Here is a 69,576-nt window from a genome sequence, read left to right on the forward strand (position 1 = left end):
ATTGAACCTAACCTTGAATGCTTCCAGGGGTGGGGAAGCCATAACTTCTCTGGGCAACCTGTGCCAGTGCCTCGTCACTCTGTGTAAATGTATGTATCAGCACAGAGATGTTCCAGCTCATGTTATATAAATATTTATGCAATTTTCAAAAAACACATATTTATTCCCCACAAAGTCACTGCCAAGTTATTCTTCTTTGGTAAAACCAAATTTCTAAGCACTAATATAATTATTCTTATGATTCATATTGTGGTCGCTCATCCAAGGCTCAGGCTAATTCTTTCATGAAAAAAAAAACAGGGAAAGGATGATCCCTGCCTGAAAGAGCTTACAGGCTTGGAAACACCCCTTTTACATCAAATAAAAACTGTGGGCAGAGGAACCAGACCAGTATGTCATCACACTGAAGGACCAGCTATGGTTGGTGTAGCAGTAGAAGAAAGTTGTAGACTCTCTTGAGCTGGCAACTATTTCTTTTGCTAAAGAGGTAAGGATTTCTGTTTTGGAATTGAATGCCATTAGTCACCCTTGATTCTGATTTGGGGAAATCTCTCAAACGAGCAAGGTAAACTCATCTACTGCCCTTCACCCTGCCCTAGTGAAAAGCTTGTGTGAGCAGAGAGGTGATGGTCCACCCGTCTTTCCAATTCTGCAGCTGCAGAAGGAAAGGTTGCCACTCTAGCATTTAAGACATGGTGGATGTGAACTCTGTCAGCTATATCCAGGATATTATCTGAAACATCTACATAAGCCAGCCCAAAAAATGGGATTTGCAGCCCTTAGAGGTCCAGGACATGCAAATCTTCCAGGTCCCCCTGTTTTCCAGTAAGCATTAATCTTTTAAAATTTATTGCAAGTCACAAAACCTGGGGTTCCAAGCAGACCTCACTGGTGCATCCAGCACTACCAATTCTGCTGGTCTGGTAAAGGGAAAATTCAAGCATTTCTATTCAAAGCAGCAGAGATAACTCAGACAAAGGTTATCACTGAGGATCTCTGAGGATACTTAAGAGAACCAAAAGCAAAATGTAAGATGGGTTCAATGATATGTTTACCCAAATGCACAAAGCATTCAAGAGTTTGGGCCCAGCTTTGATGGAGCCTTTCATGAGGACAGGCTTCAAGGGAAGTGAATTAATCTAAATTCTAACTGTTTTTCCCTCTGTGCCTCGAGCTCCTGCTCAGATCAATGCTGTCTTCTGAGAGGATACAGATCCAGCAAAAACCCTGGGGTATTCAAAAGCAACAAAGGTGCTGTCCATGAGCACAATGCAGATTTTGTGCAAATTATTTCCTTATATGCCATGCTGTCAAATTTCATAATTAACACCTCCCCCAGGAAGATTTTTAGGAAGCGCTGTATTTGTCTGAACTTTTTCTTTTGGTTGCTAGCAAAGGGAAGCATCTTGAAACAAAAGAGAGTGAGGCAAGGTTGGTAGAGGGGATTACACCTTTTATTAGACCAACAGAAAAAAAAAAGGAAAAAAAAAAAACCCAGGCAAGATGAAGCAGAATCTGAAAGACATGGGAATGCCTTGTGTGCTCTAAAACATGGATAGTTTTATCTATCTGTATCAGCTGATCTAATAAAAGATATTGTCTCTCATTACAAACATTAAGTTACACCTCTGGACAATCATGCCCATGGCAATTTTGCCACCAGAAAGAAACAGAGACACAGAAGTGATGAGTGCCCTGAAGACAAATTTACAAGCAACAGTGCACTTAGAATCACCTGGAATGAAATAAAGGAGACCCTGGAGGGCTGTGGTCTGTTTCTGGAGAGGTTATTTAGGCTAGTTCTGATGTAATATTCTGTGTTTAATAAATTAACACAGACAGAGAATCATCATAGAATCACAGAATGGCTTGGATTGGGAAGGAACCCCAAAGATTATCTAGGTCCAAACCACCCCCCACCCCCCCAACCCCATCCTAAGTAGGGACACCTTCCATTAGAACAGGTTGCTCAAATCCCCATTTAACCAAGCCTTTAATATTTCTAGGAATGGGGCATCCACAGCTTTCTCAACCTGCGCCAGTGTCTCACCACTCTCACAGTAAAGAATGTCTTTCCTATATCTAATCTAAATCTCTCCTCTTTTATCTTCAAGCTGTTCCCCCTTGTCCTGTCATGATGTGCTCAGGCAAAAATTCACTCTCCTTTTTCTATAAGTCCCCCTTTAAGTACTTTCAAGTTCACCTTCACTACATCCTTGTGAGTGTTTTGATTTTTTGGTAGTCTTACAACCACTAAATCTGTGGTGCTGTCCACATTCTATATTTGGTGGATACAGGATATTAGAAAACAATGTCATGCAAAGATAATAATCAAATATTTATGGGCAATTCAAAAGAAGAGTTTATGCTCAATCAGAGATTCAGGTTTGGTTTTATTTACCTTGCACAAATTACTCAGTGCCCAGAGATTGTATGGGTGACAAAAAAAATGCCACCACCTTGGACAGATTGTAGACACCCTGTAGATCTGTCATCAGTGTGAGTGAAAAATGGGATCAGTGAAATTGTTTGGGATAAACTGTGCTTTGAAGCAGCAGTGCATGGAAGCCAAAAAGCTGTGAAAATGTTTACTGCTGTTGATACAAGCAGTTGTCAAGACAGAGGTGGACACACAGGCACACCTCACGGGGCTCACAGGAGGTGCCTCCCTTGGAAAGGATTATTCAGCCCTCAGTCACCACTCAGACAGCAGCACACGAGGTGTATGCTGGCAGCCAGCCCCAGTCCACCCTGCACCTTGCTGGTTGCCAGAAAAGTAATGAGCAAACACTTCCGCTTTCAGGCTGTCCCCTCCCTCTCCCTACACCTGCAGCTAGAACCAGGACTCTGCCTGGGACAAACTGGAACCTCCGTGGCAGCAGCTGGGCTGGGAGCGGGGGAAAGCTGAACCAACGAAGAAAGACCGAGTGAAAGAGGATTGGAGTACAGCTGGGAGCCGTCCTGAGTGTGGGATAGGACACCAGCACTGAGCAGCAGGTTTTCCCAAACAGCTGAGTCCTCAGCTCCTGGGGAAGATGAGTATTTCATCGGAGCACAAGCCCCTTGGGAAGCAGGTCACCGGCAACCTGCATATGGTGAGTAAGGTATGTCCTCAAGGGCACAATTCCCTCATGCGGGATCAAAGCACCCCTGTTGGGCTACATTTGAGTGGGGCTTTCTTTTCCCCATATGCTAATCTGAAGACACCAAGCCTCACCAAATATATCCCTAAGAAGAAGATTCTAGTTAAAAACTAGACTGACTCTGGCCTGTTTGCTCCTGTTGTGTTACTGGAGGGCCAGGTCTCTCACAGGCATGCAAGATGTGACAACAGCAAATAACCAGAGCTGTTCTTCTCCTTTGGCAAGAAATGAAATTCAATTAATATGAACTTTAATTGGTCAGTTCCCTAAATAAAAGCCTGTTGTAGGTTTTGGGGTTTTCAACAAATTTTATGAATCTCTAATGATGCCAAAGCTGCCCTGTGTTGTTGACATGCAGGATCATCAGGTGGGAGCAGTAGTTTTTCTAGCTATAAAGAAAATTAATGGCAGTCTCAGACAAACAGCATGTTACTAGGCAGAAATCAGTGAAGGGATTATTTCTTTCTACTCTCCTCTGCCCTCAATCTATTCAATCTGCCCTCAGTTTGTCTTCTTGGCTAAAGCTGAACAATCTCTTCTCCAGATCTCTCTGTATTAAGAAAAGCCAACCTTCCTACCTTGCACTTTTCAGATGTATGTTGCAAAATGCTTCCCTATGGAAATAACTGTTTTACAGATATGTAAGCTGGGGCACAAATAGATGGAATGACTTTCCTGAGCATCACCTTGCTGGCTAATTACAGAACTGAGAATCAGCTGCTGCCAGTACTTCCAATCCACTGGGAACCACTTTGATGCCAGGCTAAAACCATTAATCAAGATGCAAGAACATGAAGCTGGGCTAGTGTATTAAGGAATAACATGTGTATTAGTGACAAACAGCACGAAACATCTGACCTGCCATCTGAAAAAGGAGTGAAGGCTCAAAAGCTTGAGTCTCTCCTGTCAAATGGTCCCTGGTGGGGAGTGCTGTGTGGAGCTCTTGGACTAATAGCAAATCTCCTAGGGAGAGACTTGCCTACAGAAACAGCTTTGGGCTGTGTTTTTCAGTAGGTTGAAATCACAAGATAGTCTCAGACAGAATAGTGCTCATCATCTTTACCCAAGTGCAAATGATTGCTCTTGAAATGAAACTACTCACACTAGTGCAAAGAAATATTCCAGCAGGGTCTTTGGCCTGAATCTCCCATTGCTTTCCTGGTTTGCTTAGGGTGTGAACAAATTTCTGCTAAATCTGATAGTCTGCTCCTGTTTAAAGGGAAGGTCTCCCATTGCACCAGGCTGTCTGTTCCTAGTCCCAACCTTTTGTCAGCTCTGTGCTCGTTAAATCCTCTGTCAGCCAATCCAGCTCACTAAGATGAAAGAGAAGCAGAGCTGGCAGGAGGTGAGCAAGAGAGCACATAGAGAGGTACAAGAACAGGACAGGGAGAGGGCACAGGAGCCCCTCCTTCTCTTGGTGTGCGCTGTGAGATCAGCTCGCGTCATCCCGTGGGTCTGTACCCATGTGATCCAGCTAAGCACTTAGGTACACACTTCACCTGAGGCATGTGACCAGCAGCACTGAGGCAGTTCCTTTCCAGAAAGTGCAGGTGAGCTTCTGGAAAATAGGGTTGTTTATTGACTCACGCCTTCCCAATGGCAGGTGTGGCCCTGGCCTGGCTTGTGACTTGCATTACATTAGTGCTGGCAGGAGGAAAAGAACTGTCTTCTTTCTTTTTTCCCTTTTCTTCTTATCTGCTGAGTACTACATAAAATGGCCAGGTGCAAAGGGAAGCTAGTAAAATCTTTCAGAACTGAACATACAGGAGGGTCAATTTAAAAAGTCCATCTTTCCAGGTATTCAGGCCTCCTTCAATTCTCACTATGGTGTTAATACAGAGGGTTAAAAAATATGCAAACAAACACACAATCTTTACATTTTTCCATTTTAAGTCCATGTCAGTTGCATTAAATATTTCCTTTACTTCGTAACTAAAGCCATCATACATTTTAGGTGCTTTGCTAAACAGCTTCTGTCCTGCACCTCTGACACGATGGATTTTTGTGCCTTACTTGCAGCTGAACCCTCAGATGAGTGGAAGCCAATTCCACCTATTTATAAAGTTTAAAGAGCTTTAGTTTCTCCTTTGAAGAGGAAAGAACAGTTCAGATGATAAAAATTAAATAGCGCAGCTTTAGGCTCTATCTTTGTCCCTCTGTACATGGGGTGGGTGAGAGCTCACGTCCTGCTCTTGCTGTAGGTGGCCCACAGGGACAATGCTTGTGAGCGACTTAGGAGATCAATGTTGTATCCCCTAGTCACTCCCAGCTTTCCTAGGCAGGGTACTTCTTTTCCCTCTTCCCACCAGGAAAATACCACTTTCCTACATCCCAAAGATGAGGTGAGGACTTAGCCATGTAGAAATGTCCAAGTCTCTGCTGCTTGGGTGGTGAGAGCTGTATAAGCATCCTGATCCCGCTTTTTGCAATAAATCAGGTGGAGATTCCCATCTGATACCCACAAAATGAGAGCTCATACCGCTCTTCACACCATCATTCCATCCTCCAACCACAATCATCTATCTTTTGCTTGGCACTTCCATGTTGATGACCTCAGACTGATAATGCATGTGGCTTTTTTTTTCCCCTTTTTTTTTCAGTTGTCACCAATTGTGGAGTTAAATGTTGGTGGGGAGATGTACACGACAACGCTGAGCACCTTGAAGAAACACCCTGGCTCCAAGCTGGCGGAGATGTTCACCGGCCAGCCCAAACTCAGGACTGACTCTGAAGGGCGGTTCTTCATCGACAGGCCAGGCACCTACTTCAAATACATCTTGGAGTACCTGCGCAGTAACCAAGTGCCCACCCAGTGCATCCAGGACGTCTACAAGGAGGCGTTGTTCTATGATATAGAGCCTTTGATCAAGCAGCTTGAGGACTCCCCACAGATCTTTGGGGAACTCGTGGCAAGGAGGCAGTTTCTGGCTCGTGTGCCCAACTACAGCGAGAACATCGAGCTGATGATCCGCATCGCGAGGGCAGAAGCGGTCGCATCCCGACAGTCCAGCGTCATTGTATGCGTGGTCAGAACTGAGGAGGACGCAGCCAGGTGTCAGGATGCCTTGAACAGTTTGGACATGGATAAAAAATCCGTGGTGAAGTTTGGCCCCTGGAAGGCTGTGCCAAGTATTTCTGATCTGCTGGACTGCATTCAAATGGATGTTGAAGCCAAAGGGTATAAAATATCCTTTCAGCCCCATGTTGCTGAAAAAGGTTTTCGCTTCAAATCGCATGACTTCTTCTACAAATTCCTGTTCACCTGGTGGTAGCAAAAAGTGCCACCATTGATAGGGAACATCAGAAAGCAATCGCTGGAACAAATTAACCTGGACTGTGCAGACTAAACCACGAGCTACCAGAGGGACAAGAAGAAACACACAGGCCAATGAAAGGATCTCTTTTGGCTGTTTACCATACCAAAGAGCACTTAAGAGCCACTTTACTTGGGGTTTAGGGGATAACTTTTTAGGAGTTTTAAAAAGGCTCCAGAAAAAGGAGGAATTTTACTCTTCAGTGTTGCTTACTATTCATTCAGTTCAAAGAGATGGATCTGTGAATTGAGCCAACGTCACTCAACCTAAGGGAAAAGAATAATCCCAAATATGTCTTGTGGACATGTAGAGTTGCTTTCTCAGTGCAAATGGGAACAGGCCACATATGTGGAAATCCTGAATGAAACAGTGATAGTACCACATACTCAAATTAAATTTGGTTTCTAAATGGGAAGGCAAAAGCTATTCATCTCCTGCCTTTCTACACTAGAATCTGGGTAAAAAGGAAGGATTCAGTGTCCTATGATCGCTTCTTATTCCTCCAGCAGGCAGCCTACTCTCTAGTCAATGTATTTATTACCATTATTTATTATTTGTTCTGAAGGAAAGACAGAGAACCTCAGCTACGGTCCAGGATCAACAAAAGGCAAAAATAACTTCACTAATATGAGGAGTTTATAATTTAAGGACACACACTCCTCTTTCAGACCACACAATCTTAATCTTTTTCTTATGACATTCATTATTATGATGATGCTACTTCTAACTACATAAACTCCTGGAAGAATTGGGAAAACCTGCCATGATTTGGTGGGAAGGAAGTGGTACTGAAGTAACAGCCTGCAAATTCTCTTTTATTGAACACAAGTTGCATTCTACAAGGTGTTTTAAAAAATCTTAGAATTTGAAAGTTTATTTTTATACTGGAAATGGCTTGGGTTTAATCGCTCTGAGAATCATAATGGCTGATTTGATAAAGACCATATTTCCTTTACTTCTCAGAAGATGGATTTCTTCCAGTCAAGGACAGTAACCCTAGAATCATAGGATGGTCCGTGGGATTTCAAATAAATAAATTTCAAGCTTTTTTTGAATGATGCAGAAGTGCTTTATTTACTGACATTTTCCCCCTCAAGACCCCTGAATCCTAAAGATCTGAAGTTTTGTCTTTAGGGTAACAGATTCGAACCGCTCCTAATTAAGCTGTGTTTCAGATGTGCTTATCCTAGCACGGACCTCCCCCCAGTGACAGCCACGAGTCACTCCAGCAGCTGCAGGGCAGTTCTGCTGTAGGTGTGAAGGGACTCTGAGATCTCCCACATTTATAACCTTGGTAAGAATGGACACGGTCAGTGTCTGAGAGAACAAAATTGTTTAGGAAATGGGCTCTTCTGATCATAACCGAGTGGTTGGTGGTGCTCATCCTGGAAGACGAGAGATTGAGGAGGCCTCCCAGCGGACAAAAGGCTGCTTTAAAGAGATCTGTTTCACTGTGTACATATTAAGGGTGGGGAAACTGGCTTAAGTCACAACAACAGAGATGAAAATTAGATATTAGGAGAAAAAAATCTCAGTATAGAATAGTTAAAGCCTCACATCAACCAACCTCCTAAATCTATAGGACTGCTGCCATGAGAAACTTTAATTGGCGCACACTCGAATCCTGTGTTCAGTTTGGGGTCCCTCACTCCAAGAAGGACATTGAGGCCCTGGAGTGTCCTGGAGAAGGGCAGTGGAGCTGAGGAAGGGTCTGGAGCACAAGTGTGATGAGGAGTGGCTGAGGGAGCAGGGGGTGCTCAGCCTGGAGAAGAGGAGGCTCAGGGGGACCTTATTGCTCCCTACAACTGCCTGAGAGGAGGATACGGCCAGGTGAGGGGCAGGACAAGAGAAATGGCCTCAAGCTGTGCCAGGAAAATCATCAGGAAAAACGTATTCACTGAAAGGCTGCTCAGACATTGGAACAGGCTGCCCAAGGAACTGGTGGAGTCACCATCCCTGGAAGTGCTCAAAAAATGTGTGGATGTGGCACTTGGGGACAGAGTTTAGTGCTGGGCTTGGCAGTGCTGGGTTAATGGTTGAACTGGATGATCATAGAAATTTTTTCTGACTTTAGTGATTCTACGATTCTGATGGAAATAAATTTTCTAATTATTTTAAATTAACTATTTTAATTAATCATAAGCAGTATATTATTTATTAGCATTGCATTAGTCTTAAGTCGCTTTTAGCCAGCATGTAGGTAAGTTTCTTTACACACGCTGTTATTGTTAAGTTTGATTGGGAAAATCATTGAAACTTTAAGTTTTGCTAAATTAGCCCTGATATGCTTTGATGGCCAAAACCTGTGAGAGAGAGGTGTTTATTTCTGAAAGTGGACAAAAAAATTACAGAATTTATAGACTACAGGGGCATTTTGCAGAAACCAGAAGATAACAAGAGATTAACAAAGACTCTTCAGTATGTGCTGCAAAACTCCCTACCTGGAAAAAGATAACAAAAAGACTGAGGAATGGGGACTGATTAACGTGAGAAATAAAAATAAACAACCAATAGAGGACAGAATACTAATTGATGAAAAGAATAATATAATTTAGAACCAATAAACAGCCATTTCTTTGTTTGCTGAAAAAGCAGAAATAGGTGGGAAAGTCGGCTTAAAATCGAATACTGGTGAAACCTGGGCGTACTTTGAGGGCAAACAGCGCGGGGCAGACGCGCTGGGCCGGGGCGGACCGGTGGCTCGGCCTGCGGGCGCGCCCAGCCGCGGCCGCCATGTTGGGCCCGCGTCCCCATGGCAACGGGAGGCCGCCGGACCATCGAGCGCGGCCTCCGGGCGGAAAGAGAGGCCGCGGCCTCCGGGCGGAAAGAGAGGCCGCGCCCGGGCCCCTCCCCGCGCAGCTCTATGGCTCCTCTTCCGGGTTGCGCGGCGGCGTCATGGCGGCGCACCTGAAGAAGCGGGTGTATGAGGAGTTCACCAAGGTGGTCCAGGTAACACGTCAGCCCTGGGCCGGGATGGACGGCTCCGAAGTCTGCCGTGTGGCGGGAGGTGCCGGCGGGTGAGGCGGAGCTGTGGGGAAGCCCACCGGCCCAGCCCGGCGCCGAGCCTGGGAGCGCCCCCCGCTCGCCAGGCGTCGGGACTGGCGCGGCCCCGAGGGGCTGAGGAGGAACGGGACGGGTCGGCCCCGAGTTTAAGAAGGGTGGAGCTGCCGGAGGGGAGAGGTCTTAGGGAAAATGTTCCCCTCAGGGTGGGCAGGGAGAGGTTGTGGAGTCTCCCTCACTGGAGATACTCAAGAACCGTCCGGGCGCAGTCCTGCGCGGTGTGCTCTGGGATGACCCTGCTTGAGAGGGAGGTTGGACGAGATGACCCACTGTGGTCCCTTCCAACCAGACCCGTTATGTTGATTCTTTGACCTTAGCAGGGCCGGGATTGCTGCGGGGAAGAGGAAGCATCCCCCAGCCCGCCACTGGGGAAGGAACTGCAGGGAGTTTCTGGGCTGCTGCAGGCCGGTGGGAGTGGGAGAAGTCGTGTTTGCCCTGGATTAGTTGTTTGGTGTTGGAAGCAGCAGGATTTGACCCAGCCTGGGGTGGGGAGAGGCCGTGTTTTGCGGGGACAGGGATTACCTGGGCAGGACAGCAGCAGCCACAGCGGTCTGAGGATGGGTTTCTTCCTCAGGCAGATGAGGGAGGGGCTAGTGACTGCCGTGGACATGGGAGGTTCCTTAGGCCTCGCCACGTTCAGTCTGGGAGGGAGTGGGCTGGATCTGCTATTTCTGAGCCGTGTCCCTCTGCCCACAGCAGCAGCATGAGGACCTGTCCACTAAGAAGCTGCGGCTCACCAAGCCCAGCAAGTCAGCAGCGCTCCACGTGGACCTGTGCAAAGCCACCTCGCCTGCAGATGCCTTGCAGTACCTGCTCCAGTTTGCCAGGAAGCCCGTGGAAGTGGAGAGTGTGGAAGGGGTTGTCAGGATCCTGCTGGAGCATTATTACAAGGTGGTGAAGCTGGGAGCCAAACGTGCTTGCTCCTTCTGCTCCTGTTTGCTTGGTGTGGGATGTTGAACGGGGCTCACGGGCTCCTGTGTTGCTGACTCAGTTGCCAACAGCCTGGGCTGAGAGTGAACAGCTGTAGCCCTTGGCCCAAGTGATTTCTGATCGTGTTACTTGGTCCCTGTGCTGATGGTTTCAGCAGCCTGTGACGAGTTATCCCTGCACGTGGCCTGTGTGGAGGTTAACTGGGTGAGGGGCAAAAGACCTGTCAGGTTTTCCAGGGAGCCCAGCTGTCTAGAGCTGTTTCAGGTTTATCTAACACTTTCCTGAGTGATGTGTCCTTACCTTATTCTTAATTTTCTCTAGCAGTGGAGAAACCTTTTAGCTATTGCTTATGTGGTAAAAAACCAGCACTTTTGAAATCACAGAATCATGAAATGGTTTGGGTTGGAAGGGGCATTTAAGATTATCCACTTCTGACCCCTCTGCTAGGGCAGGGACACCTTCTGTTAGACCAGGTTGCCCAAAGTTCCATCCAGCCTGGCCTTGAACACTTCCAGGCATGAGGCAGCTTCCCTGGGCAGCACCTCACCACCCTCTCAGTAGAGAATTTCTTCCTAATGTCAAATTTATGAAAAAACTGTCAGGGATTGGTCTCTTCTCCATTTAGCAAGCAGTAGAACAAGAAAATGGCCTCAAGCTGCTCCAAGGAGATTTAGATTGGACATTTGGGAAACTTGCCACGCTGAAAAGATTATCAAGCACTGGAACAGGCTACCCAGGGTAGTGATTGAGTCACTGTCCCTGAAGATATTTCAGAGATGGGTAGATGTGGCACTTGGGGATATTGCTTAGTGGTAGACTTGTCAGTGCTGGGTTAAATATTGGACTCGATCTTAGAGGTCTTTTCCAACATAAATTATTCTCTGATCCTATGAAATACAGAGTTCCTCGTCAAATAACACAGATTATTTGTGCTTGGAGTTTGTTTTGTAGCTTGTAGTAGAAGAGAGACTCATGAATCTGCAGACAAGATCACACTGGCAAGAGCACAGCCTGTTACAGAATCTTGTAGTAGAAGAGAGACTCATGAATCTGCAGACAAGAGCACAGCCTGTTACAGAAGCCAGCTTTTAAAAATACTGCTTTCAAAACTACCCTAGCTGACATTACTTCACTTACAGTCAAAATTTTCAAAATAACTTGTTTCTTTGTACTCCATAGTACTTACACTTTTCCTGCTCATCCAAAAACCTGTCCCTGAAAGCTGTAACTGCAGTGGAAGTTATGTGATGATTTATTTGTTTGAAGTGTCATTGTTTAAGATGATCCTGTAGCCTCCTGCTCCTGTAACTGCAGTGGAAGTTATGTGATGATTTATTTGTTTGAAGTGTCATTGTTTTGTTTAAGATGATCCTGTAGCTTCCTGCTCCATCATCCCTATGTATTTTGGTAGGGCAGTCCCCATACAGTCCTGATGACAGTATCCAGTGTTTAAACACATAACTTAAACTCTAAAATAAAAAATGCTTCTCAGTTCAGTTGAGAAAGGGACTACTACCTTGGGTGTCACATTTGTCACTTGGAGGCTGTGTGTGGCACTGAAGTCTCTCTTAAATGCTTGACAGATATAACAGTTGTAACTATAAAATTTCTTGTTGAAAGATGGGATATTTGTTGCTGTAATATTTCTGCAACTTTGTGTTCAGTGTTGCACAAATGCTTGGTAAGATCCATGTATGACATCCAGATGACTTTTTGCCTTTCTACTCTGCATTGGATAGCCTTGGCAATACAGTGAAAGAGAGACCATCCAGTTATGACCAGAAGTCTTGTGTGCATGAGTCTCTAGAAACCTCAAAATGAATCTTTAAAATGCATAAACTTTTGAAATTAATTTTAAAGGAGTATTGATTGATGAGGCTTATTTATGTAATTATCACCTGTGACAGCATTTGCTGTTTCTTAAATGAGTAGATGTAGGTAGGTAATATATGCTGTTCTCTTTTTTTTTAACCTTGCTGTATTGGGGATTTTTTTGGGGGGTGTTGTTTCCTTCCAGGAGAATGATGCCTCTGTAAGACTGAAGATTGCATCCTTGCTGGGGTTGTTGTCAAAGACTGCAGGATTTTCCCCAGACTGCATTATGGATGATGCCATTAACACCCTTCAGAATGAGAGTAAGCCTCACTTTTGATGTGGTGTTTGAGGTCAAGGTGGAATCATGCTATCAAAGCGTTTGGGACAGTGGCAAGCCCTTACATCTCGACATCTCAGGTGTATGATTGGGAATTGCTTCTTGGAGTACTTATTTTCTGGTTTTGTGAATGATGACAGATAACACCGTGTTCTGAAGAGGAAAAGAGTGTTCCTCTGACCTGTCTGCTTTATATTTTTGTTCTAAAGGAGTGCAAAACTTGCTTTTGGATCTCCATCTGAGAGCTGTTGCTTCTGAGGTTCTCTATTCTACAGGACAGTTTTGCTTAAAATGGAAATGTGTTTGAAGAGGAGTTTTTTTGTATTATGCTAGAGGCCAGCTCATCAAGTTGTATCAACAGGAGTGTAGCCAGCAGGTCTAGGGAGGGTATTATACCCTTTTACTCAGCACTGGTTAGGCCACATCTGGAATACCTTATCCAGTTTTGGGTTCCCCAGTGCCAGATTAGTGCTGGTAAGGTTGGACAAGTGCAGCAGAACCACTGAGGTGGTAGAGGACTGGAGTATGTGATGCACAAGGCATAGCTGAGGGAGCTGGGCTAGTTCAGGCCTTGAAAGGTTTCAGGATGGCCTTCCAATGTGGATCAGTCTGTGATCCTGTAGCTGGTAAGAGTTCAGCAAAGTAGTGCATAGCCTTTCACTCTTCTGTTTTGCAGAGTCTCACCAAGTCCTTGCTCAGCTGCTGGACACCCTGTTAGTGATTGGCACAAAACTCCCGGACAACCCATCTGTCAGGATGAGGCTGGTGGAGGTAGCCTGCAAGGTAAGGAGGCCTCCCTGTGCCAGGAAACTTTTGTCACTGCCACAAGAAAAAAAAAAAAAGAAAGGTAGTCAGTATTTAAATAATTTTCATTTTTCTCAACAAACTGTTACAATACTAACATTAATAACTGCTAGGAAACATAGCACAATGTTTCAAAGGGCTGAAAGAACCATAAGAATCCAGTTACATCTGCTTGTCTCTTGTTCCCCAGCATCTGACAGATTCTTCTCATGGTGTAAGGAATAAATGTCTTCAGCTAATTGGCTGTCTTGGCCCAGTGGAAAAAGGTGTTGCAAAGGAGGCTGAAAGCCAGGCGGCCAAAGATGTCCAGAAGATAATAGGAGATCATTTTAATGATCAGGACCCTCGAGTTAGGACTGCAGCTATAAAAGCCATGGTAAGTGTAGCTGGTACCATGGAAGAAATGGTTTGGGGTTGTATCAGGAAGCTAAGAGAATGCTGCAAACTAACACAAAGAGGTTTGTTTCAGAGATTATTTTAATTAACTTAGTAAAAGCCTGTTCAGTGTATCAAAATTACCTGAAAAAATAAGCTAGATCTTGAAATATTAGAGTAACATGAGATCTCGAGGTATTTGAGTGATTCATAACTTCTGTTTCAGGTATAGCTGAAGAAGCTTTTCAACTTGTTCATTCTTTTGAGTGTGTGTAGGTTCTCTCTTTTAATGACAAATTTATTTCTTGATTTAGTGTTGGTTACAAGAATAAACCACTAGTGCTCCAAAATCCAGTAGGTATCTGCTTATGATAGGAAGCCTGCGTGCTAAGTCCAGAAGGAATTTTGTTTGTTTTAAAGCAAATGTTTATGTTTTGCTTCATGGTTAGATTCATTAGCATTCTCTAACTGTTCATGAGATATACTTTATACTGGGGTTTTTTTGTGTGGGGACCCTTCAGAAGCTTTTAGCTTTGCAGAAATGCTAGCAAAGACCATGCATTTCAAAATACTGCTCAATGTGAGTTGCCTGCGAGTGTATGGGGATACAGAAGTTTCTCTATTACCCCTAAAGTTTATAATAATGTTCCATCTAATGTGATGGTCAACACGGATCTTTGAATTAATGTTATTAAACTCCAGAGAAAGAAGGAGGATGCATTTGAGGAGATCAGATTACACTTGAATCTCTCTGAAATCTCCCTCTTCCTGGACATTGTACTTATCCTTCTGAAAAGAAACAATGTAGGACACTGCTGTCCCTGTGGTTCAGTAACAGAAAGATTGCCAATGAGTTTTCATGCCATGTAAATGTGAGTTTTGGATCCATGTTTCAGGAATGGTAATAAAGGGATTAATTATCTGTTTTAATTATGGTTGAATATGGCTAACACTAAAAATTATTTGAAGGTTGGGAGAATGAACAGCAGTGTATTTGTGTAAATTGTTTTTCCTTAATCTAAGTATGAATGACAATGAAGCTAAAAATTTATACTGCAGTAAAAAATATTATTTAAAATATTTACAGCCAAGGTAATGCAGTATTTTAATTATAGTAGCTCAAACAGAAAAACTGTGGTGAAAACTTAGTCTGTGTCCCTTAAATCTACACTTACACTTTCTTGCTTTGTTTTTTTCCCCTGTAGCTGCAGCTTCATGAAAGAGGACTAAAGTTACAGCAAGCTATTTATAGTCAGGTAAAACCTTGTATTTGTTTTGTACTTGTCTGCAGATCTTTCTCTTTGAGTTCTCTGGCAGTGTGTTTTGGGAGGAGGAGGGCACTGAGCAGAGGAGGAGCATTTTACACTTAGGTTGCAGATATTCCTTGTTGTTGTATAATAGTGGAAATAAAAGGTTATTTTGCATCCATTGTGCTTAAATGCACTAAAGCATTTGCTTTGTTTTATATTTTTTGGGGAGGTGATCATGGGAAGGGCAAGGCATTGCCAAGGCATTGCATTAAAGTCATTCCTGTCATCTGGCAGTCATAGTCTGGAAGTCTTAAACCTTTGTTCATTGGAGACTATTCATGAAGCTTGTGTTTGTTATATCAGTAAAGCTGTGCAGCTGCAGCCTGTGTCAAACCAGTCATATTGCAGACTCACATTTCATCCTTCTTGCATAGTACAGGCAATTCTGGCGTTTATAACATATACCTGATTGACTTGATTAAATCTAGTCTGCCTGATCAAACTTGAAAATACCAGGGAGTAGCAGGGAAGACTGGATTAATTTTGATTTTTAATCTCTCCTAACTGTCTTGTGGTAAGGATGCTGCTGACGTTGTGGGAAGTGAGTGAGGCTCAGGTGGAGATGTTTCAGGTGTACATGTTCTTTCAGGCCTGCAAGCTGTTGGCAGATGATTACGAGCAAGTGCGCAGTGCTGCAGTTCAGCTGATTTGGGTCCTCAGCCAGCTTTACCCTGAAAGGTACGTCCTGCGTGCACTGTCCTCAAAGTACTGGCCAAGTACTCATCCTAATCCTGGGAGTTTTGTGCTAGTAGGTCTGAGGAGGAGCTGTTAGCAAACTGATGTGTGCAAATGGCTGATGCCTGATGAGAATGCACTGGTGCAGTGAAGTTTTGGTTCCTGGTATTTGTTGAGCATTGATAGGAAATCAGCATGGTTGTTTCTTATTGATGCCATCCAGTATGGAATACAATTAACAAACTGATTTCTCTATGTCAGCATTGTCCCAATTCCTTCTTCTAATGAAGAAATTCGCTTGGTTGATGATGCCTTTGGAAAAATTTGCCATATGGTTAGTGATGGTTCCTGGGTTGTAAGAGTACAAGCTGCAAAGTTGTTGGTAAGTTGCATTATTTTCTTCTCTAGCAGAGAATAGTTTCTCTTAAGTTACTTGACTTTTCATATATGTTTGAAAATAAAGAATGGGAGGATGTTTAAAACTGTATGAGTAAATTTCTTCCAAAATTCTGAAGTGAAAGAAATGAGGGAGGTTGAGGAAACACAACAGTTTTTCAGCTCAACTGTACTGTGATTCTTCCCTTGAGAGTAGATGGTTAAACATTAAAGAAAAAAACAAATCCCTGTCATAATTTCCTGCCCGTACTTCTCTACCACAGGACATGTGAACCAACTGAACTCAAGGAAAGCCACATTAACCTCAATGGGAAAATAAGATGTTCTGATTCTTAAGTTCATTTTTGTAGACTCTGATGTACAATAGTGTCAGGTGTTGCATAAAGCTGTTAGAATGAGTGGATAAGATTGGATGCCCTTTTGGGATAAGTCAGGAAATTATATGATGCTGTTTAGAGTAATCCTGTTTCTTCCATTTGTTTGTTTTTTGGTTTTTTTTTTTTTTCATTAGGGTTCTATGCAACAAGTTAGCTCCCATTTCTTGGAGCAGACCCTTGACAAGAAGCTCATGTCAGATCTGAGGGTATGTAAGTGTTTGTCACTTAAATCACACAAGAGATATGTTCATATGGAATGTGCTTGTTCACCTTGTCCTTGCCTGAGGGTTGCTGAGAGTTAATTGATTATGACAGATTTTGTTTTAGATTAAAGTCAATGAAACAATTACTAGTTTTAGATTTCATTAACCAAGCAGGTAGGAAACAGTTCTAGGCTATTCAAGTTTTGCAACAACTGAGAGGTAAATGTTTATGGTGTTTTGATAGTTTTTTGGCTAAAAGCTTTGCCTATTGTGTATGGAAAGGTTGTATCCTAGTTCTAGGAGCAAGCTCTTGGAAACATCCTGCAGCATCTGATGAAAAAACATCAACATTTCAAGAAACATGAGTAGCTAAAGGCTACTCAGCCCTGTGAGCAAAACTTTTCAGTAATGTTCCTTCCTTAAGCAACATGCTCAAGGTTATGTTAATTTTTTTTTCTGTCTACAAAAGAATGATGAAGAATTGCTGGGTTTTGTGTGCTGCTTTGTAAAGGCTGTTAAAGAAAGTGCTGCACAGCTTTATTTAGAGTGTGTGGGAAAAGGAGGCAGACTAGCAAGCACACTGAATGAATATCCCATTTTACACATTGCTGAACTCTGGATAGTATTGATAGCATTAAGGTATTTAGTTGCAGTTTTACAAGTTGAACTGCAAAGTGATAGCATTTTACAGATCACTTACTGCCTTCTTAACTAGATGAGCCTATGTTCTGACCCAGTTTGGCTGTTTTTACAATGTCTAAGAATATGTTAATTAAAATGTATTTGTTATTATCGTTTCCCCACATCAAAACTACAGAGAGTTACTGGCAGTTAGAAATAACCATAGAAGAGTAGGTACTGTTTGCTTTTCTTAGCACTTGGATGTGTGTCAATGTCTAAGCCTCCAGCTATGTCTGTTTTCAGATCCAGTTTCATATTTTGTTCAATCATCTTTTGAAGTTTACATGGTTGTAACTGAAATGCTTTTTTGGACAGAGGAAGCGCACTGCACATGAACGAGCCAAAGAGCTCTACAGCTCTGGGGAGTTTTCAAGTGGCAGAAAGTGGGGAGATGATGCTCCCAAAGAGGAGATTGATACTGGTGCTGTGAACTTGATTGAATCAGGAGCTTGTGGGGCTTTTGTTCATGGCCTGGAAGATGAGATGTATGGTAAGTGTTAACTGGCCACAGAACAGCTAAAGGGAGGAGATCTGTGTTGGCTGATGAGCATCATTGTGATCTCTGATATTGCAGTTGTTTCAAAGGTACTATAGTGTTGCACAGAATTTTGGGTAGAAGTGTTCAGTTGGGTAGCAAAAACAAATAGCTTCCTATAAATGGTAAAGTTTTAGTAACATATGTGGTAATAAGTGGCTTGCTTCTGGTCTTGCAGAAACCCACTGGGATTATTTTTTGTTGTTGTTGACTTAAATTTAACAGTTTCATGTGGACATAAATTGGCAGAGTTAGTTACTGCTGTTCAAAATTGGTGTTTTGTCAGCAGGAAGGAAATTCATGGAATCATTTAGGCTGGAAGATGCCTCTAAGACCATTGATTCCAAATGTTAACCCAACACTACCAATTCCACTACTAAACCATGTCCCTAAGTGCCACATCCTGATGATTTCTGAACACTTCCAAGGGTAGCGATTCCTCCACTTCCCTGTGTAGTCTGTTCCAGTGATTGACAACCTGAATGTTTTCCGTCTAAGCCTCTTCTGGTACAATGTGAGGATGGTATTTGCATAAACCATGAAAATTCCGAGCTCTGAATGTAATTTTTGAATTTGCCTTTAATGCTGCTGGAAGGATGAGGTTAAGTTAAAACATGCAAAACCACCATAACAAAAGTATTGTAGATTGTGTTGTAAAAGTGCTCCATGGGTTCTGCAAATTAGTGCATGTTTTCCCAGTAGCTAAACTCTCCCTGAAGCTTGAAAGTGCGCCTTCTTTTTTCCTGACTAACAATAAAAATGTTTCACTGGTTCAGCCCCTTGCCCCAGTGAAACGTGTTCTCCAGTTTCTTGAGCCACAGGTCTTGTCTCAGTATGATGCTGTTGAGGAATGTGGATAAAATGAACAAGTGAGAAATATACACAGCTCTCTCTCTTCAGTGCAGCATTTTTAAATACTGCTGAGCTCTCCCTGACTGGCAGTGCTGCTTCATGTCTTGAATTCCATGTTGTAACTTAAATCTGAATTAGTGTGTCAGCTTATGAGAACAATATCAGCAAAATGTTTCTCTTCTCTTAATACCATGGGGTCTTAATGACCATGGAGACTCAGAGCTGTGACAAAAGCATCATTACTGAGCAAGCAAGGGTCTTGCTGTCTGTGCATTTTTGTACTTGATCAGAATCCTGAGGAGTCAGATGTCTTCTTTAAGAACAATAGGCCTGGAATCTCCACACAAGTTCAAGTAAGTGTTTTCTAGATGAGCTAATTTGAGTGAAAACTGAAGTATGCTTAAAACAACATTTGCAAGACATCAGATTAATTACCATTTTTCTGATCCTAGCACATAAATGTTAGGGAAGCTAATGAGGATGATTATAGGGAAGAGAATCTCATCTCAGCCTCACCTTGTTATATTTGGGTATTCTTCAAATTCCTGCAATGTTTTACAGCATAAGTACACTCAGGATGCTTTCTGATGCTTTTTTTAATTCAAATAATTTTAATATATAGGTGGTACCTTTTTCCTTTGTCTTGAGGAATCTGAAGTCAGCAGAAGACTTTCATTCTGTTAACTGCCAAAATGTTGATTCTCTGGGGATTTTCAGCAATTCATAAAGTGCTGCATAGCAAGTTAAAACTGCAGTGAAAGCTCCAAGCAATTAAAACGTCAGGAAGAATAAAACAACCACAGTGTAATTAACTAAATCAGTTTGCTTAAGGTACCAGTGTTAATGCTGTGCTTGCAAAACACACTATGAAATATGCAGTATTTACTGATGGATTGGAAACCTGTTTTTCACCTGCAGGTCCCTTTTGCAGATGCTTATGGCAGCAGCAGGGGCTGTATCAGAAGTGAGACTTGAAGATTTGCCTGTGAAGAGGTTCCCAGTGGGTCCCTGCTTAGGCTCTGTTGCCCTCAGCGTTTCCTTAGCATGTCCTGTCCTTAGCCTAGCCCTTGAAGAGTACAAGAGCTCAGTGTTGGGTGAATGTCCTTTCAAACCAGACAGTTTTAATTAATTTACAGTGAATTCCCCGCTCCTCTTTTAACAGAGGTTCGAATCGCTGCGGTTGAAGCCCTGTGTATGTTGGCTCAGTCCTCACCTTCTTTTGCGGAGAAATGCCTGGATTTTCTGGTTGACATGTTTAATGATGAAATTGAGGAGGTCAGATTGCAGTCAATACACACAATGAGAAAAATTTCCAACAACATCACGCTGCGGGAAGACCAGCTGGATACTGTGTTGGCTGTCTTGGAGGTAAGAAATTCTCGAGGAGGGCAAGAATTGCTTTCCTGCTTGCTTTGGGATGTTTAATTATGTACTGCTGATCAGTCCCTTCCTCTGAGAGCAAACCCACCCTTTTTTTGGGTTTTTTGACTCTGAACTCTGCCAAAGGTTCCTAAAATCTGGTAACTTGTAAGTGCCAGGACAGCAGAATACTTCTGAAATAGACAAATTTTAGATAAAAACTCTTCCTTTGATCACTGTGCTGTTGCCTCCATGTGTTTCCTTCTGTCTTGTGTTGAGGTCCAGCACTCTGAGCACTTCACATTGCATGCAGCTTCATTTTCTTTCTGTGTCCTTGACTCAGTTGCTTTAGCTACACCTTTCCTCTCCAAGCAGAGCTGGCCATGGGCCTGAGATCTTTTTTCTTTTGAGAGTGTTTGTCAGTGTGCTCTGCCATATAATTTTGAGTTTCCCCAACCAGCATTCTCCTAGTCGGTGTTCAGCCAGGATTCAGGGAATAGCACGAGTCAGCTGCTCTTCCTGGTTGATGAGGTGGATCCAGGAATAGATTTTGGCTGTATGAATGGTACTGTGTCAAACTGTCCTCTCAGACCTGATTTATTTGCTGAGCTATAGCCCCTGAGGCATTTTTTTTTAATCTACTGCTTGTGGTAGGCAAGTTCCTGCTTCTTTTGGGAAGTGCCTTGGGAGGTGCTGCAAATCCACTATTTCAGTCTCTTCACTTTTTATTTCCTTGACCCAGGGCAGCAATTACTGCTCTCAGTTGTGCTTCAGGAAGAAGCAAACTAATTAAACCTATTTTATCAGTCTGTAACAAATGCTGTAGAGTATGATCTGACTTTGCAAGTGCAGCAATGAGCTTTAGGTGCCTCACATTTTTGTCATTATTTACATTTGTTTAAGCTGGGAACCTGTGCATTGAGGTATGAGAATGTCCTGGTTAGGCTGGACTCTTCTGTGCTGACTTACCATGTATAATAAACCCTACATGTATTGTGGTTTATATTATCATAATTATCATCAGGCATTGGGATAGCTTAAGTGTAGAATTAGTAATATTTTAATGGATTTATCCGATTCTGAAAGATGCTTGGTGCTTTCCAGTACAAAAATAAAGAATGTGGAAAAATACCATTAACTTTGGTGCCTAAATTGGTTCCAGCAGCATAAATATGGAACACCAGGGTGTTGAGGGTAATTTCTGTTTTCACCCCACTGCTTTCACTTTATCAGAATAATTGTACCAGGTACTCCTTGCTTTTCTGACCAGACATTGGAATTTGCTTTCCCTGTTGTCCTTGATCTCAGTTTCTGTTGTGTTCATCTCTGTCCCTTCATGGTCTTCTGCCTTGCTTGTCTCTGTGGTAACATTTCTGGTGGGTTTTATTAGTGGTCTGGAGTATTTTACGTCTGTGGTCATTCCAGTCCTCAGAGTTTGTCTTCTCTGTGGTCCTAGTCTGTCGTTGACCAATAAAAGCCCTTTGATCATTCAGGTGTGTTGGCTGTCATTTAAGAGCCTTTACAAGAGGATTGCTCTTTCTTCTTTTGTGTGAGACAGTGATGAATGAGCTGTTAATACTTGGCAAATTATAATTTAAAAAAGGTAAAATCCACCATTGAAAAGCATCCAGTTTTTGTATCCTATCAAATTGTCATGATGTGTCCAGCAGCACCAGGCAAATGCTGATAGCAAGGAACATGGTGATACATGGGTATGGAATGTCAAGGTGGTTTTTGGCAGAAGGAATGTAATTAATTCAGCTGAATATTGTAGTCTGTCCAGCCACTGACATGTCCTCAGTGCTTACTCAAACCCTCTGGAGGCTGGTGACTGGCTGAAAGCCTGTGGAATTGAACTCCTTGGGTTGAAAATGATAAAAGACTGCTGTGAAAATGCTAAAACAATCTTTGGTGATTGTTCTACTGAGTTGCCCAACACCTGCCTTTTCTGTTACTGCAAAGATACATCACCCAAACCAAGTAGTGATTTTTAGTCTGCTTGAGCAGGTCAGCAGTGAAGCAGTTCCCATTCATTCCAGTAAAGGAAGCACATAGGAGGATGAGACCAGGAGTCTCTGCAGCACTTGCCCGGTCTGTCACTTCATCTGTGCTTAGCTCTGGTGACTAGAAACAGGCACTGCTGTTCACAGACCTCTTTTATTAACTCAGCCAAGGAACAGAGGCTGCCACGTTTAAAGTAGATGTGTGTGCGCATGTTTTGCTCAGCAGTGTCTGGATTGGGTTTTTATTTTAGGATTCTTCAAGGGACATTCGGGAAGCACTTCATGAACTGTTGTGTTGCACCAATGTTTCAACTAAAGAAGGCATCCATCTTGCACTGGTGGAGCTGCTGAAAAACCTGACCAAGTATCCCACAGACAGAGAATCCATATGGAAGTGAGTGTATTCAGTGTCCATGTGTGTCTACTTACTTTCCTCTTCTTTTTAGTAAGTGAGGTGCTAGGAAGTACTGAGGTTGCTAAGGAGGTAACAGGTATTGCAGGTGTACAGTCCTGTTACTCTGTAAATATGTACTTATTCATGACTGGTGTGGAAACTCTGTATTGTTCTTGCTTGTCAATACTTGCACTGGGAATCCAGATCTGATGACCACTCCTGGAAATGTCCCCCTATTCCAGGCACTCAGTGCATTCACAGGAAAGATGAATTCCATTTGAAACCTCATCTCTTCTATGCAAGTGTTTTTGCTCACTTGACATTGTGTTAAATAGTAATATTTACCAGGAGTTGACTGTATCAGTTGTGATAAGTGAATTGGCCATGTGACATTATGCTGTCAGAGGAATTTTTCTGCCTAAGTAGAAAGAAGGAACTTTTGCATCAGTTTTTTTTGATTGTTTAAAGGAAGCAATAAAGGGAATGGTGCTCCACACACATGGTTTGAGATGGAATTCTTAGATATTACTGGAAACACTTATTTTAGCCTGCTTTGACTTCCATGTACTTCTACATTGTTTTTGGAGTTTGTGGATTTTGAGGTTTTACCTCCTGTCTTCCCTATTTCTGAAGAAAAAAAAAACATGCACTCATTCATTAGTCTTTCGTATAAAAGCTTCCTGGATTGTATAACTCCAAGTGTTAACTATTTTGTAGACACTTTAAATTAAAATAAAAAAAAATACTGCTTGTCCTTTCAGTTTTCTCAGCTCCTATAAGATATTAATGCAAATGGTCAGTTGTAAAGAAACAGTGAGTTTGGACAGCAGGATTTTCTTGCTGACTGTCCAAAAGTGTTGCTGCACTATAAAGTGGTAATACTTTAGAATGTTGTGTTTTGAAAAGTGCCTGTTTACTAACATATATTTCAATCTGTGTATTTCCAGATGCTTGAAATTCCTGGGAAGCAGGCATCCCACTTTGGTGCTTCCATTAGTCCCAGAGCTGCTGAGCACACATCCGTTCTTTGACACTCCGGAACCAGACATGGATGACCCAGCCTGTATCTTTATTCATGAAGCCAATTGATAATTTTGACTGCAGTAGATTTTATTCATGATTTCCTGACTCTCACATTTCCTCAACCATTTCTCCCTGTAGCAGACAAACAATCCTGTGCCTGTTTCTGAATCCCTTTGCTCTTAGTTTGTTACTCAGCAAGTGTTGGAAAAACTGTTGGCTGGAACCATCTTCATAAATAGCAGTGGACTATAATTGGTCTTCTTTTTATGCTGTGATGAATAATCAAGCAATTTGTCAAGGTTTAGGCTTTGCAGATGAGCCCTTTGATGTCAAAATATTTGTCTAGTTTGCATTAATTTTGAGGATGCTTTAGTTTTTAAATAAGAAGAATTCTTTTTTCATGTGTTTTCTTTTTAGGTAAAACTTTTGCTGTGCTCATTTCTGTACAGTTTATAAATCAGCACCATCTCTAAGTTCAGCAGTGCCTGAATCCCTATAAATGCTTTGAATTTTTCATCTTTCTGAAATAATTCTATATCAGAAATCCTTATATTATTGTTAGCTCTTCCAGCGCTTTAGAATACAAACAATTATTGATACACCATTCTCCTCAACAACAGGAGATGCCTTGGAAATGCATTTTTCCATTGTTATTCCCCTTGCTTTCCCTTCTGTGTGATGGCAGAACATAATGTTATTTCTGATTCATGCTGAGACACATTGGACTGGAACCTTCCTCTAGAAGCTGTTCCTTATTTTTCTCTCCAGTCACAGGCCATCAACCAGAAATTCTATACAGATTAAATGAATGCCTTGTGAGAATTGAAATGAGTTGGAATCAGGTGGAGAGAAATGAATCTGTAATTACATGGTTTAGTAATAATTTGAGTAAAGTTGTCCTGTGAATAGAGAATTAAAGGAACATTGCAGGGGGAAGAATGCTGTTCTTTAACTCGGTGCACCTTCCTGCCAGGAACCAGAGAATATTATGTTAGAGACTGTTTTGGATGTAACTTGCCACCAAGTTTTACAGAGGCATATTATGTGAAGATAGGCATGTGAGCCAGAAGCTGGGGTAAACCTGAATAGCATGTTTCCAGTGTAAACTGATATTTAAAAACATGGTTTTGTTTGCTTCAAAGCAAACAAATTGAAATTTGAATCAGAGCTTATGCTTGGGATCAGCCCTGTTGCAGGTGTCAGCCTTTGGGCTAATTTCTAAAGCGTTTGGCTGCTCTCTATTTCTGCAGGTCTCAGACTGTGAAAATGTGTTTTCTATTTCAGAATTATCTTTCCATGTTGGATTCTTTGCATTGCTTAAAGTCTGTGCAGAGTGATGTTTTTCAGGGAATCTTGGGTAATGCAGCAATTTTAAAAGACTTGGCAGTAAATATATAATTTTGGATGCTGTGAGGGCACCAAAAAACTTGAGCAACCTGGTCCAGTGGGAGGTGTCCCTGCCCATGGCAGGGTGGGGTTGGAACTAGTGGTCTTTAAGGTCCATTCCAACCAAACCACTCTGTGATTCTGTGGTGTTAAGTGGTGAGCACAGTGTAAGCTGTGAGGAAAAGTGAAACTCCACCTAATGCGCATGTCCTGTGTTTGGGATCCCTGGCTCCTTTCCTTGTGTTGCCTCTGAGCCATCCCATGTTGGCAGTAACATCCTTTTTCCAGTGTGGCTCATCCTGTAATGTTTGCACTTTGTACTTGGTTTTCATCTGCTCCGACAGCTGTTTCTTTGGGTTTTGATCAGTATTTTCCAACTGTAAAGAACTTCTTAGACAAATCCTGGCCAAAGAAAGGGTTGTTGATGACTTGTTTTAATTTCCCATCCCCAAGGAGCTTTTCTTGCTGTTTTTTCATTTTTCTTTAACAATCCATTTGCAATAGACATTGCTGTTCTGGTTCTGATTTTTAATGCTGCTAAAAGTTGCCCAACAATGCCTGCCCTGTTCTCTGACCATACATTCAGACATTATGCGTATCTTCGGGACAGTCTCTCTCACCTGGTCCCTCCATTAAGGGTAAGTTGAACTAAGTAAAATTGGTTTGGACTTTGACACCTGTTGGAAATATTGCCAGTCTCTTCCATGTCTGTCTGTGTGTAACACTTAGATTCTAGAAGGTTTTTCTCCTGTGCACCACAGGAAATAATATTGAAATGTGCATTAAGGCAGGAGAAATAAGTGTTAAATTGTTACAATATGGAATTTGTAATATTTTGGGGAGAATAGTAACATCATAGTTCTCAAGTGAGAATAGTACATGGTTTGCTGGTTAGGTAAGAATACTGGGAGGGCAGTATTCCTGGGAGTTTTCTATACCTCTGACTGTGTGTGTGGGAAAGGCCTTTGTAGATCTTCCAGCATTTTACTTGTGTCCTACCTGAACAGTTTATTCATGGGTGAAATATGTTCCATTCTGCTCTGCAACATACTTTTCCTGCACGGAAGTATGGGTAGGATTGAAGTTGGCTGTAAGTCTTACGACCTCATAAAATGAGTGGTGGTTTGTGCGGTCTTGGGCTTCCCTTGGCTTCACAGTGTCAAATGTAAGATGAGGAAGATGTTTCCCTCAAAGGGATGTTGAAGTTTAACCTGAGGATCTCTAGTGCAAGTGGATTGTAAAGTGGAGAGGATTGATTAACAAAGATGCAGATTTGAAAGCCTTGGTATAATTTTGTGTTTGATAAATGAATTGGAGCTCTCTGTTTCTTGTTAAATAGATGTCAGCATTTTGCAGTGTTGTTCCTTGTGTTAGACTTTTCTCGAATTTTTTTTGTTTATGTGTATTCCCTCTCATTTAGTTGCCAGGTAGAAAGCTGGTGTCCTCTGCTGTTTCTCCCAGTATTACCCCGCATGAAGATCCTTCCCAGCAGTTCCTGCATCAGAGCCTGGAGAGGGTTTACAACTTTCAGCACCTCGACCCACGGGGCATACAGGAGCTGCTGGAATTTACCATCCGGTAAGGCCTCAAGCTGCCCTGTTCATGGAAAGATGTGCTAGGATACTCAATTACTGGCTTTGCTTCTGAATATGAGTGTTGTAATTTGCTGTCCAGCGCTTAACTTGAGCCTTCCTGTAGAGACTGTTGTGATAAAAGAGTGTTCATGACCTGTTTTCAAATCAAATGGATGGTCTCGGGTCTGGCACAGCCCCCCAGAATAACCAGTGGGCATTTTGGGTGGGGGGCATCTTTTCAGCCCATGGTAAGAGCTAGGTAAGGGTGTTCTATTTGGACTGTTCACTTATGCTAAAATACACTGTTTTTATGGTTTATGGGTGACAGCCTTGTGTCTCATTGTCAGTTTTGTGTCCTTGTAATTTTGATCATGTTATTTGTAATGTACGTGCACAAGATTTTTTTTTTTAAATTTTTTTTTTGGTTTTTTTTTTTTGGGGGGGGGGGGGGGGAAGGTATTGTCCCCTTTTCTCTTGCATTTTCTGGGTCCTGTGGCCTTTCACTCAGCAGGAAAGGACCTGCTTCTGGTGTTTTGGGTTCTCATTGTCAGTCCCACTTACAAAGGACTTGGGCATTCCTCATCAGTTTTCAAATCAGAGAGCTTCTCCAGGAATAGAAAACATTCTTGCATGCTGCTGTCTGCTGCTGTATAGATAAGAGTGTGTGGTGTTGCTTCTCAGTGTGGGTTTTATGCTGCCTCTTCCATTTCATCTCTAGACTGATTTACACAAACAAAGCACTTGAAAAGGATCCTTTCAATATGATTCCTCTGCTTGGAAAGAGCAAAAGAGCCTTATTTTAAGAGTTAGGAAAACAATCCAAAATGCTTTGTTTGGAATATGGAATTTTAAAAAAGCTTAATTATTTTTATTCCTGCAAAATAGCTGCCTTCTGTTGTGTGTGTGTTGCTGTGAATCACTGTCACACCCATCTGCAGCAGAGAGTAAACAGTGTGCTCCTCACTGAAAACCCAGCTGTGGGAACTGTGAGGTTTGTCCTCAGCTGTTTTGCAGCTGCTGTGTGCCAGCCTAAAATATAGTCTTAAAGCACTTAATGCACTAAACACTTGAAACAGGTAATCTCTAGGCCAAACATCCAGAACCTCTCAGGCATGAGGGTCTGGGAGCCTTCCAGGCCATGACTGTTTCCAGTTTTTGAGTTGATGGAAATTACTGCCTTGGCTTTTTTCCTGTTGGTATTGCCCCCCAGGAAATCATACTAAACCAACTGCTCTTTTCCATCCTTAAGACAAAGGGAGGATTTTGAAAAAGCCAAAAAAAGTGTTAAAGGTTATTTTGCAGAGGGCAAGATATCCCTACACCAGCAATTTGGTTGCTGAGAGCAGAAGGATAGAAGCAGCTCACAGCAGTGGATTTTGTCATGGAACATAACTCTCTCCTCCTTTATCATTGTCATCCACAAAAATAACAGACCTTGTGGAGTTTGTGTCTACTTGGGACTCAGAGTTTTGGCTGCAGAGCATGGGGAGGGGGGAGCATCAGTCTGCAGTGTGGTTAGAAATGTAAGACAGGCTGTTTAGCAAATCTGTCTGTGGTTTAGTTTCTCCATCTATACGAGAATTTTTTTTTCTTACAGGGATGTTGAAATCTGCTTAAGATTTGTAAGGAAATAGAATTAGTGGAATTGGGAAGACTGGGAAATTGAATATCTGCCTAGTTGTTAGCTGAGAGATGACATCCTGTTCCCCATTAGTGTGTTGTGATGGATTGTGACATGGGAGTTAAGCACCCAGAAGCCTCCTCTTCACTCTGCTCTCTGGAAGGAGATGAAACGGAATCTCTGTGTAAGGTTGAGGCAGGCTCTGCTGTTGGTGCATTGCTGTTGAAGGAAAGCACAGCCCCTCACTATGAGAGACATTGGGGGGCTGGAGTGTGTCCAGGGAAGGGCCATGGAGCTGGGAAGAGCGGGAGCACAAATCTGGTGAGGAGCAGCTGAGGGAGCTGAGGGTGTTTATCCTGGAGAAAAGGAGGCTCAGGGGAACCTTAGCATTCTCTACAACTGCCTGAAAGGGGGCTGTAGCCAGGTGGGGACTGGTCTCTTCTCCTGAGTGACAAGAGGATAGGTGGAAGCAGCCTCAAGTTGTGCCAGGGGAGGTTTAGATTGGGTTGTAGGAAAATGTCTTCATGGAAAGGGCTGTCAAGCACTGGAAAGGGCTGCCCAAGGCAGTGGTATTCACCAGGTGTATTCACCATTCCAGGAGGGATTTGAAAGATATGTAGATGTGCCACTTGTGGTGGGCTTGGCAGTGCTAGCTTAATGATGGAACTGGATGATCTTAGAGGTCTTTTCCAATATAAATGATTCTATGATTCTCTGTTTAGGAAAGATTGCTTAATGATGGAACTGGATGATCTTAGACGTCTTTTCCAACATAAATGACTCTATGATTCTCTGCTTAGGAAAGATATTTTTGACTGCATATTATACAGATAACCTCATGGATTTTTGTTAATGTCTCAGGGCTCAGCAACTCTGGTTTGGCAGAGCCAAAGATTCAGAATTGCATCCTAAATGAAAGATAAATCTAAAATAAACAAAAGAAAATGATCAGCTGAAAAATAAAATTAATAAATTAAGTAGGAAATGTGGAAGTAAAGTGACAATTGTAATAGACTTTGGATCAAAGCAAAGTGTAGAGAAGAAAAGACACATGTTGAAACCACATCATCCAACCTATTTTCAGTTCCATAAAAAACACTAATTTTGTTTTTTTTAATGCACACTTTAAGAAAACTTGGCTAGCAGTAGAGAGCTAAAGCCTTTTGGGTTCCATTAACTGACAATTTTTTTTCTATCATATTAAAAGCTGCTTATATTGCTGTATGATTTACAGAAATACCAGGCAGCACACACCGTCTGGTTGGGCAAATATCAGTACATCACATTCTAGCTTGGCTTAAAAGGACAGCTCTCTTTCAGATACACTTGGTTGCATGAGCCTGACACGTTCCAAACAACCTTTCTTAGCCAACATGAATAGTTTGATTTCCCAGCAGTGTAACACAAATGGGTCGTTAGCTGCTGTAGAGGGCTGGAGTGTTTTAAGTTAAATCTGGAGCTGCCACTCTGTGTGGTTCCCATGGGGCTGCAGAGTAATGTGGGTTGACAGACTTAATGCTTCCACTGCTGCGCTGGTGCCAGCTTCCCAGAAGAAGGGACATGCCAAGTCCCAAGGTGCAAACTGCTTTGTAGTGTGTGTTTTGCTGCTGTTTCTGGTGCTTGCTCTAATAAAAGCAGGCAGCAGGAATAGCTGGCTTTATTGTCACTGCCTTCTTAGTGTGTTTGGATTAAACTGTTCTCTGTCGCAACATTATTTTCTCTTTTTTATTCTTTTCACATGCTTCAGTGATCTTCAGAGGCTTGGAGAGCTGCAGTCAGAACTGGCAGGGATGGCAGATTTCACTGCGACTTACCTTCAGTGTCAGCTGCTCCTCATCAAGGTTTGACTTCATCTGGGTTTTTTTTTTGAGCTGTTCTTCAAAAATGCCCCCAGTCCGTCACAGTGGCCTGCTTTCATGTTTTGATGCTCATGCTGAAAAGTGATGTGTGATGAAAGAGCAGGTTCTGTGGATTTCTGATAATCCTGCTTCCCTCCTGCGGCAAATAATTTATGCAGTAACTTTGCCAATGCAGACCTCTGCTGCTGTACCTAGGGCTTATGTTGGTCAACAAGCATTTTGTCAGTGCAGAGTTTATTGTCTGACAGAAATCACACTGAGGGAAACTGTGTTAGGAGAGTAACTTTTCACTGCTGCTGGCTACTGGAATGGTTTTTGTTAGACGGCTGCCATTTTTATAGATGGTGATTTGCAGAGATAGCTTTATTGGCGCCACTGCCAGAGGAGTTCTTAAGACTTGATATCAGTCATGTTTTCTTTTATAGTGCTGAAATGATCTATTTAGTATTAGCAGGTTCAAGTGGCTACTTAGACACCATTGCAGCAGCCCTTTGCAAAGTCCCTTTTCAAAGTCAGCTTCTTGCTGTAAACAGGAACTAATTTTTTACTTCATAGAAAATCTTGAGCTGGAAAGGACCCTCTAGTTCCAACGCCCTGCCATGGTCAGGGATTCCACTGGACCAGATTGCTCATGGCTGTAAGCTGGCAGTAGTGTTTAAGTTTGTCTCTTGGCATTCTTTGGTATTTGAGTGTAACTTACACACATATACAGCAAGAACGAAAGCAAGCAGCAAACAGGTTTCCAGAAGGGACTCAATGAAAGCTTTGTTATGTAAAACCAAGGATGGATTTCATTTGCTTTGCTAATGCATAGTCGCCAGTTGGCATGTCTCATGGCAGGCCTCAAATCCTTGGAATATATTTATCACCCAAAGGTATTTCTGATGAGCAGTGGTACAGTTCAGTACAATCCAGCTAGATCCAGAGTGAAATGTGCTTTGCAGGCAGAGGACTAGCATTTGGAGATAGCTTTGTTGCCCTTCTCCGGAGTTTGACTGGAATGAACCAGATGGTTTTTGCATCTGGCAGAGGTGTGCTCTGTTTGGAAGAAGGGTAAAAGTTGCATCAGCCATTCTTGGCTTGAGCTGTAGAACAGTCAATAGATCAGTGATGCAGAGGAGTCACTAATGTGCATGGAATAAAAAGTAACTGATAATGTCAGGAATCACAGAATATCTTGGGTTGGAAGGGATAATTCCAGACCCCTTCTTACAGGCACAGATACCTTCCACTCATACAATACAGTTAGGAATTCTGAGAACCCGACGTGTCCAAGTAGTCCTTTTCATTAGATTTCTTTCCAGTTGCTTCTATTCCCAAAAGAAAAAAAGTTGCTGGGGGAAAAAGTATCTTAATTTCCCAGCCTCTCAAGACACTGAAAAGATGAAAAGATTCCATACCTGTAAAGGCTCTACATACCTTGTGATTTTAGGGGTAGTTAACTGGGATTTGTGGGCAGTTGGGTTTTTTGGGGGTTTTTGTTGGTTTTGTTTGTTTGTTTGGGTTTTCTGTTTTGTTTTTAATGCCAATATCAGCAGTTGAATTAGACACTTTATATTTTCTAGTTGTATAGGTATCTCTGTTTCTTTATAGAACAATGTATATTTTGGAGGCCTTGGTTCCCTGTGTTGTATTTAAAAGCACAAGAGAAAGCTTTGACGTGCTTTTTCAACCAAATGTTTTGACTGAATTGGATATTTGTCATCATTTCATGTTTTTTTTTTTTTTTCTTGTAAGGCCTTGCAGGAGAAGTTGTGGAATGTGGCAGCTCCCCTGTACCTGAAACAGAATGCATTGGCATCTGCTGCAGCAAAACAGGTGAGATGGAAGCAGTTGAGCCTGCACAGAGACCAGTCCTTGGCTAGGAGTCTTTTGTTGGCCATGGAACAATTGCATATTTCTGACCTTCCACTGCTGTAGACTGTCCAAGTGAATCTTAATCCCCCAAACTGGGATCATTTCTCTTGTCTTCAAAAGATGAGTGGGGAGGGAGGGAAGTTCATGACTGCTGTAAAAAGGCAAATATCACACTTATCTTCCAGAAGAGTAAGAAAGAAGATACAGAAAACTGTGGGCTGCTTGTCCTTGCCTCTCTCCTGGGGAAGGTTTTATGCACCAAATATGCACAAAAGCTGTTCCTAAACAAGATCAACAAAGCTACTTGGAACAGCCAGAATGCATTTCTCAAGAATAAATTATGGCTAACCACCACCAGAGCTCTCTGTGGTGAGGGGAATGGTGCTGTGAACAAGGGGAGGACAATGGAAGTTGCAGAGCTTGGATACAGTCTCCCATAATTTCTTTTTCACCAGACTTGCAGGAGTGTGGCTGAATAAATAGGTGGTAAGGGTCCTGCAAAATGAAGAACCAGCTGATGTGCTGGAGGGCATGGCTGCTGGTCTGGACAGACTGGGTAACTGGGATGACAGGAACCTCATCATGTTCAGTACATTGAATATGAGGCACTGCAGGAGGCCAGCTGCAACTGGGATGGCTTGGTTTGGGAAATGATCCAGCTCTGGGGAGATGCCATCTGGAGGGCTGTGTCGTGTGTTGGCCTCCCCAGTAGAAGGAAGAGGCTGACAAACTGGGGCAAGTTCAGCAGAGGGCCACCAGTGTGGTCAGGGGTTTCAGCACATTACCTACAAGGAAAGGCTGAGGGAGCTGGAATTGTCCAGCCTGGAAAGAGCAGGCTTCAGGATGGATTTCCTTCTGTCTAGCACTGTATCATTACAGAATATAAATGAGACAGAGACGGACTACTCTGGACAAGAGGCAGTTGGCAAGTGATGGGAAATTTTGATCAGCTATTAAGGGAAAATTTCCTGTAAGGATGGTTAAGTACTGTTTACCAGAGAGGTGGGGGAAATCTCTGTTCTTGGAAGGAACTTGATGTGGACCCAAGTTACTGGATCTAATGAGACATGCTCTGGGCAGGGAACCTGGCTAGATGGCATCTGGAGATCCCATCCATTCTGAGTTATTCTGCTCCTGGGATGTATAAATCTATAAATTCTCAGATCCTGGAAAAACTGAAACTGAGCCTTAAGAAAAGGTAAAGAAGCAAGCAAGGTATTCAGTAGTCTGGTAACAAATCTAGGGTAAAAGCAAGTTCATGGATCTGTTGGGAAACTCTGCTGATATTAAGTCTTCAGGTAATTAAGATGTGATAGACAAGTACTGCTGTGCATCAAAGGCTTCTCTGCTGTTGATGAGTAGAAACAAAAGCCATCCAGCTTTTGAAATCTTCTCTGAGTGAAATGTTTGTCTTGGGTGCCCTCTTGAGTAGCGTGTGAACGTCCTGGAAAGTGTTTTCTGTTATGATGATGAATGTAGGTCACTTGCTGTCAATGCAAGGTGAGGGAGTATTCCCTGTTAAATAACTTGAAAGTTCTTTGGCATCTGCACAGTCATACTGAACTCAACTGTATTAATTTGAGCACTTCCTCTTGCTTCATGTGCTCCTCAATATGAGATAAAAATACCAGAATCTGGTGATGATGGTTGTACCAGGGCTTAACAGTCTGATGGTTTTTTATCCCTGTGGTGTCTATCTGGCAGATCCTCGAAGAAACTTACAAAATGGAGTTCATGTACAGCGGAGTGGAAAGTAGACAAGTGGTCATTATTCACCACATGAGACTGCAAGCGAAGGCCTTGCAGCTGATAGTGACTGCCCGCACCACCAGAGGGTAAGGATGACCTGACCTAAGGAGCTTCTTAGGGTTAGCTCTAAGATTACTGTCCTTAAGCTTTGTTTGAAAAACCAGCAAGGATAAATTAGACACATAGCAAGGCAGCATGCCAGTAACCATTTGCTGGAGTAATTCAGAACAAAGAACCTTCTTTTGCCTTTGATACAGCTGTATAGGGACACTATCCCAAATTAGATGGCAAAACTATTGGGAAGATGGGTGTTAGGGGTTGAGTTCTCTCATTTATGAACATACAAATAGGTTGAAAACATTGCAGAGTTGATATTTGGTATCTTTTTAAATGAAAAAAAGTCATATATCAAAAGAATGCACCAAACATGTTTGCTTCATTAAGTATTCGTTGCTGAATTTTTAGCATCAGGAAAGTATTGTCCTCCTGACTGATCTGCAACTGCTGTGTGTGACTCAGACAGAAACTGCTCCTGTGCAGGCTTAGGTACATGAGAGGCTCTGAGTGGTTTGTTTTGGCTGCTGAAGCTAAAGAAGTGACACATGGTTGTAGAATGAGAACTCCAGCTGGTGGAATTAGAACAAATTAGTTACTGTCCTAGTTCACTTCTGTTTCAGGTTTGTTGCCATCAATTTACTGTGTTACCATGGAGGTCCATAATGTATTTGCCTTTTAACCACTTACAGGACAAAAATGAGTATTTTCTGACAGTGGCTTTGGGAACTTAATCAGTGCCTTATGCAGATGGGGGTTTTTATGTGAGAAGGGGATATAGATAAGTGAGGAATACATTTTTTTGTTCAAAAGATTTTCCCATTTTTAGGAGGTTCAGTGGGATTCCAAACCACCTAAATGTGTATAGCCATAGAGCCATTTGTCTTTCTTTAAAAGTAAACCAATGATTATTATTTTCATTACAGAGTGGAACCTCTTTTTGGGATGTGTGAAAAATTCCTCCAAGAAGTGGATTCCTTTCAGAGGTGACAAACTCCATTGCTTCTTCACTTTGTATTAGAAAGTCCTACCAGCATTGTCATCAGGGGATATTCACTTTGTTTTTCATCTCTTCACATCTCCCTTCTCTGCTGTCCTACATTGGGAACTGTCATGGGATAATAATAAAGCAAGAAGAACCTTTGTAGTTAAAGTCCTTAACATCGGGATAATATGCTGGTACTTCAGAAACATATGCTCTGAATTAATATTTTATAGAATAGCTGATTTTTTTTTCCTTGTCTTTATAAGGATTTATCTACTTTGAGTAGATGCTGTTTTGATAAATACTTCTATGGGTTTTTTTGGTTTTTTTTGTTATTTTGTCTCCTGGGGTTCTGAGAGCGTTTTGACCTTTCAGAGACTTTCAAAGATTAATAAAAAGGCAGATTACCCTTGATGTACTCAACATGTAGCAAAAAGTCAGACAAGAATTCTGCAGTATCTTTCCTGGCCCTGTCTACTGCTTTTGCCACCTCTTAGTAGTCAACTTTACTCCAGGAAGAATAGATTTATTAAGTGTCAGTTTGATGATCAGATTGATTCTAGTGAAAGGTGTCCCTGCCCATGGCAGGGGTGTGGAACCAGGTAATCTTTGAGGTCCCTTCCAAACCCAAACCATTCTCTGGTTCTGATTCTGTGAAATAGTGATGAATTCTGCAGATCCTGAGACTCAGTGCAAGGAAAAGGTACACACAAAATGAAGAGTTCTATCCTCCAGCTCCAGCTGGGCTTTAGGGTAGAACAGATTTGGTCCCATTTCTTATCAGTTAACCAGCCACAACTACCAAGTGTATAATAAATGTGAATTTAGTCAGAATAGAAATAAAATTCTGCTCAGCCAGCTAAAGATACTTGTATCTCTGGCTAGCTATCCAATTCCCTGCTGAGTCATAAAATCACAGAATCACGGAATCATAGTTTAGGTTGGAAGGGACCTTAAAGACAATCTTGTTCCATCTCCCCTCCCATGGGCAGAGACACCTTCCACCAGACCAGAACTTCATCCAACCTGGCCTTAAACACTTCCAGGGATGGGGCTTCCACAGCTTCTCTGGGCAATCTCTGCCATTGTCTCACCACCCTCACAGTGAAGAATATCCTCCTAAAATTGAATCTAAATCTTTCCTCTTGTAGTTTAAAACAATTCTCATTTGTCCTGTCATGATCTGCCTGTGTAAAGTCTTCTTTATAAGCCCCCTCTAAGTACTGAAAATTTGCAATGAGGTCTCCCTGCAGCCTTCCTTCTCCAGGCTGAACACTCCCAACTCTCTCAGCCTGTCCTCATAACAGAGGTGTTCCAGCCCTCTGAGCATCTTCATGGCCTCCTCTGTTCTTCTTACACTGTGAACTCCACAACTGGGCACAGTACTCCAGGAGGGATCTCATGAGGGCAAAGAAGAGGGGGAGAATCCCCTCCCTTGACCTGCTGCCCACACCACATAGCCCTTGATGGTGTCAGTTTGAGCACAAGGCACAGTCCCAACACAAGCAGCCAAAGTCATCTCTTATGGATGAGACACACCAGAAGAGGAAGGCAGCTATCCAATTCTGTCATTGTAGCTAAATATAAGGATTAAGTGGCTTGACTAAAAATAACAATACTGTGGGAAAAGTTGAAAAAAAATTTATTTTTAATCTATTCTTGACACAGGTGTTTTATCTCTGAGCTCCCACATATGCAAGGCAGTTTTGTAGATAAATTACTGGACTTAATGCCCAGACTTGTGACGTCCAAGCCTTCAGAAGTGGTCAAGATTCTTCAGACAACACTGCGGCAAAGTACCTTCCTCCACCTTCCTCTTCCAGAGCAGGTTGGTTTAACCAGAAAATTAAAAAGCAATATCCTTGTGGACTGTCTTGGCATCTGACTACTTTCTAATATACAGGAAGCTTTTAGAATTCAGGGTCTTGTCAGACACAGCTCTTATTCATTTCTTGTTTGTCTTCTTATCTAGCATCCTCAGGACTACTGCTAAAAACATAAAAAAACTTAGTAATGCCTGGCAATATAAAAAATAGATCCAAAGTTTATGCACGTCTCTGTTAAGAGCAGTAGTAATTACGATTTCTTTTTCTTTCCTCTTTCCCCCACCTTCTGATTTTTGCCAATCACTTTGTCCCTAACAGCTCCATAGAGCCACTGCAAATATCATTGAGCCTACTGGGGAATCTGATAATCCCCTGAGGTTTACATCAGGATTGGTTGTGGCACTGGATGTTGATGCAACTCTAGAACACGTGCAGGATCCCCAAGGAACTGTTAAAGTTCAGGTAAGCAGTCATTTGCCATCCATGCAAACAAGAGGGAGTTTCTTTAAGGATATCAATACTTCTAGATTGCAAATAATGATACATTTTACTAGTAACAATGCTGGATTTCTGTCTTTTGACCAGTCATTCAGAAACTGGTTTGTCTGTAGTGTGCTGAGAGTTGACTTGGGTGCAGTTCTGAGAGTTTGCTTTGGGCACTTGGAAGTCATTCCATGCTTCCTTGTGCACTGTGCATATTATGGACATGAACACCAGTAAATGCTGGTGAGCTTCCAGCTGGTCTAGTGGGAGGAGACGGAAAAGAAGTTGTTCTGAGTGGCACAAAAATACAGAGGCTCTTGGCTCTCTGTATTTCCAGCTTTTCTTCCTACTGCTGAATCACTAGTTTTTGGTGCAGCTGAGGAGGTAGGAGTGGTATGATCCAAGTAAAATATGCAGCATCACTGCTTAACAAAGAAACAAAAACCTCAGTTACAATGCAGAGGAAGAAGCTGATGTCAGTGTGGCCTTTTTTCCACCTGTGCTGTGGGTTTGAATGGCAGCATGTGGCTGTTATACCCAGGGCAGCTGAACTCCTGGCTCCAAGCTAAAGCCCACTTGTCTTGCCTTCCTAACTCAGACAGTAAACAGCCAAGTAGTACACTGTTCCCTGTGCAGTTGTCATTCCTTTGTTTGTTTTTTTTTTCCTCTTTTTCTTGTTCCCCTCCAGGTGTTGTACCCAGATGGACAAGCACAGCTAATCCATCCTAAACCAGCTGACTTCCGAAATCCTGGCCCTGGGAGGCACAGGCTGATAACTCAGGTTTACCTCTCTCACACAGCCTGGACAGGTAATGTTAATAACACAAGTTAATGTGGCTGTGTGGCTGCACTTTCATTAGACACAAGTTACATACCCACACTCTGGGGGGCTCTGAGGATCCTGGAGTCTGCAGCTGTGGTTGGTGCTGCCCTTGGTGTGGATCAGGCCTTTGAGCAGTTACAGCTCCCTGTTTACCAGGCACTGCTGCTCTGTAAGGAAATAGAGGGGCTGCTGTTTTGGGAGAGCCCTGGGAGCCTACGCGTGAGAGCTGTGTTCAAGGTGAGGTCATCCACTCATGTGCAGAGCAAAGTCAGCTCTTAGAGCCAGGTCTGCATCCTCAGATAAAGGCAAAGGACCATGGAAAACTGACTCCTTGTAAGTCATTGTTTCAGGCCTCACAGGTATGTGATCATGGCAGGGAACAGTACAGCAGTACAATTTCATTGCTGATTCAACTTTCACCTTTTTAATGCCCTAAAACCCCCCCTTTAGTTCTGATGGTGATGTGACTCCAGGACTGGTCTTCAGTCTCAGCTGCTGTTCACACTTGCCCATGGAAGCACTTCAGTAATTGGATTGTGCACTTCAAACAACAAAAGCAGAGTGTATTTCATATTTCATTCACAGCTCCCTTTGTCTTGTTTTCTTTTAATCCCTTCACCTTTATTCAAATATGGGGGTTTCCTCTGAGAGGTTTTTTTTGTGAGCAATTTTTCATTGGACTTGTTGATCTTTATTTTTAACAAACAAAATTTTGTTTATTGCTGTGTTCCTTCACATACCCTTGTTTTTATATAGTACTCTCATGGTGTACTCACTCTCCTGCTCTCTTAGTTTTGTTTTAGAGAAGAAAACATGGTATTGTTTCTAGGACTAGAAGTATCTGAGTTTAAGGGTTGATGCTATTACTTTACCAGAGAGAGCTGAAGTCCTTATTTCTACTTCTGCATTGTTCACTGGAAGGACATTTTAAGCATGGCCCTGAGGGATTCTGTTCTGGTGTCTCTTCTAGGCATTATTTTAATCATTAACTTTGACATTGGCACTTAGGCATGTAAAACAGGGGGAAGACACTGAGCTGGGAGGGGCTTGGGAAACAGGGTCAGAATTGCCTTGAAATTCAAGACAATAAAACTTGTTAAAGGCCCGTAGAAGGTGTGCTGGGGAATGAGAATGCCCAAGTGCAAAGCACTGATTAACTGCCAGGTGTAGAGCAGAAGTGAAAGAGGTCACTGCAGGCTGCAAATCAGAGTTGGTGGACTGAAGAACAGGTGAGCTCAGGGAGGTGCTGGCTGAAGCGTGGAGTAACTGTGCAAAAGAGTTATTTCTTGTGTTCTGTCTGGTGCTGATGTGTCTCAGCTGGAGACCCCCTGCAGTTCTAGATGTGGCATCTTAAAATCCTGTGGGTTTCAGCAGGTTTCATTTAGGTGTCATTAATGTGGTCCTGTTATGGTTATCCCTGGAATACAGTTAAGTCCCGCACACCACCTGGTGCTCACTCCCCAGCGGGAGGACAGGTAGAGGATCAGAAGGGCAATGTGAGAAAACTCATGGGTATTACACTGTACAGCTACAACATCCCTGTGTTAGTGACACTATTTTGGTCACAAATCCAAAACAAGGCATCATGCAAGCTACTATGAAGAAAAATTAACTTTATCCCAGCCCAAACCAGTACAGTCCATTAAGAAAACCTAAACAAATCTGGATTTCAGTCTAGAAAGGAGAATTTTGTTGTGTGTGTAAGTCCAGCAGTACGTCCAGGGTAGTACTCTGTATACTGAAACCCCTGTACTGTTCTGACCACTGTGAGAGGAGTAAATTGAAATTATCCTATGGACAGTATTAGGGACCTTGCTCTGCCCAGCTGCATAGTTGGTGAAAGAGAGGAAGAGGCTGTCTGGTATGCAAAAACTTCCAACAAAAGAGAATCTTCAAGTAATCTCCTGTGCCACAAGTGTTGCCAGATGTCATCTGGACTGATTCTGACATAAATACAGTGAGCAGGGCCTGCTAGTTCTGTGGGGGTTTTAATGATTGTTATTATTTCATTGAAGTCACTTTCCAACAGTTATTTTATAAAATTGCAAGTTAGTGGTAGGAATTAAGTGATGACAAAGAGAGAGGGGAATAAACCTAGAAAAGTCCTTAGTTCTGCTGTGCTGAATGTAATGCCAAAGGCTTGTTTTCAGACACTAGCCTGGATTCTGGTCACTCCAGAACAGCTCTGTACATACCCACCATACATGAAATTAAAATTCATTTGATGTTGATTGTTCACTGTGCAATGACAATCACCTTTCGATTGTTCTATTTTTTTCTCTGCAGAGCCATGTCAGATTGAAGTGCGATTGCTGCTGGCTTACAACTCCAACACGAGCAAAGCATCTACCAGAGTTCCTAAATCTACCTGGAGTGAGAGCTTGGAGGCTCTCCCACCCTCTGAAAATGGCATAGAGGGGACCATTCCCTTCAGCAAACCTGTCAAGGTGTATATAATGCCCAAACCTGCCAGGCGGTGAGGGCTGGTGCCGAAAAACCTCCTTATGGGGTTTGTTGTGTCCAAGACAGCAGATCAAGCCAAAACAGCCTTTACATACCTAAAGGGAGTCAAAATAAAGCTGCTGAAAAACAGGTCTCTTAAGCAGCAGGCAAATACAGGAGTTACTCAGCTAGTTAGGACTGGTTTCAAGAAAATGCAGGTTTTTCTATATTGACTCAACAGAAACAGAACAGTTCACAATCAGCATTCCAGTAGTAATTTCACTGGGCTGTAGCTTCAGTTTTTACCTATCAAAAGTCTTTCTCCAAGGCCTTTAGGTTTTCTGCTATGTATTTACTATGTAAATGCTTGGGCACATAAATCAATGTTATTTTTACAGTACTCTGAAGTGAAGCTGAGGAGTTCAGCATTTTGTGTGGGATTGTTGGTTTGTTTCTGAGGTTTTCTGGGTTTGGTTGTTCTGGTTTTGGTGTTTTGGGTTTGTTTTTTTAGGGTTTTTTTTGGCATGTCTAAAACTTGCATTTCTGCACTGGTACCTAATTTCTTAAGAGAAAAAATAATCTTCTAAAAAGTACTGTTGTTTTTGTATGGGAACAGCACCTAGGAAGGAAATTGCCAGTTGCTGTTCTACATCCTCTACAGCTGTACTGAAGCTGGTCCAGCTCTGGGGAGGACACAGGTTGTTCATGGTGCAGGGGCAGGAGGAACCTCTTTGTGCAGGTGGCAGAACTTCAGTCAGCAGGACACGGAGTGCAGTTGAGCTACAGCAAGAAAGCAGTTTTCTCCTGTTGCACCTTTGTGCAGCTTGAGGAGCAATGTGATTAAGTACCAGCTGGAAAATTCCTAACCACAACCCACTAAGTTTTACAGGATCTGTTTCTGTGTGATGATCCTGGCCTGAACCAGTCTTAGTGGGATGTGAAAATCTATGATTTTCAATTTAGCAGCACTTTTGGCACTTAGAGTCTTTCTTGTCAGTTGGAGTAGCCAAACACCCTCTGTTCAGCAGCAGTTGGGCAGCTGGTCAGTGTGCCCCTCTGGAGGTGAGCTGGGAGTACAGAGGGACAAGCATTTAGTTAGAACATGATCCATCTGGCATTCCTGTCAGGAAGTGTGTCTGTGCATTGCTTCTGTGCGCCAGAGAGTAACCTATGATTTGTGGCAATCCTTTGGTAGGATTTTTAGGAGGACCTAATGTGTGAAAAATTCTAGTGCAGCAGCCAAACGTTGCCTGTGTTCATGAATCAGTGGGGTTTTTTTTCTTTTTAAAAAAGGTGTATTTTTAGCAAGTAAACAAAACAGTGAAGAAATACTTTCCAGTTGTATTTAGTGTAAATAACCCCTTACATGCTTTCCTACAATAAAATTGGAAAACTCATGATATTCTGTTTCTTTTTTTATAATATGAGTAAACATGGATGCCTGCATGGTCCTTGGCTAATAAGATCACTGCATGTTTTTTGTGATTTAAATTTTTTAGCACTGGTGAGTTCTAGCCCAAAGGCTCATAACCCTAAAACTGTGCTGCTGCTTTATGAATTAAATTTACTTTCTAAGTGCTTCTGCTCTTACAAACTGTTTATTGGTGTTTCACCTTTAGGGCACTGCTTTGAAAATTGCCTGCCCATCTGACAGCTGAGTTGTTGTTGTCTGACTTGTCTTTGGCATCCTCAGTTCAGTTCCCAGCAGACAGGGTTGATGTCTCTCTCTTTAGGAGGCTGTGTCTGGGCAGATATTTGACAAGTTGAGTGAGCTCATTACAGACTTTTTCCTTTTTCTTCCTCTCATTTTTGCACTTCACCAGTATTTTGTGCAGTTTGTCATCTCAGTAGTGTTTCTAATTTAGATGGTGTCCATAGGCTCCAGACCACAATGGATGCTGTGGTAGGCACAGCAGGTATCTTCAATATCAAAATTTAGGCATCTTTCTCTCTTTTGCTAAGTACTGGATCAAATTTCTACTGTTTTGTTCCCCTCCCACTGTCCTTGATCCCCATCCATATAACATACCAGGCAAAGAATGAGTGCCTTCCGTATTGCTGCTGAGAATCAGATACTGCAGGGCTGTGGAAAAGTTCTTCCATCTGTAATTTCAAGATGCCTAAAACAAGCTGAAAATATAAAGCTGCTATGAACATTTCCAGTCTGCTAATGAGAGCATTCTGCAGTTGGCTTCTCTTCTGTAGATTTTTCTCTGATTCCTGGTTTGGATCATGGAAGACATCACAGCTTTTCCTTTCCTCCTTCAGTTTCACCTGTGCAAGCAGATGACTAATTCATCATCCAATCTAAGCCTTCCCTCTTTCAGGTTGAAGCCCCCCTGCCTTGTCCTATCACTTCATGCCCTTTTCAAAAGTCCCCCTCCAGCTCTCTTGTAGCCCCTTCAGGTAATGGAGGGAGCTCTCAGTTTTCCCCAGAGCCGTCTCTTCTCCAGGCTGAACAAGCCCAACTCTCTCAGCCTCTTTCCACAGCAGAGGTGCTCCAGCTCTTTCAGCATTTTCATGGTCTCCCCTGGACTTACTCCACATGTTGACATCCTTACGTTGGGAGCCCCAGAGGTGGATGTAGCACTGCAAGTGGGACCTCACCAGGGTGGAGCAGAGGGGGAGAGGGCAGCAGGCCCTCCCTTGCCTGCTGCCCACATGCAGCCCAGAAAGGCAGAGGAGTCCTTGGAGCTGCCAGGGCACGTTGTTGAGTCATGCTGAGCTGCTCACCCACCAACACCCCCAAGGTGCTGCCCCTCAGAGCTGCTCGCAATCCATTCTCCACCCTGCCTGTATGTGTATGGGACTGCCCATTTCACACCATGGTCCAACATATGGGGAATTGGAAAAGAAATTTGTATAAAAAGCGAGGGCTATTGTAGCTGTTGAAATCCAGATGTTGACTTTTTGTTCCCATCCCCAGGTTTGAAACATTAAGGTTTTTCTGCTCTCAAAAATATCAGAGTTCATGCTCTTTGTGTTGTCTGTGAGGCATTCATGTCATTCACCTGTTGTCCTTTAATTCTCGATAATTGTTGGGCTTCTGCACTGCAATAGCCTATAAGATGATTGATCTCAGAATGAAAAGAAAAACAAAGGGCTCTAATCATGCACAAAAATAATTTGCATCTTTCATCTCTGTTGAAGGGGGAACAGAGGACTTCAGATGACAGTCACCCAAGTATGGGGAGTTTCTGTTCTCTCAGATGGTTCCAAGTGTAGGAACAGTGTGCCAGTACAGCTGCAGCCACAGCTGTACAATCTACAAAGGAAGGGCAAATAATTTGCTAAGAACCAACAATGTTCAAACACCCCTCACCTCTGCATTGTACCTGCTAGTTAGATGGAAGCAAGAGGGAAAAGAATCTGGCAGAGCAAGGAGAATGCTGACCTCATGTGAAAGAGGGGTGGCTTAGTGGTTTGAAAATGCGTTGTCCTATTTACCATTAACTTTCTGGATTTAATTTAAATAAGGCATCTGTGTACATGGGAAATGCTGCTTTGAATGCTTTCAGTGGGAAATTCATATCCAGATTGCTGAAGTCCAGTGAAATTCATTATGCAAATTTGGAAGTAAATAATTCAATTACTGAGTCAAGAGCTCATAAAACAATACATAAGTGTATTGGGAACAAAGTTGAAGCTTATGAGACATTAACTCAGATCTGGTGTGGCTTTTACCTATCTTATTTTAAAAAGGACAAAAAGAAAAACTAAATGGGCAGGGACACTCACTGCAAAAAGTACCAAGCAAGTTCCTGGGAAGATGAATGAACATTTAAATCAGGACTGTGTGACATCACTGAATTATATAGGTTGGAAAAAACCTCTAAGACCATGAAGTCCAACCATAAACTCAGCACTACCCCACCCACACTAAGCCATGGCCCCAGGTGCCACATCCACACACCTTTTGAACACTGCCAGGGATGATGACTCCACCATTTCCCTGGGTAGCCTGTTCCAAAGCCTGGCAACGCTTTTGTGAAAGATATTTTTTCCTAATATCCAATTTAAATCTCTGGTGCAACTTAAGGCTGTCTCTTCTTGTCCTGTCACTTGTTACTGACACCCCACTGGCAACAATCTCCTCTCAGACAGTTGTAGAGAGCGATAAGGTCCCTCCTGAGCCTCCTTTTCTCCAGGCTGAACACCCCCAGCTCCCTCAGGCTGCTCCTCGTCAGACTTGCACTCTCCACCATGCTGTACTGGTCATCACCTTGGTTCAAGTTCACAGAGATGATTTCCTCTGGAATCCTGTCTTGCTTGCCTACGTTATAATCACTTTTAAAATCTTATTTCACTAGCATCTTCCATTTTATTCTTAGCAACAGGCACTGGGAATGCAGAAAAGGCTGTCTTTTTGCTTTACAGTTTGCTAATGCAGTATCAGTGGGACTTCAAAATACAAAGTTTTAAGGCTTGCGGATGCCAGGCTTTGCACAAATGCTGCCCAATGTCCCTTAAAAATTCTGGTCGTGTTGCATTTGGTGTCTGTGAGCCTTTTATGGCCTGTTTCTCCGGGCTGCCAGCTCACACATGCTGCTTCACAAAGATAAAGGCTGGGGACTGACCCACTCGGCGGCAGAGCAGCTGGGGTGGAATCTTCCTGGCTCCCAGCCCAGCCGCAGCTCGGCTTTAATTTCAGCGTCAGGGTGGGAGTTCACTGCCTACTGGGAGATCGTTTTCCTGGTGGGAGGCAGAGCAGTGGTGTATGTGAGAAATCCTGCCCTATAAAAGTGCATTCCCATGATTTGGGCTATGAGCCCATAATTTTAACAAATTATTTATGGCTCTAGCCGAAAGCAGCAATTTAACAAAGATACCAGTTTGAGCTCTGCTGGAATTTTTTGATGAATCAATCCCAGCTGCTTCCACCATCTAGCAAAGCAATTTCAGGCACCAAGAAGGAAATCGGGCTTTCAGTGACTGGAGCAGCCCAAGTGGAACAGATGCTATTGTGGGAACTGACAGTGCTGACTCAGGAAGCTGTGACGAGAGCAGCAAGAGAAGACATGGATGGAAAAACTTGCAGCAAATAATCTCCTTGTTGACACCAAAATTTTGTACTGGTGGTGGGGAAACTTAGCAGTTTACCTTTAAAAAAATAAATCCATTTCTTTGCACACTGCGGCTCCCTGTTTTGGAAGTGGAATCTTCTGCATCCTACCAGTTGCCAAATGAAGGGAAGAATTAAGAGGCTGCAGCACAAAGCTGGGAAGGTACACCTCAGTCAGCTGGCAATACAAAACGGGCTCTGCTCCCTGCATGCCTTTTGGGAGGACAGATCATGTGGCAGCAGCAGTGTAAGGAGCCCACAGTGTTTGTCTCAAATGCAGGACCTGAGCTAGGCAGCTTTGGTGAATGTGGCATCACCATTAATGTGCCACATTAAGATGAAAATATGTTACAAAAAAAAAAAAAAAAAAAGTAACAGACCTGGAGGAGAAAGATAAGGTGTTTGCTCAACTTCTCCTAACAGTGTTATGTGCATGGTTCCATTTTTTAAAGTACTGCAGTGTTTTCTCAGCCAAAGCATTACAAAGCCTTTTCCCATTTGAGGCTGCGTTAAGGTCCAGAAGCTCACAAAATAACACAAATACATGACCACGATCAAGAGAGTCAAACCACCTTCACTACCAGATAACATTTAGTGCAAAAAGTCTCCACACTCTGTGGGCTGGTAGGAACTCGTTTTGCTGGCATTCCCTTGGGGTGACCACAGTCTCCTGGGTCAGTAGTTCACCTTCTCCTTCACACCAGGCAAGTTGTGCAGAAAAATGTCACAGCAGCTACAATGAGCATTACACCAGCTGCTGTGTCAGACAACACATGCAGCTGGAAAGGCAGTCCCTGCTGGGTTACGTAAGATTTTGCCTCAAATGTAGCTACACTAACAGAAAACAGTGCTGTCATTAGGACACTGCAAGATAAAACTTTTAAGTACTCACTTTGCTTTTACATCACTTTGTATTTTATCAGATAAAAGGTTCTAGACGAGTACTAGAGCAAATAGCAGAAAAAGAACATAGTATTTTGTGCATCTTGGGAAAGTTATTGTGCTCGCCTATCAATCTAAGCCTCTCTACTGCTGCTTGGATAGCTCCAAGTGCCTCAGGGCTTTTGCAGCTTCATCTTGGTACTTTTATTAATACACACAGAATTAATATGTACAGAACAAGAAATGGTGAGCCTGATGGGGAAAAAAAATCTACAGTAGGTACAACTTGTAACTGGCAATGTTGATAGAAGCTCACCAAGAACAGCAACCAAGAGAACTGTTTGAATCTGCAGTGTAATAATATTTGTTGGCACAACATGTAAATCATCAGATCATGATGACCAGTAACAAGTTGCACATGCACCCCCAGCTTGCCAGCAGTGCCTTGCTAGCAGCAATTCAGACTGATGTGCTAAAGATCAATGTTTTATGCTGCAAACTAGTTTTGTAACACACGTTTCTGATTATTTTAAGCGTGTAGAAACTGCTGAATAGATATGTATTAGACAGCTCAATCCTCAAAAGTGGCAATTAATAAGAAAATTCTTTAAGGCCCAGGTTTTATGCTTATACCCTGTTGACATTTTTTCCCCTTTTTCAGGCTCAATGAAAAATTTAAAAGTGCTCTATTATGTGATATTCATAAATTGGCAAATGCCCTGACTGAGGTCACCTGCAGGAGGTAAAGTTGTATGTTCTCGATTTGCTGTTTAATTTTTTTTTTTTAAACTTATTTATCCAGTGGTGGTAACGTGCTTCTTTACCACCACTTCATATCTACTACTTGATTGTGCTCATCAGCTATTTTATGGCTGCATTCCAGTAACCAGTAATGTAATTTTGGGCCATTTTCTAATAAAAGCATTCAAAACATAATCTCCTGATTTAGTGAACAGGTGAAAAGTCAAGTAACAAAACTATGAATGGCCTTCAGAGAAAAATTGGGTCAATCTCAACAATACACGGAAATTATTCTGTAATTAAACTATTTAATTACATTAACAGCCCCACCTTTTGTGAGCCCTCGATTTGTTTAAATCCTGAACTAATAAACTGTCTTTGCGTTTTCGATCGTCAGCGCACAAATGCCTTGGCAATCGCGTTCAGCAGAGGTGTGTCGGCGTGTCCCGGCTGCGGGCCGGGAAGGCGGAACGAGCAGCGCTTCAGCAGGTGGAATGGAATACCCCGCCCACCCTGACACCCTGAGCAGCCAGGGCATTGTACTCCGCCACAGCCTTCTCCGTTTGCAGCACCAGCACGTCAATGCCGTTCTTCTTCAGATAGTCCACAGTGGATGCTGGAACCTCGGAAGGGAAAAGGAAATCACAAAAGCAAGAATCAGATTATTTTTCCCTTAAACTGTAAGACTTGTAGAAAACCAGACACTGAAGCCATTTGTAAAACATGACTTAAGTAACTGCCAGTAGCCAAAATGACAATGCTCAGATAGATCTAAGATTGATTTTTTTTTCTTTTCAATAAAGCTACTTTCATACACATACCTCCCCTACCTCCTTAGCACACTTTAAAATGCAGTCCTCTCTTAGAAAAATAAACTGAATTGGAACTAAAGGAATTTAATCTAAAGAAGGTGTTATTCATCCCACCAGAAAGCTAAAGACTTGCTTCTCACCAAGTAAAGCTCAGCACTTCTGATCTGAGCTTTCTGTAGCTAGTTTATCTGTCGAAATGACACCCTGGCAACAATTGTGACAAGAATGCCTGATTACCAAAGTATTTACAGCAGGCTAGAGAGCCATTACAACCTATTGCAAGAGGAGGGGACTAATGACATTCTGAAAAATTCTTATTTCATTTGTTCCTGCAGCAGAACATAAACCTGTTTACTGCTTGACACGGACACTAACACAGAGGAGCTCAAATGATGTTTCTTTCAGGACCTGAGGGGCCCCTGACAGGAGCTCATTCACACTCATCCTCAATTTTTTCTCTCTCAGTGAAGCATCATCGATTTAATTTTTTTCCTCCTAATCAGAGGGAGAGGGAAAACAAACAGTTCTCTTCATGCTTGTCACAGAACAAAAACCTACCTGCAAAGCCTCGCTCATGCCACGACCAATCACCACAGTTTTAACACCCTTCTTGACGACTTCTTCAAGGTCAGCTGGCTGCACTCCTGGAGAATGCTAAGTGTCAGGGAAGGAAAATAATAGTCTGTGTACTGACAGCATCAGCCAGGAAAGCTGTGTCTGTGTGTCCTGAACACAGAGCAGCAGGGTAAATTAGCAGAACCAGAATGTAACACAACCCTCTTCTGTATGTACACACAGTAGATAACATTAGAAACTGAAAAAGGTATTTAATATGCAAATGAAGGATGATAATTAATTGATTGATGATGAGATTATAATTCCTTATCAAAACCAAAAAGATGCATTACCAATTTCTTAAACATTTTTGTCTAACTTCTGATATTTTATAAATATTAACAGTTAAGGTGAAATCAATAAATTGCAACAATACTGCTGTTTGATTTCAAAATCACAAAATCTACTTGAAAGAAAGATGGTTGCAAGCCAAAGTTTACTCACATTAAATACAAATAACTCCTCAGATAATTAAAATTATTAAATCATTTTCTTGTTTACTTTGCAAATCTCACCAAAGAGGACTGAAATTTATTGGGTAGCTTAATTTCAGTTAACAGCTTGGATTTCTGCACTATTCTTTATTTTGAGAAAAGAATATTTGAATCCAAATGCCCCAGAGAAAGAAGGAACTTACACACCACATTAACAAATGTTTTAAAAAGTACACCCACTTACTGCTATTATGCTTTAAACGTATGAATGCATAAACACACCTATGTTAATAAAACATTATTATGTTACCCTAATTCTCCTCCTGGATTCAGTTTCTGTGTATCTCCATGTGGTCAAGAGTAAGATACTGGAATCCTGTGGCTATAATTTGGCCCCTCTTTGGTGTGTATTTTTATTTTTAAAACATAAATATTATTTGTTCCCCCCACTCCTTTTTTGTTTTTTTTTCAAGTAGAATTCTGAAGTTCTGAAGTTTTCAAGAGGTTTGAATTTCTCACTTGAAGTAGGTCATGCCATGATGGACTCATGGAGAATGGAGCAAGTAAGACTTTCCAAGCTGAAACAAACACATGAGCTCCTAAAGTTGCAGGTGAAAAAAGCCTTCCATGGTAGAGTGCCACTTCCAATGAGTGAATTAAACTTATTCCACAAGAAAGTCTTTAGGATGGCTGATGTCTGAAATTTCAGCAACAGAGATGATTCACCTTTATGGTTCTCCAAGTTCACAGAATCATAGAACACCTCAAGTTGGAAGAGATCCATGAGAATCATTCACAGGACTATCTTGAGCTAAACCACGACTTAAGAGCATCATCCAGATGCTTCTGGAACTCTGACAAGATTGCTCTGTGATCACCTCCCTGGAGAGCCTGTTCCAGAGCCTGAGCATCCTCTGGGTGGAAAGCCTTTTCCTAACACTCCATCTGAACATCCCCTTGAAGCCTGACTGCATTTCCATGGGTTCTACTGCTGGTCACCAGAGAGATCAGCACCTTGCCTGCACTGCCCTGCCTCTGGAAATTTTAGGTTGCAATGAGGTCTCACCCCTCAGCCTCCTCTTCTCCAAGATGAACAAGCCAAATGACCTCAGGTACTCCTGATAAGCCTTGCCCTCGAGGCCTTTCAGCATCTTCATCACCCTCCTTGGAACACAGTCTAACAGTCAGATGTCCTCCTTATGTTGAGGTGCCCAAAATTGCACCCAGAACTTGAGGTGGGGCTGCCCCAGCGCAGAGCAGAGTGGAACAAGCACCTCCCTTGGCTGTGCTGTGCTTGACACGCTCCAGGACATGTCTGGCCCTTTGGGCTGCCAGGACCAAAGGCTGTGTTCCCCTTAGTCTGTTTACATTCCATATCCACACTTGGAATACAGAACTCATTTGAATGGGCAGAGCTTTCTCAGACCAAATCACTCTAAGTACTTGTTTATGACAGAATAGGCAATGCTTTTCCTTTGGGGTTTTTTAAGTAGACTCAAAACTTAGACAAGAAGAATTGGTGTGTTTTACTGCAATTACAATAATTAGAATTCTGGGGAAGGTTTGCTGTCATGTGAGAAGCGCTCTTGAGACGTTAAATCTGTGGAACAAAAGGATTTTCTTTGGTTACACAGGACACTTTGATGCTAGCAAGAAACTAGTGTTACTAAGGGAAACATGTAACATGATGAAATAACTGTATCATTGTTGATTTGACAGCAGATTTTCTTGCCTGCTCTGTTCTCTGGCCTTCATTTCAGCAATACCTACGTCTTTTCTTCTGCCATTAGCAGACGGCACTGAAATGCAGCCAGCCAAGGAGAGAGGGTGCCATTCATCCCAAGGGTTAAGGCCACAATAACTGTTAGTGCTCAGTTACAGAACCTTGCAGGGCCAGTTATACAATTTTCCTGATGAAAGAATGCTTCACTAGACAGCAGTGTGACAGCAGAGGAGGAAAGGAAGCAATTTATTTCCAACTAGAGAGTAGGACATGACCAGCACTGCTTGTTTTCCACACTTCAGTTCCAGCTACCTCCAGGAAAAACATGCTTAAGGAAAGTAAGTAAATTACTCCATCTTTAAAAAAGATGGAGTGGCAGAAAATGCAGCTGTTGAATCTTACTGTTTCCAGTGCTGACAAAATTAAAGTATTGACAGTTCTTCTCAACACTGGAGATGCATCCTAGAAAAAGGTTACTTCTATTCTTAATATTTGTTGTTTGCTATTTATTTTAAAAGAAAATCACCTCACTCCTCAGCTGCAAGGATAGAACTAAAGCAGGAGCTGAACGAGTGACTTATATAAGGCCTTACTTTAGATACGTATTTTTTACTTCCTGATTAAATAAAAAGGATGCCAGAAAACCTACCTCTCCAGAGAACCCAACTATTCTTTTTCTCCTCCAATTTTAATTTAACACTGACTTGTCTTACAAGTCCTCAAAAAACTTATGGATTTAAACATTGTACTTACGACAAGAAGTTATTCCTTGTTAGAAACTTTCAAAAGAAAGCACAGCCTCCTAAATGTTAGTAAGCGCCTATAATTTGAAACCAAAATTTTCCAGTGGTTGGAATAAATATAAAAATGTGATTGGGATGGGAACTAGTTGGGAACTTTTTGGCTATTGTTACCTGTTCTGCTTCTCCAGCCATGTGAATATAAAGCACAAAAATGATATTGTCAAGCAAGCAGAGAGCAACTCTCACCACAAAACCCAGCCTTTTGAACAGCTAGTGAAAACTTATTTTTTAATAACCAGGCCATAAATGAAATACATTTTAGAAGGTTACATACAGCTACCTTTTCCTCTGCAAGGTGCAGATATCTTTGCATGACAGCAGCACCTTTCCTTGGTGTTATATATTCTGCATAAACTGAACTCTGACCGATTAAAAAAGTTCTATTCTCCCAAAGATTACAGATGAAGTTGCAAACCCAAATGCTTTGCATTTCACTTGTGTCAAAATGAATCCAAGAGAGCTGTATCCTCTGCACGGATACAGCTGCAGGTGCTGGGCCTGGTCACTACATTGTTATTTTGTGCTTGAACTTTTGCTTTGAAAGTGTGGAACTTCTTTTTTCCTAGCCAATCATCTATCCCAGTTCAAGTCCTAATATGGGGAGAATTATCAACATCCAGTTCCTATTGCAATATATGCTATACTGCTTCTAAATCTGAAACATCAATACTGCTCCATGTACTTTCATCCAATTCTGATTGCATTTACAGATAAACCTTAAAAATTACAAGGGCAAGCACTTAGTATATGGCTACCAAGAGAAGTCACTGTGTGATTAGCCAGACCGTGAGCTTTTCACAGAGAAAATAGAGCATGAGACACTGTATCTGCATATTTTTCCTCTAAAATATGTACATGGGACCCCAAGGAACAGGATAAAAACTAAACCACATGCAATGTTGTCTTCCAAACATGCAAGATCAGTTACTGTCTGGTTTGTTTTTTTTTTAAACTCTTCATAATTTCTTTCCCTATCTCACTCAAGATAACTTTTGTTTGGACAGTCTGAAGAGAGGTTGTTACTGGCACCTTATGACAATTGCACTCTTAAACAGATGAGGAATATTGTTTGAGAGCTCTAAGGTGTGTGAGTTGTTTGGTGAGGGTGGCTGTCAGAACTCATGGCAACAGTTGCTATACCCTGTTGTGTGTACGACATAGTGGGACTGCAGCCCTCTGACCCCCACAAAGTCACCTCCAAAACATTCACTCAATTCTTACCAGGAAAATCTAATGGCTAGGTGAAAGAAAAAGGCAGCTCACTGAATTTCTGGCTGGAACTTTAACACTGTTCTCTGGACCATTCTCAGAGTCCTGTTTCAAAGGTAGGGTACTAAACAGCAGACTTACATTAGTCCCAGTTTCTCGCCAGTCCCACGTCCGGCTCCCTCCCGGCCATACTTTGCAGTCCTTGTATGTTGTAGAGCAGCCTTTCACCTTCATCTGACCCCAAGAAAGGGAAGCAATTTCAGGGGAAGACATCACAAAGTTGAACCGGAGTCTGGAAAAAGGATATTTAATACTTAACATCAGGCCAACATATGCAGCATGGTAATAAAAATGGAAAATTCTGTCCTCGCCCCAAGGAGCTAGGAAGGAAATGCTGTTACAGACTTTATCCACGTGGTTTTGTGACAACAGACTTGAACTGAGCATCAGCAGATTTGTTGAATTGCCTGTCCTCTTGGGGATTTTGTGCAGGATTTTGGGCAAATCATTTTACGTGCTAAATCTGTTCAAGTATTGGATGTTCAACTTCTAAAACTATCAACAGGGATCAAGTCCCAGAATATCCTCTCCCATCTGGGTTTTAATCTTCTCCCGAAAATGAACAATGAGGATGATAGTAATTTGTTAAAATATCAGAAATCTGCACTATTTCATTGGCCACTTTCTTCTTTTACCATTGAAGTGTTAAATGAGGTTAAAAGGAAATGCCAATCAAGCCCAACAGCAAATCCATGAACCAAACAGTGTCCCTGTCACATTTCTACAGAAAACAAGACTTTCAGGGATGTAAAGGGGTCAAGCCTTTCCCCAGACACTGCTGACAGAGACCAACTCCCCCAGGATTATACATCCAAATAAGAACTTGTCCAATTGCTTGAGCTCCATCTTCATTGTTTCAACTTAAATCCATTATTTCTAATCCTTTCTGCTGGGGACAAGTAGAACAGCTTAATATTTGTCTTTTTAATCTCTTGTTTTGTTTTGTTTTCTTGAGGATTTCACTCAGTATTTTTCTTTTATTTCATTTAGATTAAATAAACATCCCGTCAGTCATGTTTTCTAAGTCTCTGCTTATTTTCTCCCTTTTTCCTTTAGCAGCCAACCACTGGTACACATCCTCCTTTGATGTCTGCTGCCTAGAACTTGACAGAGCCTTACCAGTGCCCCTGTAGCCCAACTGCTTTTTGGTGTGTGGCACAGCGATGTTGGGATCCGCTTCCACAATCACTGCTGGGCACCAGCAGGGCAGGGACTGCCTCACAAGGCCCCGTGTCAGCTCCCCACAGAAGCTTTCCCCTCCTCACTGTCCCTCAGGTACTGCAGTCTGACTGCTGTGGTGATTCTGGCAGTGAATGGAAAGAGAGGAATCACAGGGGGATGATAGCCTGGAAATGCTTTGGACTAGCGTGGCAGTCCACTGACACATCTCCAGGGCAGAGTCATCTTTCTGCCCTTCCAAGTCACATGGTCTGAAACCCATGTTTTGAAGAAAACTTGATGTTTCTCCAGTAGAAAGAGGTCCACCTCTGCCTAATCCAGAACATCTCTGTGGCAGATCCTTCCAGATACACAGATTCTCATCCTTTATTTTTTAATTGTTTACATTCACCAGGAATTGAATAGCTTAAATTCATTACACGAACCCTGGCAGCACAGATTAAAGGCACTGCCTTTGCAAAAGATAAATCTTTGGATGACCATGCTTCCAGTCCTCCTGGAAGCCTCCCTTCCTGTCTTGCATGTGCTACAAAAGGTGCAGCAGTGCCAGACGGGATGTGCTCTCCTTGGATTGCCAGAAGCAGATCTCAGCATCCCACCTAAAACACTGCATGAAGGAAAAAGCGCATTGCTTTGGATTCAGCAAGGACTGAGGGTGCCAGAGGTGCTCCTCACACAGGACAGTGGGGCATTTCTTCTCCTTCTCACTCCTGAGTGAAGTTAGTGGCACATGTGTCCTGTCAAACAGGAGCGAGGCAAGCAGCTAGAGGGGACTAAAACTTGCTTGGATTAATACAGTCTAGATTCTCTCATGGCACACCCATGATGCAAAGGATTGAAACAAGGATTTGTAAGATTATTTTTCCAAAGGTCTGTCTGAAGGGATATTCTAGCTGAAGAAATAACCAGCAGTAGTCCCAACAGAATGAAATCAAAGAGTAAAGGCTGAATAAAGCACCCAGAACCTGCCTCTGAAGAATGAAAATAATTTTTGCCTGTGCTCCTTTTCAGATGAAATGGTAGAATTAGACCTGGAGGTTGGACATAGGTGAATGAACAACAAGATGATCAGGAATATCGTCTTCCCCAATCCAAACAGTATCACAAGGCTGGAACTGTGCAATCAAACAGGCACAAACTGCAAATGAGAGAACAAGGATTCCATGCTATCTTTTATAAACGGCGTAAAAATAAGTAAATAGCAGAAATGAAGCAACAAAACTTACAAGGTACAAATAAAAATTTATCCTCTAAAACTATTTCCCATAATACTGCCAGTAAGATTATCAGACCACTAGAATAAATAAGAACATCTTAGAGTGAGAATGAACTCATTGATAGAAACTTTGGGCATCCTTTGATGTAGAGCATGGCTCCTCATGAGGAGCAGGAAAATAGTTCTCAAACTATTTTTTTAATTATTCACTGTGAGAAATGTAAAGTATTAAAATATATATTAACACTTAAGATCAAAAGAAGCCTTGAGTTAAATTACTTGCAAGTACAACCTAAAATTGCAATTTCTGCAAACTGCAGTAGTCCAAACACAAAGAGACAAGGAGCAGAAATGGCTCAGAACACTACAAGCAAAATCATGAGAGTTTAAAAACATCAGAAATAAAAGAAGTAGAACTTAAAAGGAGGCAAAATGAATGTTTATGCCAGGAGACTATACTGAAAAAGATAAATGAAGCAGTGGATAAGGATGGCAGAAGGCAAAAGTAGCTGAGAAGGAAGCGGAAGAAAGCTGAGATTGAATTGCAGCTGGGCAAGCTGGTGGACTTTAAGATTGTCAGCGCACCTTTCTTCTGTGGAGGTAACCAGCAATAAATGAAATAAAAGAGGTGAATGAGAGCAGTGCACCCGATGACATTTTATTGAGACGCTGAAGAAGGAAAGGACGTTTTGTAAAATCCAAGGGGCAACCTGAGACTGAAGAGGATACAGGGGGAAGAGTAAATCGGTGTACGAGAAGTTTTGGGCAGAACCAATTCCTGTAAGGTGTCAGAGGACAACGTGGTTTTCCAGCGCTGCCTGGGAGCAGGGGCAGGAGGCGGCGACTTCCCATTCCAGGGGATACAGCAGCCAGAGGAAGGTCAGGATTAAAAACTGACAGCAGCAAGGCGAACAGCCAGGACGGGAGAAGTTTAGATCAACTGTGTACGGAGGGAGAAGGTGTCAAGTTCACGAAGGAGGAAAACACAATTTGGGAATTCAGCAATTGCTTTTCGCTGGGGAGCCTTGTGACGGCAGTTAACCGGGAGGTCACGGAGACCTGGCAGTGAGAGCAGAGTGAGGGGAACAGCACTTTGGGAATACAGCGGAGAGAAGCAAGGAGGCAAGGACGGAGAACGCTGAGAAGCACCGCGGGAGGGGTGGAGGGAGGCAGTTGGGAAGGGAAGGCGCAGTTCAGGACCGCCCGAAACACGGCCTGGCGTGACGGGGCACAGGGCCGGGACAGGGCCGGGACAGGCACCGGCGCCGGCCGCGCCTCCCGCCCGCTCCCCTCACGCCGGGGCTCCCTCACGCGCCCGCACTCACCGCCCCGCGCGCGCGACCCCGCTGCCCCGCCAGGCTCCGCCTCCGCCCGGCCCCGCGGGGAGGGGGCGGGGCCTCCAGGCTGCCACGCTCTCATTGGGCAGCGCTCCCTGCCGGTCCCGCCCTCCGCCCTCTCCGATTGGTCGGCCCGAGGGCCTACCCCCGCCCCTGCCCCGCCTTGTTTTCATTCCCCCTCGCCGCGCGCGGCGGAGGGGAGCCGGCTCGCGCCGCTCTGGCCGCCGCCCCCTGCCCTCCCCTGCCTTCATCGTCCCCCCGGTGCATTGTGGGATAGTGGCGGCCCGGCCCGGCAGCGCCCCCTCCTCCCTCCCCCTCCCCAGCTCCTTCTCCATCCCCAGGTCCAAGATGGCGGCGGCGGCGGCGGCTCCTCCGGCCCCATCCCCGCCGCCCCCTGCCCCGGCGGGCCCGCGCTGCCCGGGCTCCTGGCCCAACTTCGCCGTTGTCTGCTCCTTCCTCGAGCGCTACGGGGCCCTGCTGGACCTGCCCGAGCTGCCCTTCCCGGAGCTGGAGCGCGTCCTGCAACCGCCGCAGGAGCCCGGAGACCAAGGTAAGCGACTCCCAAACCGCTCCCGCCCGCCCGCTCCGGGCCGGCCGGCTGAGGGGGGCCCGGGGGGCGGAGGGGGGGCCGGGGCTGTCCCCCCCCCGCCTCCTCCCGGCCCCGGGGGTGGAGCGCGCCGAGGGAGAGGAGGGGCCTGGGATTCCCGGGGGGAGGGGAGCCCTCTCTCCCTGTTTTTTCGGGGGGGAGCAGCTATTTGTGTGTGTATACTGGGGGGAGAGCTGCCTGCCCCCGCGGCGGGCACGGGAAGGAGGTGGGGGCCTTCCCCTTCCCCTCTGCTCCCTCTCAGTGCCGCCTGTGACCCCCCTCCGTTCCTCCCTCCCCCCCCGCTTCCCTGGGTTCGTTCCCGAGCTCTGTGCGGGTGGGACTCCTTGCAGAAAACAGGCATAAGACGAAATAACTATTTTCGTTCAGCTTGGCGCTGGTAGCCGGTCTCTCTTCCACCTCCTCCCTTCCCCACAGCTTGGGGGGCGCTTCACAGCCTCTTCCCCCCCTCCCCCCAATATCTGTGCCCGCTTTTACCTCTCCCCCGAAGCAAGAAGGGCGCACACATATACAAACACATGGGAATGTCCCGATCCCCAGTGACCCCCCCCCCTTTCACCTCGGTGTATCTGCGGTGAGGAATGGGGGTCACGGAGAAGCCCTGAGCCCCCCCACGGCTGCTGTTGTGGGCCGTCTCCTCCCCACAAACACAGACAGCCATTGTGTGCCACCTCCATCCCTCTTTTCTCCCCCCTCCTCCTCCCCCATCCCCTCTTCCAGTCGCGGGGGGGACACGCTGTGCGCTCGCTGCTGCTCCCCCGCCGCCACCTGAGACGTGCGAGGTGGAGGCACAGGTTATGCACTCCTCTGTTTGCTTTCGAGCCGCTCTCGCTCTCCTCTCCTCCCTCTCCAGTAGCAGGTTTGCCTGCCAGACTCCCTAATCCCAGCTGCCCGCGATGGATGCGGGAGGGCCCGGGCCAAGAGAGCAGCCTGGGGAAGGAGGGCTGTGTGGAGGCGGCCGCAGGAATACAGAGGGGAGGGAGCTTGTTGCTCTTGATCTCTTGTCTCTGTTATTCGTTTGGTTGTTGCCTCTGCACTCTTGCCACATAGGGAGCCCGTGCGGCCCAGGGCGCATGCTCGGCAAGGCCCCTTGGAAACTTCCTGCTGCTGGAGAAGCCCGGCTCAGGGCTGCTCCTGCTCCGGCAGCCCCTGCTGCTTTCCCCCAAAACGCGCTCGCTCTCGCCTCCTGCCCCACCAAGCCCACCCTGTCTGGGACGGGGAAGGGAGCGTTGTGTGATTAAATCGGCGTGTAGGTGTTTCTTCATGTAAAGGAAGTTGTATTTTGCTAAGTGCAGATGTCCTGTCTGTGAATTCACAGCAGCCGCTGCTGAAACGGAGTGAAATATGATTCATGTGTTTCCTCCTCATGTTGTCTCAATATGAAAGAGCTGTAATCTAAGCTTAAATTTCTTAAAATTCTTTAAACAGGGTTAACTTTGTGGAAGGCTTATGTTTAGATTCAATTCCCCACGACTCCTGTACCTCTTATGTTATATAAAGGACTGACTCGTTTTTGAGAAACCGTTTAGAAAAAACGTTGTTTTGTTAAACTGTTGCAAAACTTATTAATAAAAAACACCAACACATTTAAAAGTTTGAATTTTTTAGCGAAAACAGTAATTTTAAAGTGGCGTTTGCAAAGCAAACTTAATGCTCTTATTGTGTGGCACAAAGTGAGTGGATATGTAAGAGTAATTTAGTTGTGTGAACTGCAAAATAAATTAAACTGAAAAGGTGAGATAGTGGCCTGTATTTCAAAAATATGCATTTTATTAAAAAAACCTCAAACATCATAATTTCTGATGACTTTAATTGCATGATGGGGTTTGTCAACAGGGTGGTGTTTACTGCATGACTCTTTCCTGAAAAGATTTCAAATGACTTGTGTTACGGAGTTTGCTTTATGGGTTGATTTGATTCCTGTCAAATGTTTAAACTTTTCTTTGTATCGCCCTTCCTGTTTGGCAAGGGACAGGTTATTTTCCCTGCTTTAGAATAGTCCCCCCAAATGGGAGCAGATGCAGCTTCTGAAAATGTAATGTCTGAAGTACTGGGGTTCTTTTCTTGTGCCTGGTGTAGCTGATATAAGTGTAGAGGTCATTCTCATCTCTAAAAAGGAAAGTGTGGAGGTGTGACAAACAAACTTGGATAAATCTTGATGTTTTGTCTGATAGTTGATGGGTGTCTTGGTTATTTTTTCCTTTGATAAAACCAATTTGTTGGGCTTGGTCTGTGGTCTTGGGCTGTGGTACACATTATTACTGGTGTGTTTTACGTTTTTGGGAAAATGTCTGCATTGACTACGTTTCTCTACATGATTTTTACTTCAAGTAGCCCTCAAGGTGGTGTTTTTAAGGATACAAGTCATAAAGTTGCTAAACACTGATGGAAAACTGAAGGGATTCTTTTATTGCTAAATATCTGTAATTTACAACTGTGTGTAGTTTTCCTTGGAATGCAAAAGGATTTTGATTTCAGTTTGCAATGTACAGTCAGTTTCACTTTTGATACCAGCATTGCTTGACAGTAGATTTGCAGTGACATAATAAAATCTAAATAAATATCTATGGAACCTCAAAGTGTTGGGTTCTTTCTCCTGAATTTTTTAGAAACCTGGAGCAAGACTTAAATCTCAACTGTGACATGAAACCTATTTGTAACTCCTCTTCATATTACTTTTGCAGTCAAGTAAGATAATCAGTGGTTTGAGTGTTTCCTTAATTATCTTTTAAAATGTTTTGATGCTCAGCAGTTCCCCAGTGACGGGGTTTTTGTGTTTTTTTGTTTGTTTTTTTTTTTTTTTTTTTAAGCATGGCCTATATTGTCTTTTCTGAAGAGTTACTCTTGGGAGATGCCAGCAGAAGTTACTTTCTTTGTATTAGGATCCCCAGGGAGAACAAGGAGCTTAAGTTGGGATGTTGTTCAGTAGTTGTATAAGAGTCATATTTTCTTTCCTGTTAATAATTAGAACAAAGTACTTGCTCATTATTAAGGAAGCAAGGTATAACCTTTCCGTACAGGAAGGGATGCTGAGCAGATGCTGACAGCTTGGAAGCTATCAGTTATTTCTTAGAAGCTTTTTAGATTTTTGTTATCACATAGACAGCATTTGAACTTTGCTGTATTACTTCTCCTTAACTGAGAATTTCAAGGCAAACAGTGAAGACAGCAGTGCTCAGGTATGAATAGTTTTCAGTAGTAGTCTGACTAATTTGGATATCAAATTAACCTGTGTTAGTAGCATGTTAGACGCTTTAACCAACTCTACAGAGGTTGGAATTTAGTGGGTGATGTAAAGCATACTTGATTAGGAAAATAAGAATGTATGGTGTTGATTTCACTCCTCACTATTGAATAGTGGGATAAACTGATAGATCTGGAAATGGTCTGTTACTTATAGAAGCTCTGTGATAAAATAGCTTAATTTTTCTGGCTGGTGGCTCATCTAAAAGTTGCAGCCATTCAAAAAAAGTAATACAAACTATAGTTATCTGGTGAAGGTTTTATTTTATGAAGAACAATTATCTTGCCTTTATGGCTGCTTATTCTTGCTTTAAGTACAATGTTGTGACTAGGGTTGCAGTTTTGACAATCTTGAATGTCTTAGGAAGGAGTAAAGTTGAGTGTCTGTCAAGATGGTGACAGTGTTAACTCACAAAATTTGCTAGTTGATATGCCTACAGAAGTAAATTGTTTTTTATAGGGTTTATTAAAAAGCAACTGCTGTGATTTAACCCCATAATAAGCTCAGCCCTGTGCAGCCACACATTCACTGTCCCCTGGTGGGATGGGGGAGAGAATCGGAAGGATAAAACTGAGCAAACTGGTGGGCTGAGGCAGGCAGTTTATTAGGGAAAGCAAAATGGGCAGGCAGGTGTTCAGCTCCAGGACAGCAGGGCTCCATCACGTGTAAGGGTGGCTTGGGAAGACAAATGCCATGGTTACCAGTGTTCTAGTCTTTCTTCTTGCCCCAGCTTTACATGCTGATCATGACACCATATGGGCTGGATATCCCTTGGGTCATTTGGGGTCAGCTGTCCTGCCTGTGTCCCCTTCCAACTCCTTGTACACCTCCAGCCCCTTCACTGGTGGGGTCTGTGGGGAGCAGCAAAAGCTTTGGCTCTGTGTGAGCACTGCTCAGCAATAACAAAAGCATCTTGCTGTTCACGGGCACAGGTTGTCCAGAGAAGCTGTGGCTGCTCCATTCCCTGGAAGTGTTTGAGGCCAGGTAGAATGGGGCTCTGAGCAAGGTGGTCTAGTGGGAGGTGTCCCTGCCGATGACACGAGGTTGGAATTAGATGATCCTAAAGGTCCCTTTCAACCCAAACCATTCTAGGATGATCAACACTGTTTTGAGTACAAATCCAAAACAAAGCCCCATACCAGCTACCGTGAAGAATATTAACTCCAAGTCCATCACAGGAACCCAGTATATGATTTTAGGTGGAACTTCTGGTGGCTGAGAGCTGTCATTACAACCACTTTTCTGTACTTTTAGATGCAAAACTAAAGTAATGATACAGATCATTCTGCATTATGCTGTGGTACTGCATCTCCTTTGCCTCTGCTTGCTTCCAAAGGCAAAACTGCAAACTGAAACAAATTATCACAGGAAAGCAATACTTGTTCTTGTTCTTACAAACATGCTATAGTGGCTTTTTTGTTTGCTTGGGATTTTTTTGTTTAGTTGGTTTTTTCCCTTGGGTTGTTTTTTGTTGTTGGGATTTTTTTGAGAAAGTTATTACTTGCAGTAGAAGAGAAATTGCAAATTTAAATAGTAAAAAATGTTGTAGAGGAGAGCAAAAACTGTATTTGTATTTAGGGCTGTTTTTAAGGAACCATGCTATCAAGTCACCGCCTCTTTTGTGTTGGTAAATAGCTTGAGAATCGGTATAAATGTTAATTAAGCACTTTGTCTCTTGTGAATGAAAATATTAGTAGAATGTTAGCTTGCACAACAGAAATCTAATTTTACACATGACTACGCAAAACACTCGCTGGTTTGCCAGGTTCCCTAGTGAGTGAATGGGAGAGCCTCTCCCGGAGGTGAATGGCATCTTCCAAAGTGTGCTAGGCTGCATTAGCTCATTGATTTTTGCAGGCTTTTCTTAGCAGTGTGGCGTTTGATTTGTTCTTCATTGAAATGGTCACAAGTACACATGCTTTGTGTGTTCTTTCAGTAAAATTGCATCACAATCTTGTTGGTGAAGACCATGCTAAAGGTAGTCTTGAAAACAGCAAGTGAATTTTGTGTGGATTTCCAATCTGAAGCACTCTTCCATACTTTCACTGAAGCTCAAACTTCTTTATCACCTTTGACTCTTGGCAGTCACCCTGACAGGCTGACCTAGCCTGGAAGATTGTTGCTTAATTACAGCATGAATGTGTTATGTTTGTTTGGAGTGTCGTAATAAAACCGCTCTGCACATGTTGACCGGGGTTTAAATGATTTAAAGAAAGACATGGTGAGGTGAAAATGCCTGGTGGGAGGTTCATTTTTCTGGATCTTTTCTCCCCTTTTCTGTCTTTATAATGAGTGCTTAGGTTGAGGGCAGGCAGCATCTGTGCAAACCATTTATAGACAGTACCTATTACGACATTGTAGACATGAAAAAAAAGTCTTTGGGGCTATCAGAACTTCCTACCAAAGCAGCAAGTTCTGTTTTGTGAGGTGCTCTGTTTTTCTTGATTCTTCTAGACATCTAAAATATTTTTTCAAATTAGCTTGGATATTGAAATAATTTGTTTTCAGTAGGTTATATCTGTGGTTTTTTACTGTCATTCCAATACCTCTGGAAAGCAATGCAATGTTAAGCTCAAGGGCTCTTGACCATTCTCTGATTAACTATTAACGTTGACTCAGAGTGCTGTTGAATATATATATAGGAGAAAGATACCTGAAACTTTGTGGCTGTTTAGTGTAACAAGCAAAGGCAACTCTATCTAATGACAAGGAGTTTGACAGACTTTCAAGCTCAAGATTGGCTGTGCTCCCAGTGATAAAGGTAGTGAAGTGGTGTTCTGTTAATGTGATTGATTTTTTTTTCGTGTGTTTAGTGTTTGACAATCAAGCATGTTTGTGTACTGTTGATCAGAAGTTACAGGGTTCGATGTGACTCTTAGGTAAAGTTGTGATACGTTGCAGTAACTTGTAATGTCCACAGAGGATTGGTTAGTATTAAAAGTAGGTGATAAATGTGATACGGAAGTGCTGTCAAACATTGCTTCACTTTAAATTTAATAATTGATATTGTACATAAGATTTATTACCTGCTTTCAGTGAAGAAGGATTAATTCATGTGGTGTCCTCTTATGTAAATGGCCAAGTTCTGACATATAATGTTGGTAGTGTCTGTAGTGCTGGGTGGGTGGAGTTTATTCTCACATTATATATTGCTGCATCTTCTTCATTAACATATTCAGTATGGGGCTACATTGATATTAGAAGCTTTCTTCTGCCCTAAAACTGTATCAGGAGGTAATGCTTTTCATCTGCTCTGCAGGCCTGAGTGTTTATGTCTTTTCACACCCAGTGAATAAGAAATTTTACCTGCTGTTCTGAATCAGTCAAGTAGTTTTCACCTTTATGCAGGCTGACCTGACTGTGTTTATGCAATGTATGCATGTAATAGTGCCTTCCTACTGCATTTAGGGACTGAACCAAAACATTTATGTCAAAGCCATTAATCCACCACCTGTTAGTAAAATGCTGCATTTTTAACTTAGCAGCTAACTACTGGAGAATAAAAATGTAGCTAGTGAACTTCGGAACTTGGTGTATTTCTTCTGTGCTTGTTTAATTTTTTACCGTGATGGAGGCTCTACATTCATGTTTCTAGATGCCAAATTAAATAATTTTTTAAAGATAGACTCCAGTGGCTTGGAGATGATATCCTGAAACAGCATAACAGGGTTAAATCTGGAGAAAGTAAGTAGCAGATCATTCTTGCACCAACTTCATGACAAATAAGTCTCTAATGCAGAATAAACTCATCTGGTCTGCACTTCAGTCAGTGTAGATTAATCTGATGTTAAGGTCACTGGGCCACATCTAAACATGTTTTTCGATCATTGGTTTAAGGAGTGTAGTTTACCTTGGAAATAATTATCTCATAATGATTCCTATTTTGTTAGTTTTTCTGTGGGGGGACTTCACACCTTTATGTGTGTTGGGCTGGTATGTCAGCTCATCCCAGTATGCTTTCATATTTATGCTGTTAGTGCAGTTTTAGGTTGACTCCACATCTCATGATCCAACGTAGAAGCCAGAAAAACACTGTACTTCTGGTGAGAGAAGCAGTTCAGTCTCTTGCCAGTAGCACTGCCCGTCTGAAAGAGAAGGCAGAATGCCATATGGAATGGAAAAAAGGAACTTGGGACACCGCTATTCAGGCACAGATGAGTTACAGAGCGTCTGAGGCCCGCTCAAAAAGCTCAGCCTTCCTAGGGACTGTGCAGGTTCTGTTGGAGCATGTGTCTCCATCAAGGAAGAGCAGTATGCTTTCAGTAGGTGGCTTTACTGAATTCCAACACAGTTTGGATAGTACAGAACTAGAGGAAAAGCTTCTGATATTACTTCCAAGTCAGAGTCTTATTCAGGACAAGTGTATTAAGAACCAGGAATATCAGTGGAAATTCTTGTGGCCAGTGTGAGATGGTGCTCAGTGAAAGAAGCTCCATGGCAGTGCTCTACTGCAGTGAATTTGTATTGGAGAACTTCATAAACATCAAAGTGAGTTGTGTGTGACCCCATTATCACATGTAAGGTGGAAGTTATGTTTTAGCCAGCAATCCGTCAGCACTTTACCTTGGCCAACTTCTGAGGTTTGCAGAAGCTCTAAGAGTTTCTCAGAATATTCTCCCTGTGCACGTCTTTGTAACTCAGGGTCTTCCTGAGTTTTCAGCACTTACCATGAACTTCTTTTCTCTTGTTTGGGATTACTTCAAGCTGTATTGTCTAGTGTAAGAGCAGTTAACTGATAGACATGTACAATTATTAGTGCCTACTGCTTGGTACATACACTTCTGAGGTCATCCCAAAGCTGACATTGAGATTACAGAATCACAGAACAGGTCAGATTGGAAGGGAAGACAGTGTGTCGTCTGGTCCAACTCCTGTCAATCAGAGTCATCCTAGAGCACATTGCACAGGATTGCATCCAGACAGTTCTTGAATGTCTCCAGCAGGAAACTCCACAACCTCTTTGGGCAGCCTGTTCTGGTGCATGGTCATCCATACAGTAAAGAAGTTCTTTCTCATAATCATGTGCAATTTCCTGTGCATCTGTTTCTGCCTATTGCCTTGTGTCCTAGTGCTTGGCACCACTGAGGAGAACCTGGATCCATCTTCTTGGCACCCTCCTTTTTGATATTTACATGGATGAGATTCCCTCTTGTCCCTCTCTTCTTGGGGCTGAACAGGCCTCAGCCTTTCCTTCTAAGAGAGAGGCTCCAGACCCTTAATAATTTTCATAGCCCTCCACTGGGCCTGCTCCAGGATCTCCATGTCTCTCTTGTACTGAGGAGCCCAGAACTGGACACAGCGCTCCAGACATGGCCTTACCGGGTCTGAGTGGAGGGGCAGGATCCCCTCCCTCGCCCTGCTGGCAATGCTTTCCCTAAGGCATCCCAGGATACCATTGGCCTTTTTAGCTGCCTCATGGACAGCTTGTTGTCCACCAGCACCCCTGGGTTCTTCTCTGGAAGGAGCAGAGCTGCTTTCCAGCAGGTCAGACCCCAGCCTGTGCTGCTCTGTGGGTTTATTCTTACCCAGGTGCAGCACCCTGCATCTGCCCTTGTTGAATTTCAAAAGTTCCTCTCTGGCCATCTCTCCAATGTGCCATGGCCCTTCTGAAGGGCTGCACAGCCCTCTACAGTGTTGACCCCTCATCTCAGCTTTGTGTGAATTTGCTGTAGAGTAATCTGTCCCTTCATCCAAGTCACTGGTGGATAAGTTAAATACTGGGCTCAGTATAGAACTTTGGGGGGCACTGCTAGTGACAGGCCTCCAACTAGACCCTGTGTTGCTGATTATGACCTTTTGGGATCTGCTGTTCCACCTTGCTGTCTACTCATCCAGTCCACACTTCCTGAATTTGTCTATGAGAATGTTGTGATAGACAGTGTCAAAATCCTTGCTAAAGTCACAGTTCACAATATCCACTGCTTTCCCCTCATCCATCCAGTTAGTAGTTTTGTTGTAGAAGGCGATTAGGTTCGTCAGGCATGATTTAAAGAGTCTATGCTGACTACTCCTGATCACAATGACAGGAAGAATTCCTTTGTGTGGGGTGAAGCAGAGGACAGGAGCTACTGAACTGTTGAGAAGGGGCAGATGATGGGAAGATGATGAACAGATAACCTGATGAAGAATGCTGTGGCTGTGTGCTCACTGCTGCCTCAAAGCCAGTTGTCTTGCAGTTCTTTGCAAGTACCCATTTTAACATCAAGGTTCTCTCTCTGGCTCATACAATGCTTCTTGGTACAGCTGTGTTCCTCCACGTTCATGACAGCTGGGAGTTGAGGGAGGTATTCAGGACTTTGTGTTATCTGCCACTGATGTGTCCTCTGGTATCCTCCCAAGACAATCTCTGTTGTGCTCCTCTGGGAGGAGAAGCAGGAGTATGGCTGGTGAGAGAGCTGAACTTGCATTCCAGGAGTACCTCCTGATGCAGGCAGTGTGCACTGGGAATGCAGTGTGCACTGCAGGGAGCCATCCCATGGGGAACTGCCAGGCTGCCTGTGTGGGCTGCAGTGCTGTGGAGCATCCTCCCAGTGTACTGCAGGCTCTTCATTACTCCCTACTTGAGCACTGATGATGGGGCAGAGCAGTGCAGCAGTGTTTGATGGTTGGCTGTTGATGTTTCTTGAGTTCAGTAAAATGTTTAAGCCATTGAGAAATAATACAACTTGTAAAAGGTGTGTATATTTTTTTATGTCCTCCAGCCTTGCAGTAAGAGCACAGTGTCCCAGTCATGGAATAGCAAGGTCTATGGCTGTGCATTGCACTAAGCTGATCTTTCTACCCTATTTCATTACCCTTTCTCCTCTTCCATTTTTTCTCCAAATCAATGAACTTTCCTTTGGTTCAACTCGTCTATAAAACTCAACTAACATTTTAGCATTAACATGTATTTCTTAGTAGCTTCTAGCATTTGTCAATCTCTCATCTGTTCCCCAAAAACTAAACAAAGCTCTTAAAGCTCAAGCAGCAGAGAATTTCTCAGAACTATTGTAGAAATTCTGACCATGTTGATGTCTCTGGTCTGGGGAAAACAATTTGCTAAGTGAGAGGAGGCCTATTTTTTCAAGATTCCGGTGTTTCAGCAGCTCTGTTTTAGTATTCAGTTTCTTTCCATTGTGATCATTTAGGTCTTTTAGTACTTTGGGGAAAAATGCTGCTTGTACCCTTGAACTCACAGGCTTGGTTGATATTTGAAGAATGGAGATACTTGATATCAAAATATTTGAAGCAAATTGTACCTTACCTACCCTGATTTCTAAAATCCCCTTTTCCAGGAAAATGTTGTTTATCAGCATGAAGCTCTGCCTGGTTTTTTGGTTGTCTAGGGCTACACCATTTTTCTATCCTAACAGTTGTCCTGAAGCAGTAGTATGCTGAGTAAAGCTGGTTGTTTAGGTCTGTGTGTAAGTAAACACTTTATTTCCTACTCTACTCAATGTCCCTCTGGTACTGCCCTGGCTATTTTCCAACTCATCTACACTATCTAGGAGCGCCAGTGCCAGGGCACATTTATTGCCTTTTAGTATTAATGACTACCAGGATTATAAAGGTTTCCTCCTGAGAACAAACTGTGATGGTTCACAAAAGCTGTATTAATTAGTGAATGATAAAGTGTGGAAATTTTAGTTTGATCCCAGAGCCTCCAGTGTGGTGTTCTTGTAGTTATCAACAATAAATTGCAATAAAGCATCCAAGGTGAAGAGCTGTGTGATGGGTACAACAACAACAAAAAGGAACACTTAACCCCCCTCCTAGTATTGCCTAGAGGTGCTAGTTAAGAGGGAACCAGTTTAAGCTGGCATGAAGTGAATGCCCTGCTTTGCAAAAGACACTTCCATTAAGTGGCAAAATTATCCCTTAAAATGTATATTTAAGCTTATACAAAATCTGTAGCAGACAGCATTAGCTGACCTCCTAATAACATGTTAACACTGTGTATAAAGGTTAAGAAATTTAGCAGCAGGTAAGAAAAATTGATATGGCTACAAGGGAGCTTTTGGAAGACCTAACCTTAATAAAGGGAGACCAGAAGGAGTAGTCATAAATCAAGGAATAAAACCACTATGTCCTAGATGATGGAGCATGTTCACAAAGCTAGTAGATGTCTCTGGGTGCAGGTTGGACAAATGGGAGTAGGATGGTGAGGATAAGCCTAAGGAATAAGGGTCAGTTTGTCTGCTGAGTAGAAATTGTTTGAAAGGTGGAAATCTAACCCTGCTGAAGTCCAGAAGAACGTATTCATAGCTAGCAGTAGAAAGAAGGAAGCTAAAAAGTCCAAGGAGAATTTGCAGAACATGTGGACAGAAAAGTGTCTTAAAAAGAAGAAAAATCTAGGAGACATGGATGGCTAAAATCATCAGCCACAATGCCATGATTACAATAAGTATGTTACTGAGAACTTGAATAACCTCTTTGCATAAGTGTCATTATTAGTCTAATTTGTGATATCTTGATTCTATTACCTTTCTGGCAATAATGATGAAATATGGAAAAAATGACATATTAGGAAATTATGTAGAGCATGGTTAATAGTGTGGAAGCATGCTGAGTCGCCTGGATTAGGTATTAGCTTGGCTTTCTGAAAAGGTTTAGCAGTACTGGTAAAAAAAATACAGGTGTGTATTTGAGTAAAGAAATGGAAACCAGAGTGACTAGCATGTTTTAAACACTTCAGCAAAGATTCAGGAAATCAAAAGCAAGGAGCTTTTAAATCTAATTTTCATAAACTTCATGAAATTGTAATTTCATAGTTCTTAGAGTTGTAGTACTTATTCTCCAGAGAGAAATATTCTGCTGTTTTCTTTTGAAAGCATGGATAATTTCTCTGAAGCAAAGATAGATGGCTCATGTTTGACATACACTTACATATAGATGCAGTCTTTTTTAAGAGGTCACTGATTAAGGTGGTTGACTTGGTGTTCCAGAGCAACCTTACGTGGCATGACCCAGATAGTAACTCTCATGCCCAGCCCTTTCTTTGATGTTATTCTTTGTGGCAGGAGGAATCAGGTGAGGCATGGAGAATGTTTTTAGCCTTTGCAGTCTACAGCCCAGCATGTTAGTACAAACTGATGTTACCAGTGGTCTGTGTTCTTGCTGTTGATTTTAAATTAGGACTTGCTGAGGAGGGGCTTTGCTTTCTGTCTAGCCCTGACAACCCTGCCTGGCATAAGGCTGGCAGAACATGAGGGGTGCATCACTCCAGCCGAGTCAACCACAGAATGTGAGTCAGTGTCCAGAGGGAAAGCACCATCATAAACCTTAAAATGATTAAATAACAGGAGGTTGGTTAGAAAAATAGATTATTTTTTATTGGTCACTGTAGTATAAATAAAGTAGAATTCTTAATTTCTTTTCATTTTTTTATAGTGTGGGCAATTAATATCATTTGCCAAGAGACCAGAAGGACA

At 42.9% G+C, this 69,576-nt stretch overlaps 4 protein-coding genes across 11 annotated transcripts in view; 3 read left to right on the forward strand and 1 right to left on the reverse strand.

The window, feature by feature from the left end:
- The first annotated feature begins 3,035 nt into the window (after positions 1-3,035).
- On the forward strand, positions 3,036-6,415 carry KCTD14 (potassium channel tetramerization domain containing 14). Of its 2 annotated transcripts, none has more exons than XM_041461940.1 (2): positions 3,036-3,104; positions 5,744-6,415. In XM_041461940.1, exons 1-2 carry the CDS (start codon positions 3,036-3,038, stop codon positions 6,413-6,415), a joined length of 741 nt encoding a protein of 246 aa, XP_041317874.1. The 2 variants fall into 2 exon arrangements, with proteins under 2 accessions (XP_041317874.1, XP_041317875.1); XM_041461941.1 differs by having other exon boundaries at positions 3,036-3,095.
- A 2,914-nt stretch (positions 6,416-9,329) lies between these two features.
- Positions 9,330-41,642, forward strand: INTS4 (integrator complex subunit 4). Of its 3 annotated transcripts, XM_041461925.1 has the most exons (24): positions 9,330-9,406; positions 10,214-10,408; positions 12,465-12,582; positions 13,276-13,382; positions 13,594-13,779; positions 14,984-15,034; positions 15,678-15,766; positions 16,025-16,145; positions 16,671-16,742; positions 17,736-17,910; positions 19,970-20,175; positions 22,421-22,563; positions 23,511-23,626; positions 25,477-25,610; positions 26,393-26,550; positions 29,915-30,008; positions 31,764-31,844; positions 33,588-33,718; positions 34,613-34,672; positions 36,340-36,499; positions 36,816-36,959; positions 37,669-37,789; positions 40,090-40,284; positions 41,075-41,642. In XM_041461925.1, exons 1-23 carry the CDS (start codon positions 9,353-9,355, stop codon positions 40,281-40,283), a joined length of 2,910 nt encoding a protein of 969 aa, XP_041317859.1. In that variant the 5' UTR covers positions 9,330-9,352; the 3' UTR covers position 40,284; positions 41,075-41,642. The 3 variants fall into 3 exon arrangements, with proteins under 3 accessions (XP_041317859.1, XP_041317858.1, XP_041317860.1); XM_041461924.1 differs by having other exon boundaries at positions 40,090-41,642; XM_041461926.1 differs by having other exon boundaries at positions 9,340-9,406; positions 10,217-10,408; positions 40,090-41,642.
- Positions 41,643-46,951: 5,309 nt separating this feature from the next.
- AAMDC (adipogenesis associated Mth938 domain containing) lies at positions 46,952-56,653 on the reverse strand. 5 transcript variants are annotated; one of them, XM_041461947.1, is made up of 4 exons: positions 56,307-56,552; positions 52,668-52,818; positions 48,301-48,396; positions 46,952-47,546 (listed from the first exon to the last, which is right to left on the reverse strand). In XM_041461947.1, exons 1-4 carry the CDS (start codon positions 56,489-56,491, stop codon positions 47,526-47,528), a joined length of 453 nt encoding a protein of 150 aa, XP_041317881.1. In that variant the 5' UTR covers positions 56,492-56,552; the 3' UTR covers positions 46,952-47,525. The 5 variants fall into 5 exon arrangements, with proteins under 5 accessions (XP_041317881.1, XP_041317879.1, XP_041317884.1 ...); XM_041461945.1 differs by having other exon boundaries at positions 46,952-47,553; positions 56,307-56,492; XM_041461950.1 differs by lacking the exon at positions 56,307-56,552 and adding an exon at positions 53,706-53,889 and having other exon boundaries at positions 46,952-47,553.
- Positions 56,654-56,666: 13 nt separating this feature from the next.
- Positions 56,667-69,576, forward strand: part of RSF1 (remodeling and spacing factor 1) — a 60,612-nt gene continuing 47,702 nt past the window's right edge. The window contains exon 1 of the mRNA XM_041461944.1: positions 56,667-56,868. Coding sequence (XP_041317878.1) covers positions 56,667-56,868 — 202 coding nt within the window. The remainder of the gene's footprint in view (positions 56,869-69,576) is intronic.

Source organism: Pyrgilauda ruficollis, unplaced genomic scaffold, assembly GCF_017590135.1.
Source record: "Pyrgilauda ruficollis isolate IOZ18807 unplaced genomic scaffold, ASM1759013v1 scaffold158, whole genome shotgun sequence".
Classification (NCBI taxonomy): domain Eukaryota; kingdom Metazoa; phylum Chordata; class Aves; order Passeriformes; family Passeridae; genus Pyrgilauda; species Pyrgilauda ruficollis.

Excerpts from the sequence above, each read along its gene's own strand:
- KCTD14 (XM_041461940.1), top strand. The coding sequence starts at position 3,036 with ATGAGTATTTCATCGGAGCACAAGCCCCTTGGGAAGCAGGTCACCGGC. Across the intron at positions 3,105-5,743 it reads ACCTGCATATGGTGAGTAAG|TTGTCACCAATTGTGGAGTT; the intron begins GTATGTCCTCAA and ends TTTTTTTTTCAG.
- INTS4 (XM_041461924.1), top strand. The coding sequence starts at position 9,353 with ATGGCGGCGCACCTGAAGAAGCGGGTGTATGAGGAGTTCACCAAGGTG. Across the intron at positions 13,383-13,593 it reads TGGTGGAGGTAGCCTGCAAG|CATCTGACAGATTCTTCTCA; the intron begins GTAAGGAGGCCT and ends CTTGTTCCCCAG. Across the intron at positions 34,673-36,339 it reads GAAGTGGATTCCTTTCAGAG|GTGTTTTATCTCTGAGCTCC; the intron begins GTGACAAACTCC and ends TTCTTGACACAG.
- AAMDC (XM_041461945.1), bottom strand. The coding sequence starts at position 56,491 with ATGAAAACAAGGCGGGGCAGGGGCGGGGGTAGGCCCTCGGGCCGACCA. Across the intron at positions 48,397-52,667 it reads GGCGAGAAACTGGGACTAAT|CATTCTCCAGGAGTGCAGCC; the intron begins GTAAGTCTGCTG and ends CCTGACACTTAG. Across the intron at positions 47,554-48,300 it reads GCATGAGCGAGGCTTTGCAG|GTTCCAGCATCCACTGTGGA; the intron begins GTAGGTTTTTGT and ends TTCCCTTCCGAG.